Source organism: Wyeomyia smithii, chromosome 3 (genome assembly GCF_029784165.1).
Source record: "Wyeomyia smithii strain HCP4-BCI-WySm-NY-G18 chromosome 3, ASM2978416v1, whole genome shotgun sequence".
NCBI lineage: Eukaryota > Metazoa > Arthropoda > Insecta > Diptera > Culicidae > Wyeomyia > Wyeomyia smithii.
This window is the reverse complement of record NC_073696.1, coordinates 115,250,646-115,313,261: the sequence shown is the minus strand read 5'-3', so window position 1 is coordinate 115,313,261 and position 62,616 is coordinate 115,250,646. Positions and strand designations below refer to the sequence as shown.

The 62,616-nt window shown below is 37.8% G+C and overlaps 7 protein-coding genes across 8 annotated transcripts; 5 read left to right on the top strand and 2 right to left on the bottom strand.

Annotated features, from left to right (window-relative positions):
• Positions 1-8,398: 8,398 nt before the first annotated feature.
• Positions 8,399-9,945, top strand: LOC129729351 (peptidyl-prolyl cis-trans isomerase-like 3). The gene is made up of 3 exons (XM_055687871.1): positions 8,399-8,545; positions 9,110-9,465; positions 9,521-9,945. The coding sequence occupies exons 1-3, from the start codon at positions 8,516-8,518 to the stop codon at positions 9,645-9,647; spliced, it is 513 nt and encodes a 170-aa protein (XP_055543846.1). The 5' UTR covers positions 8,399-8,515; the 3' UTR covers positions 9,648-9,945.
• LOC129729350 (uncharacterized) lies at positions 9,730-10,708 on the bottom strand. Its single transcript, XM_055687870.1, has 4 exons — positions 10,535-10,708; positions 10,140-10,471; positions 9,995-10,076; positions 9,730-9,908 (listed from the first exon to the last, which is right to left on the bottom strand). Exons 1-4 carry the CDS (start codon positions 10,596-10,598, stop codon positions 9,811-9,813), a joined length of 576 nt encoding a protein of 191 aa, XP_055543845.1. The 5' UTR covers positions 10,599-10,708; the 3' UTR covers positions 9,730-9,810.
• Positions 10,709-14,088: 3,380 nt separating this feature from the next.
• On the top strand, positions 14,089-16,067 carry LOC129727702 (methionine aminopeptidase 2). The gene is made up of 3 exons (XM_055685769.1): positions 14,089-14,277; positions 14,433-15,195; positions 15,277-16,067. Exons 1-3 carry the CDS (start codon positions 14,130-14,132, stop codon positions 15,824-15,826), a joined length of 1,461 nt encoding a protein of 486 aa, XP_055541744.1. The 5' UTR covers positions 14,089-14,129; the 3' UTR covers positions 15,827-16,067.
• A 1,136-nt stretch (positions 16,068-17,203) lies between these two features.
• Positions 17,204-32,935, bottom strand: LOC129726415 (ornithine decarboxylase antizyme). The gene is given in 5 exon segments (XM_055683064.1): positions 17,204-18,945; positions 21,047-21,246; positions 21,328-21,376; positions 21,378-21,510; positions 32,721-32,935. Coding segments are annotated over 5 exon segments (774 nt in total). The 5' UTR covers positions 32,822-32,935; the 3' UTR covers positions 17,204-18,654.
• Positions 32,936-35,234: 2,299 nt separating this feature from the next.
• On the top strand, positions 35,235-36,777 carry LOC129727744 (enoyl-CoA delta isomerase 1, mitochondrial-like). 2 transcript variants are annotated; one of them, XM_055685869.1, is made up of 6 exons: positions 35,235-35,383; positions 35,578-35,830; positions 35,891-36,037; positions 36,103-36,312; positions 36,369-36,530; positions 36,588-36,777. In XM_055685869.1, the coding sequence occupies exons 2-6, from the start codon at positions 35,597-35,599 to the stop codon at positions 36,681-36,683; spliced, it is 849 nt and encodes a 282-aa protein (XP_055541844.1). In that variant the 5' UTR covers positions 35,235-35,383; positions 35,578-35,596; the 3' UTR covers positions 36,684-36,777. The 2 variants fall into 2 exon arrangements, with proteins under 2 accessions (XP_055541844.1, XP_055541845.1); XM_055685870.1 differs by having other exon boundaries at positions 35,545-35,830.
• A 6,742-nt stretch (positions 36,778-43,519) lies between these two features.
• Positions 43,520-44,503, top strand: LOC129728200 (cuticle protein 8-like). The gene is made up of 2 exons (XM_055686615.1): positions 43,520-43,617; positions 43,711-44,503. Exons 1-2 carry the CDS (start codon positions 43,606-43,608, stop codon positions 44,386-44,388), a joined length of 690 nt encoding a protein of 229 aa, XP_055542590.1. The 5' UTR covers positions 43,520-43,605; the 3' UTR covers positions 44,389-44,503.
• Positions 44,504-58,660: 14,157 nt separating this feature from the next.
• On the top strand, positions 58,661-59,648 carry LOC129733036 (cuticle protein 8-like). The gene is made up of 2 exons (XM_055694580.1): positions 58,661-58,789; positions 58,852-59,648. The coding sequence occupies exons 1-2, from the start codon at positions 58,778-58,780 to the stop codon at positions 59,536-59,538; spliced, it is 699 nt and encodes a 232-aa protein (XP_055550555.1). The 5' UTR covers positions 58,661-58,777; the 3' UTR covers positions 59,539-59,648.
• The last annotated feature ends 2,968 nt before the right edge of the window (positions 59,649-62,616 follow it).

The window sequence follows — 62,616 nt, the reverse complement described above, 5'->3', positions numbered from 1 at the left end:
TCGAAATACCTTAAATGTCAATTGGGTCCTAAAGTTTAAAACGGTTTTCTGATTTTTATAGGTCAGCTGTAAGAGTGCAATTTTCTGAGCAAAACGTGATTTTTAAAAAATATTTATCGTTTTCCTGCGATTTTTTAAATGAAAAATAAAAAACTGCTCGAAATGCCTTAAATGACAGTTCTCTCATATACCGTACATGGACGAAACGTCAACTTAGACCTTTCGAGCAGTTTTTTCACTCTTAATTTAAAAATCGAAGGAAAACGATAAAAAATTTTAAAAATCACGTTTTGCTCAGAAAACGCGGCTTCTTCAAATGATATATAAAAGCTGGTATAGCTTTAGGACCCATTCTCCCATATACCGTACGTTTGCGAAATGTCATTTAAGACATTTCAAGCAGTTTTTTATTCTTCATTTTTAAAATCGAAGGAAAACGGTAAACATTTTTTTTAAAATCACGTTTTGCTCAGAAAACGCAGCTTTTTCAATTGATATATAAAAACTGATATCCAGCTTTTAACGCGCCATAATGGCGGAGGCTAAAATGCAAAGTTCGTATTAAATCATCCGCCCTTTTGACAACTCTGCTCATGTCAATTTGAAGTCTTCACTTATTTCATCAAAAGAGAAATGAATCTGGCAACATTTGTGTTGCCAATTCCTCCAAGTATGATGACAGTTCTACAAGGTATGCTACATTTTTGTCTATCCACGCACACAAACAAATCTCGTTATGAAAAATTTCGCGTTTTGTATGGAATTCAATACATTTTTGGAAATTTCTTGTTTGATGTTGTTTTATATCTGATTTTTTTGGTTGGAGAGTGAATCTCCAGTTGAAACACACTAGAAATTGATATTAATTTAGATTTAGTGTGAAAAATTGTGACAATATGTCGAAATAAAATATATAAAAATGCTATATTTCTAATAGTTGGAGCATAATCTTAGTCATTGTCATAGCTCATGACTTTTGTCACTGTATGAAACATAAGCGACTCTATTTAGAAGCCCTATTAGAGTACAAGGAAAAAACGAAAAGTGCAAAAAGGTTACCGGAAAATTGATGAAAAACAGCATATTTTACCTAAATCGCAGCATGTTTATGTATTCCCCACAAATAAAACATGTTTCAACATCATTTCTATAACTTTTCAGGAAAGTATGTTTTATAAGTTTAGTTTAAAATGCAAAATCATTTCAAATTTCATACAAAATTGGAAAAAGTTCATAACGATCACTAATACTAATGCATCGACGTGAATAGCGTACCTTGTAGAACTGTCATCATACTTGGGCCAATTCCTCAGAAATCCCCAAAACTTACGTAAGCAGAGAGGTTCGCATATTACGAACACGCATCATAGCGACCGCCATTATGGTGCGAAAAAAGCTGGATAGCTTTAGGACCCAAAAGTCAGATAGTTGAGGGTTGCATGAACTAGACAATTTCTCTCGACAAAATTCAACCAAAGAAAAAAAAAATCGTTCAAAATGAGTCTGTTCCGTTCCGGAGTCAAAGTAAAATTACTGAACAATCTTCAACATTTTTGAACATCCGGCATCATCCAGAAAAATCAGGACAAATGCTAAAATATGAAAAATAAATCAGGACGCTCCAAACATATCTCAAAATCAGGACATGTCCTGCTAAATCAGGACGGATGGTATCCCTAGGTACGGAGTACTTAGGGGCAACGTGTACCAGAAAAAAAATCGCCAGTGTTACGTATGTCTTATGTATGTGGTACCACCCTATGAATAAAATCACTGTTTGAATAATTTATGAAGGCAGTGTACCTGCGCAGCCCTGCATTTGTCTCGTTTCTACTCGAAAAATGCTGCATTGATATTGTAAAAAACTTTTTAACAGTTCCTTTTTTGATTTTCATTGAGGCTCGATTAAGCCGAAAAAAAATCATTTCGTTCATCATTCGCGAGTAGTTTGACAATCGCCAGTGTTACGTATGTCTTATGTATGTGTATTAACTATTGTGGGTAAGCGTTTGAAATAAAATTTTCATGCCATGATGAATTTATGATTGGTAGGCAAAATTTTGACAGCAGCACTCCCCTGGTTGGTGTCTCCGAGTCTCCGCATATTTGTCTATGTTTATAATAAGAGTCCCGCAAAGATGAAACCAAAGGAACCAAATTAGTGTCAAACGAGTACCAATCGAGCAATGTAAATAAACAAGGTGATAATGTTAGGAGTGGATGAATAGTGTTGTAATTGAGCGTAATAAAGAATATGTGTTTTTCCGAAGTTTTACTTACACATTTTGATCCAACATTAAACCTGTAAACTGGCTCACTTAAATTTAACAAAACATCACCGGTGTAAACTTTCAAAACTGTGTACCTTGTGAAGAATTTCAAAAAATGATATTCGCTTATGCATGGTGAAAAACCACACCTTTGGCATCGCGCCATGTTTAAAGGGCTAACATCTCAACATATGTGTAAACGAGATAGCATATCACCGCCCCTTTTCATACATCTTTATCTTACTGCTGACAGCGAGCACAAATTTATTTGAGACCAGGACATGAGTTCATTGTCATTCACTGTTACTCGGTATAGGGATGCCAAAGGCTCGTGAAAAACAGAACTGTATAGTTCTTGGCAACAAACGGCACAAAAACTGTGTTGCCGAAACGATAGATTTTGTCTTTGCGCGACTCTATATTAACCATATAAACATAGACTCTGATGTGCACAGATTTTTGCCAGTTTACAGCTCCATTTTTTCGAGCTGCGATTGATATTTTTCAGATATTTACTCACACATATTCCCGGTTTTCGAGCAGTTTAAAACTTTCGAAAACAACTGGCATCTTTGTCAGGAAAACCAGATTTGCAGATTTATCTGCAAAACGCAGATTTTTATTGATTCGCAGATATTTGCAGATTTTAAATAGTTTCTGCAGATTTTTGCCAGAGTCTCCTTATATTTACGTAGACTTTCTCAACATTTTCGCAGACTTTTGCTTGCGCGAGCAGAATTTTTTCGAATTTGGTTGTTTAGCTATTCACGGATTTCCGATTTTTATATATCATCTGAAAGAGTGTAATTTTCTGAGCAAAACGTGATTTTTTAAAGCTTTATATCATTATACTTCGATTTTTAAATGAAGAATTAAAATTTTCTCCAAATCGCTACAATGACATTTGGTATATGGGCGAACTGTCATTGTAGCGATTTCGAGCAGATTTCGAGCAGTTTTACATCTTGATTTAAAAAGCGAAGGACAACGATGGAAATTTTTTTTAAATCACGGTTTCTCAGAAAATGCAAATCTTTCAGATGATATAGAAAACTGATATAGCTAAACAACCCAATTACGGATAGATTTTTTTTAGATTCCAAGCAGATTTTTCCCGGTTTTTCGAGCAGTTGCAGACATTTTTCAAAAACATCTGGCATCTCTGAACTTTGCTCTTCCTCTAAGCCAGTGCAGAGCTGCCAGATTTTATTTTGTAAATCTGTATGCACCCTTAAAAAACTCTGTATTTTTCTGTATTTTGCCTACAAGTGCTCTGGTTTAGGGTAACCGGGCTTGGCATCCAACCTTAAACTTTGCCTGAAACCGTAATAAGGTTGGGTAGAATTCCTGAAAGAAAACTTAGGTCTATAACCGTTTTTTTGACGTTGACTAACGTCTATATCGAAGTTAGGCCCCTGAATTTGAAAATCTAGTAATTCAACCAGGGAAATCCAGAGAAAAGTGGTCAGGTTTTGAGCGCTTATTTTGCAGTCATCTATAATCAGGTTTTCGAGGTTTTGGCATCAATCGATCAGAAATTCTTTTACGGTTAAATTTATGTAACAAAAACAAACTATTGTTTGAGATACACTATTGAAAAATTGGTAATTAATATTGATTGTCTAAATCATACCGCGCAGTCAATCACTACCTCTCTTCCCAAGCACAGTCGACACTAACGGATACAATCGATCTGACTTTGTTGTTATTATTGTTGTCACTTTCTGTTTCCGATGTTTATGCTGCTGCTAGCGGAAATAACCTTGCAAATATGCATCTTTTTGTTGGTGTTAATTTTACGACAGCGGCCGGCGCCCCATCATTCTGATTCCAAAACCGCACCAGTGACATGCGGACGCTAGGTGATAGCAGCTGAAAGGAGGAAATACAAAATAGTACCGGTCATCTCGTGCCGGTTTCACCCGTTATGCTGCTGGCTTCAGTAGTAAATGGCTACTGCAAAACACTTAAATGGCTGGAGTTCTGGACGGACTAACCAGGAAACTATAATCGGCAACTGGCACCTTTTGCTGCCTCGAAATTTTGGTACAGAAGCGGCTAATTGAATTTTCTGTTTTACCAAATGCTGCTGCTAGCGGAAAAAACCTTGCAAAAGTGCATGTTTGTGTTGGTGTTAATATTACGACAGCGGCCGGCGCAGCTTTCAAGAAACATTTGTCTCTACCATTCCATCATCTATGTAGCCCCTCCTTCATTCTAATTATCTGACGAAGCCTTGGTATAAAACGTATCGTTCGAACATTTCACCCCATCAGTTTCATTATTAAACCGTACCGGATACATACGGACGCTCGGTGTTAGCAGCTAAAAGGAGGAAAAACAAAATAGTACCGGTCATCTCGTGCCGGTTTCACCCGTGATGCTGGTGGCTACTGCAAAATACTAAAATGGCTGGAATTCTGGACGGAAACCAGTAAACAAGAAATCGGCAACTGGCACCTTTTAGTGCCTCGCAGTTTTATAATAGAAGCGGTTAGTTGAATTTTATGTTTTACAATTGCTGCTGCTAGCGGAAAAAAACCTTGCAAAAATGCATGTTTATGTTGATGTTAATTTCACGACAGCGCTAGGTGTTAGCAGCTGAAAGGAGGAAAGACAAAATAGTACCGGTCATCTCGTGCCGGTTTCACCCGTTATGCTGGTGGCTTTTAGTAGTAAATGGCTACTGCAAAACACTTAAATGGCTGGAATTCTGGACGGACTAACCAGTAAACGGGAATAATCGGCAACTGGTACCTTTTGGTGCCTCGAAATTTTGTTACAGAAGTTTTGTAAAAGAAGCGTTGCAATTCCCTCTACTATTTGCTTCAATGGATTTTTTTTTTTTATAAGAATACGGTAGTCAACGTCATGCGGTCGTGTCTTGAATACCACCCTCCTACTTTTTTTTCTATGAAAGCAATCGAATCGGGTATATTTGTTCCAAAGCATTCCCGCTTAGCCAAATGTCAAATGTCCAGAAGAAATCAAACAAAAGGAATTTCCCACTTAGTAAATGCCAGACGCCCAGCAGAACTCGAACAACCACGCTCGACGCCTGGGTTCGAATCCCAACGCCGACATAGGTGTCGATTGTTGTGGGGTGGCGTGATCTACTCACAACCAACCCAAATGGTCTAGGTTTAGTCCTAGCCGACACCGGGAGATTTTCTGAAGCGAAAAATCTCTGGGACCACGCCTTCCATCGCATGTGGAAGTAAAGCCGTTGACGCCGGTCCGTTAAACAACGGTTCGTAAGTAAGGGTCCTGGGTGGAGTCGCCTCCTTGGGCGTTAGTGATTGGCACAACAACAGTGGCGGAGCCAGACTGACGGAAAATAAAAAATATCGCTTGCTGAAATTCTGTACAAATCTGTTTTAAAAATCAAAATTCTGTATGAATTCTGTATTCTGTATCATTTCTGTATCGTGGTCAAAAAGTCTGTATAATACAGAAAAATCTGTATACTTGGCAGCCCTGAGCCAGTGATACCAAATTAGGGTTGTCGATATTAAAGATAGAATATCGATATTTGCTTTATCGATAATAAAAGCGGTATCGATATTGAACTCGATATAAGGCAATCCACGAGACAGTTGCGATCAGCTGATTTCAGTCTGTTTTCAACTTATGACAGCTTTATGTATGTTCGATCGGTCTCAACTTGCATGCAATCCGGATCCAGAAGCGTGAAAAACAAATGTTATCCGATCGGTAGCTCTAGTATCGCGAGTGCCAATCCTAAATACAACAATATAAAATCACTTTTGATATTATTGCCGACATTAAAAGAGTTCGGTTTTGGCCGTGTTTTGATTTTACAGCTTGAAAAACAGCAACAATAACAAACGTACAAGCAAAACAAACGTTACCCGTGGATTGCCTTATTGCGCGCCGATATCGATATTTTATCGATATTTTTCTCTATGCACTAAGGTTGTTTTTTTACGCGGCTTTTTTTACGCGGATTCCAGAATTTACGCGTTTTTTTACGCGGATTCCGGAATTCACGCGGTTTTTATTACGCGGATTCCGGAATTCACGCGGTTTTTCACGCGGCACGTTATCCCCGCGTAAAAAGCGACTTTGTTCACACAGCAGTGTGAGCGCAACGAGCGAAGCATAATATATGTTGCACAGAGTTATGCACTTGAATCAATTTAATTATTTAGAAAAAAAATTAACTTAGCTTTGTAAATGTTTAAAAGTGGCGCTGATATGCTATCTCATTTACACGTACGCTGAAATGTTATTCCTTAAATCATCGCGCGATGCCTGCAAGAAACACCGCCGTTCGCAATCGGCAAGAATAAACGTTGTGTACATTCTAAAATAATGCAACGTATTTTTTGTTTTGTTTCATCAAGCAAAGTACTCGACGTGCAATAAATACATCACCCGAAAACAATACAAAAGCACACTGCCACTGAACACCGATACTGTATGCACGTATGAACACTGCTTTTTTCGTGTTTCGATGAATCAGCTGTCAAATTACATGTAAAACTGATCCAGTGATCCAGCTAATGCTGGATTCACTCATGTTGAACCAGAGGGGATTCACTGCTGTCAAATTTCATATATGTATGCGTTATCGCAGATCAGCTCTGGTCCATGACGTTTGTTGGTCCGTGACGTTTGTAACTATGAACGATAATGAGGAAAAAATCACTACACAACACATTCATAAAAGTTTTCCGCGGTTTCTCGAGTTTTGATAAAAAAAACGTTCCAATTCTATAATATTTCACATCGATCAATTTCATAACCAAAAAGAACAAAAACCAAAACAAACACCATGTTGCCGAATATGCTGGTTACACGATGTTTGACAGATAGATCCCCCCTGTGTTGAACGTAAACGTCTGTGATGCCAACCTTTCTGTTAGGCCTGAAACAAGCTGAACGCCAACGTGAGCGATCGGGCGAGATTCTTGCCGAAGGTTAATAAACAGCCGTGAGTAGAGTTGTTAATTAACCTACGGCAAGAATCTCATCCGATCGGTCGCGTTGGCGTTCAGCATGTTTCATGCCTTAGTATTGAATATTCCGGCGAAGTGTTTACTATTTCATCTCGTCCGTTACGACAGCGGGCCGATTGCTGATCGCTTTACGCAAGGTGCATTTTCCAATCAGATTAAACCGATGTTTCGTGAGTCGCGTCTCCTAATCGTCACTGATCCATTGACTAATCACCAGCCAGTTACTGAAGCCTAAACATTCATGTTATCGCTTATGTAACACCGATTCTTTACTGAAATTCATCGATTCTGCCATCCCAATGCAACACCAAGGCATCGCATTTGATTGGTTTAATGTGATGGTTATTGCCCCGAGAAGTTCCACACCCAAATTTCTGGAAATTCGCTCTAAGCATGCTGTCAATAAAAATGGAGATATGGCAACCATATTTCTGTCGAACTGCTCACATTTTCCATCTATCACTTATTGATTTTAGTACCAACAATTCTGGTACCTATACTTTTTAGTTGATTTGCCCTAAAATAGCTGAAATAGAGTAAACGTCCTTTAATTGCTATTGACCTATTTTCGAATAAATATATTTATCAATGGAGAAACCAAGCCTTAACGTTTGTTTTCAGTATAATGTGCACTTTCAATGAATATCTCATATTGCGTGTAAGCATTTTAAATTTAATTCTGATGCCATGATGAATTTATGATTGGTAGGCAAAATTTCGACGGCAGCACTCCCCTGATGACAACCGAGAGTATCGGACAGCAATATCGAGTCGCAATATCGAAATATCGATAATATCAAATGCGCCAATATCGTTCAAAAATATCGATATTGTGAGGGGCAAATATCGATAATATCAAATATCGATAAAATATCAGCAACCCTATACCAAATGTGCAGATTTGTCTGCAAAACGCAGATTTTTCGAGTCCGTGTGCAGATATTTATTGATTAGCAGATATTTGCAGTTTTTCCACGTTTCTGCAGTTTTTTGTCAGAATCTCCTTATATTTGCGCAGATTTTCTTGAAATGTGTGCAGATTTTTACAGACTTTTGCCTGCGCGAGCGAATATTTTTCGGATCACGGATAGATTTTTTCCAGATTTCGAGCACATTTTCCCGGTTTTTCGAGCAGTTGCAGTCATTTTTCAAAAACATCTGGCATCTCTGCTCTTAGCTTTGTCTGAACATTAGCACTATGCTAATACTAATGCTAATTTAGCGGCATTTAATAAAATGTTTTATTGCAGTATTCGATTATGAATGTTATGTTCGTTATCCTTCATCAAAATGGTAAGTTTCCCAACTTTTCTTTGTCATCAATAGCATTGTTATTCATATTATCCGTATCGTCTGTTATTGGAGCTGCAGATTTCATATCCGCATCTGCCTCTAGAGCAAACCGTGTTGGTGAAAATATTCAACAATAATATTTTTCGCTAAACATGTGAAAAGGGCCCATGTGCCATATGTAAACAAGCCACAATTTCACGTTTTTCAATGAATACAAGCTTAATCTACTCGTACAAATAAGATTTTTTGATAAAAAGTGAGTTCTTTTATCAACAAATCTTATTGATAAGAGCAGATTTCGCTTGTATTGATCAAAAAACGAGAAAATTTGGCTTGTTTACATATGGCACATGGGCCCTTTTCACATGTTTGGCGAGATTTTTGTTTTATTCAAGTGGTATTATTTTTTGTTTTGGAATTCATATTTAGGAATTCTATCAATAATCTTCGACCAATTTACAATAATACAAACATATCTATTTATAAAATTTATGCACATTACAAGTTTGCAATATCGCAAAATAAAATCAAACCGAAATTTATTTTCAACTTTCGAACTACTAGTCCGTTACTCTACATACTGACGTGGGCGATATAAAACTGGAACTGTTCTGTGAGGAATGCCCGAAAGCATGCGAGAACTTCCTAGCATTGTGCGCTAGTGATTACTACAACGGAAGCATATTTCACCGGAACATCAAAGGTTTCATTGTACAAACCGGTGATCCTACTGGCACAGGTAAAGGTGGACAATCGATATGGGGACGAAAATTTGAGGATGAATTCAAGGACAGCTTGAAGCATAACGAGCGGGGAATGATTTCGATGGCTAATAGTGGACCGAACACCAACGCTAGTCAATTTTTTATAACGTATGCCGCTCAACCAGCGCTGGATCTCAAATATACGCTTTTTGGCAGGTAAAAGAGCAATGCAAAATTTGTTACATTTTTCACTTATCCATAATGTTTACAGAGTAATTGATGGTTTTGAAGCGCTGGATGAGCTTGAAAAGTTAACCGTTAACCCGAAAACATATCGACCAGTAATAGAGAAAAAAATAAACAGCATTACAATTCACGCAAATCCAATAGCAGGGTGAGAAGAGAGCAAATGAATCTAGCCCGAGCGAAACGAAAAACTATATTAGTTTTTTTTCACTGGATTTAATTATTTAGCATACATTTACTAGAAAAAGCATAATATATTTTTCAAACAATTATACAATCGAGTCGTGCTTAAAAAATACTTTCACTTTTTTCTAATCAATGGAAAGGATCACCTTTGAGATAGTATGTGCCATCTGAGCCTTCGTAAATGACTTCTGCAGTTACGTTCGTTCTAGCGCTCGAGGCTGGTACGGCTGTTGTGAAAAAATTGATAAAACGTTTTGATTTTCATATTTTCAATTATTTAATCTAGTGATATGTCACATGTCTTAAAACTTACGGTTAAAGTTTTGCTCAATTGGTTCGTATTGTTGCTCGTGGTCAGGCGATGGCTCTGGACTAGATCGTTCAGTTTTGAGACTCTATTAAAAAGGATAAAAAACAAGCTTGGAACGAAAAGTAGCAAAAATAAAATATGTACTTACATCACGATACTTCGAGAGATATAATTTCAACGGTTCAACATAATGTTCGAATCCTAGTGTATACATGGCACACAGAATGTCCTCACCGTTGATTGTTTTCCTCTTTTCCATGTGGCACCTTTCGCTCGCTTCTGATGTAATGAAAGAAATAAATTCCGAAACGCACTCCTGCACACACTCGCGGGCATCCTTTGCTATCTTCCCGTTGGAGGGAATTCCTTTTTTCATAATTTTGGTGATGTTCGCTATAGGTAGAAAACGATCTTGTTCCCTTAGAGCAACACCCGGTTTCAGCAAATGTTCAGCACCTGAATCGTCTGAGTTGATTCCATCTATGAGGAAATTTTTTTATTTAGGTAATTTAAAATCGACCGATTTTTCACAGCTTTACTTACCCAGATCATCTTGTACAAAGTAAGTATTCTCCATGGCGGATGGCATGTCGTTACTTTGTGCCATATCTGCTAAATAATTCTAGTTCCTAGAAACATTAATCAATTTTCAATTTTTGTTTTGCTTTAATACCTTTTGCGTCTACTGGAACTGATGTAAATAAAAGCAGGAATGCCGGATGTTTTTTTTAATGTCTGTAACTACTCGCAAAACCGGAGAATCTGCTCGAAATCGGGAAAAAATCTACTCGAAAAAATTTCGCTCACGCTACGCAGACAAACATATCCGGAGTGATTTGCGATAAGGGCGCAACTGGCAAAAGATAATCATTGGGAAATATCTGTTTGAAAATTTGCAAGTACCTACATTATATCACGGTGGAAGCACGACGTGGAGTAGCTGAATTCCGCCTACAAGCAACCAACATTTGAAATAATCATTGCGATCGCTTGAGTGCAATCGTTTACGATTCTTTCGCGAAACACTCGATATATGTTGCTCGCTCCGCCTGAAGCAGGCAATACTGAAACAAAATCATCAAAGAAAGCTAGCATATATTTCTTTGCTCTAAGTTGTCTCTTGCAAGCTTGAGAATGTGTAACTTTTAATAGCGATGGTTTGCTAGGATTGAAAGCCTATAAATAGCACGCTCAGAAATGATACCCGAATAATTGTTATGCGATACGAATTTTTCCATCCTTGCATGTAACACTTAGTTTTGTTTTGATATTCAACCTAATTTTCATCTAAAGCTGCTGAAAAATATATACTAATACTTGCAAATGAAAAACAAAACAAACAATGAACCCAAAAAAAACTGCCACTGCGCTACTGAGGTGTCAATTTGATAGAGCGAAATAAGAAATGGGGCAATTAATAGTTATCACAGAAGTCCAAATAGTCATGCAATACAAAAGAAAGAATTCTTGCCATGAATTGGGTCCTAAAGCTTTACCAGTTTTTATACATCATTTGAAAAAGCCACGTTTTCTGAGCAAAACGTGATTTTCAAAAAATGATTATCGTTTTCTTTCGATTTTTAAATGAAGAATTAAAAACTGCTCGACAGGTCTTAGTTGACGTTTCGCCCATGTACGGTATATGAGAGAACTGTCATTTAAGGCATTTTGAGCAGATTTTTTATTCTTCATTTAAAAATCAAAGGAAAACGATAAACATTTTTTAAAAATCACGTTTCGCTCAGAAAAATGCACTCTTTCAGCTGATATATAAAAACCAGAAAACCGTTTAAAACTTTAGGACCCAATTGTGTGAGTCTTTTCGAAACCAATGGTGTAATAAAACGATTTGTTTACATTTTGTTAGTTGTGCCCTAAACGCGGATACTACTACTTCCGACGTTAAGTATAATGTATGGTATGAGAGTAAAATCGAATGTCGCTAGTCGACAACTTAATACATAATACAATGTAATACCCCGTTCACACTACACCGCATATCACCTGATATCAGGCGATTCGTGCTATCGAGGCCATATCACCATCCATATAGACCTTTTTACGTAGGAATGTATTAGTGCACCTAGTTGAGGAAAGTATTTACAAATCGCCTTTTTGTTTGCTATGCTATGTTTTTGGCAGCTGGACAAATATTCAGTTGAATACTTATTATAAGCTCTAAACTCGTTTCTGAATGAGTTTTTAATTCGTGATCATGAATCGGGGGAAGCTGCTGAACATTATCGACCAAAAGTGGTAAAAAGTGATAAAAAGTCGGAGCAACGAGATGCGATGATTTACAGTTTGGAGGAAACAAAAGCAACTTTACATGAGTTTACACGTTCATTAGTGTGCGTAGGTGAAAAGTCACTTATCTCTATTACCTGATATCCCATACAATCGAGCTGTCAACGGATATCACTTCGGCTACATGCTATCGCGGTTTTCATGTTCGAAAACCAATAATAACCACAATTCGAGCAGTTGGCAACACGGCCGAAAGACTTTTGACGCAACCCTACAAATTTCGAAATTCGCGTTGCATGCGAGAAAAAAGGAAGGAAATATTTTTGCTATTTTCACCAGCACATGTTGACAATTGCATATGAGAGGTCGCGTTGGTGCGAGCTCGCTGACATTTCTATCCTAATCCCATTGCTCTTGTTGTCTTGTTTAAGCTTTGACCTGTTTTTGTTTTCTTCTCTTTCCAATTACCAAAGCATATGTCAAATCATATCAGCTCACTGAGGTGTGAACGCTCGAGGTGATATCCGATATCATCTGGCGATATCAGGTGATATCCGGCGTAGTCTGAACAAGGCATGAAGCCACTGAAATTCAAGTTAGACTTGTGCGCCGACCATATCTTCGGCGGCGGCGGCGTAGAAAGCATTTTATCTCGGCGGCGATCGACGCGCCGGCGTGACGCCGTTGGTATTTGTCAGCGGCGGCGGCGGCGGCGTTTACCGGCTTACCGGCTAATTTCCAATTCTAAAATATTGCGTAGAATGAGTATACCACATACTTAGACATACGTAACACTGGCGAGTATTTATTTTGGTACTCTTTGCCCCACATCACCCGGTACCAACACCAGTTTGAACTGCTCGACGAAAATAAACGGAATGAATTTTCTTCATCGCGGCTCTACTCGAGCCCATAACAAAATCCCTTAAGAAACTGTCAAAAAGTTGTTTACAAAATTAATGCTGCATTTTTCGAATGGGAACGAGACAAATGCAGGGCTGCGCAGGTACACAACCTCCATAAACTACTCAAACAGAGGTTTTTTTTCACAGAGGTTGGTACTTTCGAGTAGTTCATTTTGTACCAACTTTTTTGGAAGATTTCTTCCTGAGTGTTACGTATGTCTTATGTATGTGAGTACACTCTTATGTTCGGTTTTTTATTTTAACATAAATAAAAAAAATATGTTCCTCCGGGTTGACAGAATGTTAAAAGAAGAAATAAGAATGGTTAGAAATCAAATAGACAAACAATTTAACAACCGGCAAAGAAATGACTATCGGCGCGATAAAAATTTCTTCGGCGGCGCGCCGACTCAAAATCATCGGCGGCGGCGGCGTACGTAAAAGTGTCGGCGGCGGCGGCGCGGTGTGGCGGCGTACAGGACTAATTCAAGTTTTAGGTTTACCATATACAAAGCTAGAGCAATTTTTCTTTCATTAGAGTATTTGGTTGATAAATATATTGTTCCACCGTTATATAGGATTTGAATTTTCGATTGAAAACTTTGTTTGTCTCTTTTGAGTTTTGTAGTCATTGTAAGATTCGCCCTAATCACGAAGTAGTCCTGATTAATATTATATCCCGATATAAAACTTTTTATTGTGTATTTACTTAGGAACCATTCAAATATTACATAACGCGGAATTTGGCGATTTTCAATACCCACCCACCCCCACGTAACGCAATTTTACACGTTTGACACACGCAAAGTAACGCTTCGCTGAATACTCCCCAACCCCTGAGCGCGTTATGTATTATATGAATGATCCCTTATTTTGATTTTGTGACAACTGCCGGAAAATGTTTCATAGCTACTGGCATCACTGAATCTGACGTTTAATCAATCAAGAAACATAAAAAATTGCGAAAGTGCATTGCTTAGCGAAAAATGGCGGCTGTTGAAACAAAACCCATAGTGTCTAAGGAAAATTTGGCCAACAACGACAAAAAAGATGATTTAGAAGATGAAACTGTAGACGAAAATGTGCCCGAGGATAAAAAGAAGAAAAAGAAACCTAAAAGGCCAAAAAAATCTGGTAGGTTTATGACTAATTTGCATATATTTTCATGGCCGTCTGAAAATTTGTCAACGCGGTTGCTATCTCCGAAACTTCCAACCTCAAAACACGCATGCAATGCATTGGTGCATATTTCTAATCGTTATTTTATTTTCTTCAATGTTCACCGGCAGCTGCTGAAAAAGCGGAAGCTGCCGCACTGAGAGAAGCACTTGCAGAAAAACAAGCAGTTGAAAAGGCAGAAAAAGCTGCAGCTAAGGAAGCTGAAAAGCAAAAGAAACAGGAAGCTGCTGTCGCTGAGGAAGAAGACGACGACGACGAAGGGGGTGCAGACGATGGCAAAAAGAAGAAAAAGAAACGCAATAAGAAAAAAACGGGGACTGCTGGAGGCAAACTTGTGGCTCCGACTGTCCCAATAACAGAACAATTCAAAAATTCTAAGTATCCTGAAGGTGAAATCATGCAATACCCGGACGCGACCACCGCCAAGGACCGTTTTACGAGCGAGGAAAAACGAGCCCTTGACCGAATGCATTTGGATATCTACAACGAACTGAGGCTGGCTGCTGAAGCGCATCGACAGACGCGACAATACATGCAAAAGTGGATTAAGCCTGGCATGACGATGATCGAAATTTGCGAAGAACTGGAATCTACCGCTCGGAGGTTAATAGGGGAGAAAGGACTTGAAGCAGGTTTAGCTTTTCCCACCGGGTGCTCTAGAAATCATTGTGCCGCTCACTATACACCAAATGCCGGGGATCCAACTGTGCTGGAGTTTGACGACGTAACCAAGATCGATTTCGGTACTCATATCAAGGGTCGTATAATAGATTGCGCTTTCACGCTATCGTTCAATTCAAAATACGATAAGTTGCTCGAAGCTGTTAAGGATGCCACAAATACTGGAATACGGGAGGCTGGTATTGATGTGAGGTAGGCTTCTGTGGTTTAACAATGGCCACCTTCCGTATGTAATGTTTAGTTGTTTACAATGATGTTGACTATTTGCTTTAGGTTATGCGATATTGGAGCTGCTATTCAGGAGGTGATGGAATCGTACGAAGTGGAACTCGACGGCAAAACGTATCAAGTAAAAAGTATTCGCAATTTGAATGGTCATTCTATAAGTCCGTATCGCATTCATTCGGGAAAAACTGTACCCATTGTAAAGGGCGGCGAAACGACCCGCATGGAAGAGAACGAATTTTACGCCATTGAAACTTTCGGCTCGACTGGACGTGGAATGGTGCATGACGACATGGATTGCTCTCATTACATGAAAAATTTCGATGCTCCATTTGTGCCACTGCGTTTACAGTCGTCCAAACAACTGCTGGGATTAATTAACAAAAACTTCGGTACATTGGCCTTCTGCAAGCGGTGGTTGGATCGCGCTGGTGCTACCAAGTATCAGATGGCATTGAAGGATCTATGCGATAAAGGAGTGGTTGAAGCCTATCCTCCGCTATGCGATGTTAAGGGTTGCTATACGGCGCAATATGAGCACACGATCATGCTACGTCCCACCTGCAAAGAAGTCGTATCCCGTGGCGAAGATTACTGAGCATGAGAACCGTTTGCGTGGATCCCGGTACACCAGTTATAAGATCATGTCGGTTATCAGATGAAATTGAAGCGAGTTCGCTAAGTCAAGCAGTCCAGCAGAACTGGAAGGATTGTTTCGTTTTCCTTTTGAAAGCATCATGCCCATCTTAATCGTTCAGTTATATTTTGAAAAGAACTCGATGAATTGAAAATATTACCAGTGTATGCGTTAGTAAAAAACAGTGCTGTTATGGTTCGAAGTACCGAGCTTTTCCAGAATAATCCGAAATCATTAATTTTACGAGTGCGTCATGATTGGAATCTTACAACACGTTTGAAATTTCATTTACCAGGAATTTCCTAACCCGCATCAAAACAAACTAACCAATGATTTTGAAAAAGCTAAACAAAGGGCGTTCGAATTCAATTCTAGTATTTTTTTTTTGCCATGTCGAGCGTTCAAGTCGATCTTTTCGCACGAACGTAGAATGCGGCCATTAACAAAGTTAAACATTTGATGTTCACATCTAACATACTATGCGTAGATGAAAAAAGCACAATGTTATAGCTGTAACCCAGGCAGTGGCAACTACCTATATTTTTTGGTACCGAAATTTTTTGGTTGCGCCATAAATTTCGTTTATCAATTTTGCTTAAACAAGGTCTTCTGACGGTCTCTCGCAACACTCCAAATTTCCCAAACAAAGCTGCTAGAAGTGTGCAATGTTAATTTGGGGACTTTTTTTACATTTTATTTACGTTTCACTAAACTTGCGTCGGATTTATAAAGGGTTAAGTATTTTTATAGTATAAAATTGTACGGTAGGTCTCACAAGTTTATATTTTTCCCAAGGTTGCAGTTGAACTTATCGATGACCCAATATAAAAAAAAATCCAATTTTCTTGGAGAGACCTAAATGATTTTATCCCGATTTTCTCGGACAACATCTAATGAGGTTATTGAACATTATCTACTTTAAACATTCATAGCTCATAAATTTCTATTGTCGTATATCGAAATTAATCGATTTGATTTGACCAAAGTTTTCGGAAAAAAATTCAAAAATTTGATTGAATCCGATTCAACGGAGTCGGTCAGCCGTTGAAAGCTTCTACAGGTTTCCGTAGACTACCCTTCAGTCAAAAGATATATCGTTTCTATATTTTGGGGAAATCTAGTTCGAATGGGATGGTTATTTTGATTTTTCATCAACCTGTGATTGTTTTTCTAATTTCAAAACTGAACACGCTAACTTTTTACCAAAAGTCAGTGCCAATTTTATAGAAACGAAAATGCTCTAAATCGGCTGTCGCGAATTAAGTAGGAATGGTGTTTTTAGCTCTGCAAAGTGCAAAGGCAATGGAAACTTTTCGGATTAAAATATCAAATGGTCTGTTTTTGTAATTCCCATGCCGGAAACAAAAAAATATTGTGTTCTTTATTCTCTTTCAATTCATTCTAATGATCTGGATAAACACTTATAAATGTTAATAATACAGGATACGTAAAGGTATGCACATTTATAGTAACTCTACTACTTACTATGTTAGTAAACTGTCTCTGACTTTCGTTGAAACCTGGACAAAGCCTGTTTCTATTCCGATGAAGTGCAAAGAGTTGGTGTATTTGCGCAAAAAAATAATAAAATTTTGTAGTTTACGATATTCGTTAACAAAAATACATAGGTAAATGTATAAGATAGAAATAATATATACCATCCCAATTATTATTTTAAAACATTTCTTCACTTGTAACCATTCTCCATATAAAGTTAAAAATATAACTGAATGTGTTCTCTTTTCAATTGCTTCAATTTGTATGTGTTGCATTCTGACCCGGGAGGTTTAGGGTTGGTAGAAGAATTACAATACCATCGGTTGCGCTAAAAGTTCCTCCGTTATCGGTGGATATTACAGTTTAATAAAATAAGTACAATAATAAGCAATAATATATGCAGAAGTGTGCAATTGTTGTATTACTCTGTTCAATATATTTTATCAAGTTCACACAATTTTTCCTTCGCTCAAATAGTTGTCTTGTCCCCGTACGCTTGAAGCGTTTTTTGGAACCATTTTTTTTTCTCGAAACTCGGTACCACCTTTCTGCCAATACGAAATTCAAAACTCGCTCATTGGCGAAGGAATCATTTGCTTGCTTATTAAGATATTCTTTTTTATTCAAACACTTTTTTAATTTTCACTGTTAACTAAGTAAATTCAATAGGTTACAAAATTTGGGATAATGTTCTCAGCTCTTTTTCTTTGCATTAGTTCCTACTATAGATATTCAATAAGTTCATACATTTTTTTGGGTCTTTTTTGTACAAATAATGTTTTAGAAAAAGATTTTTATGTTTTTAATTTTTTTTTTGCTTTTTTAGTTTTTTAATTATAGAAGCATTCCACTTTAAAACAATTACAAATCGCAAGTGATCGACCCTTTATAATCAGATTATAAGTTTTGTATCTTATATGATAGTTTATACTGTTAGTTTAATGTTGGTATTGTAATCTTTTCGAAAAGAGAGATGTTTTCTTTTTAACTTTATAGGATGTTGCTGTCGATACGATTATTGTTTCAATTAGTAGTCGCAAGGAAAATGTGTATTGATCAAAACGGAACCATAGCGCCCACTGATTTGGGATGCAACGATCTGCCACCTATCGAAGCTCGGTGGGGCTATGAATCCTTACTTTTGAATAATCCAGCCACCCAATCGACGTTCTCGGTAAGCGGAATGATATTTTTCCGAGAGTACGTGGCTCGGCTACGACTATTGAAGATTTAATTTTGATCAAAACACACCCACGCATCTTCGTCTGTAATGTTGTCGCGTTGATGTTGTTCTACTCCTCAATGCTGTATATCATGAAGAGGTAATCATTTTTCTGTTGTATCTCAATATGCGGTGGAGTCAACGGTGACTTCGGGCTAACCAGCTGGAATCCGACGAAGGAAAATGTGCGTACCAGATTGGGGCGATCGAGCCGGTCTTTGCGTATGCAGAGGATGACACCATCGCACTCTAGTTTTTCCTCAGCAAACTCCAGCAAAGACATGAACGAATGCTTCGATGCCTCGTGGGACATGGTTGACGGAAGGTTCACGTACAACATGTTATCCATTGGGCTGAAGACCTGTAAAGGATATTATGTGTTAGGGTGCTATATGTAAGACGAAATTGTTGTTGATTTACATGAAATATGTATGTACAGGGTAGCAATTTCGAGATAAAATTCTCTAGTTTTCCCTGAAATAAAATACTATTTCGACTGATATTTTTCAGTATTCAGCACAAAAAAGTGCAACGTAAATGAACCCAACTCTGGAAACCTAGTGCAAAAATAAATCGATCCGGATATGAACCAAACTTCAATGCTGGAAGAATCCGCATTAGCGATAAAGAGCCGCTTTAATAACAAATCGCGTCTCGCTTAAAAATTTTTCCGATTGTTTTTCAATTTTCGCTGATATTATTTGATTTCCCTGATCGAAAAATGAATTCCCTGACGCTCGCTGATTTTCCAGGTTTTTCAAGGTTTTAGCCACCCTGTATTTTTAGAAAAATAAGTAACAATGGAGACTGGTAAAAATTACATGTCATTTGTAAGTACATAGTAAGAAATGAGCCGTCCAAAAAATGATCAGAAGATTTGCTAACCAGAAAACTATTCCCCAGAACATTCTGAATCGATCCACAAAATTGTTCGGAAAAAGTAGACGACTATAGACTTTTCTACCTTTTGCCCTGATTCAGTTTCTTGTTATCGATCATTCATTGGCATTTAATTGTATTATTATCATTGTTATCTGTAACAGCTTCCCTGTGAGTCAAAGGTCTGAACGCTAAAAACACGAGATGCAAAATTATATATTGTGGGAGTACTAGGAGTTGAAATATCACTGACTTTCAGTTGTTTTGTTAAAATCAGTTACGAGTTCTTGTCCGAATAAAATCTACATTGAAAAAAGTTGTAATATGTTTTTTGTAAAAAGATCGAGTTACTTTTTGCGTCCGTTCCTTGGCTTTGTTGCATGCGGTGATTCATTAATGAGCAATTCTCTCTGAAACTAGGCCACAAGGTGCACAAGGTCTTTCAAATTTGATATAAATGCACATAGTTATTAGAAATAGAGAAAAAATGATAATGCCATTTTTGTTTGATCGAATTTGTTGACCCCTTGGTCACCAAGGGGCGGAACAGTTTTCAGAAAAGTTGAAATTTTTGCAATTCTTGATGTATTATTTGAGCTGTATCTCTAAAATTCGTTATGTAAAGTACTACAAGTAGCACCATTTTGTAAAAAGGAATGATAGAGCTTTCATTTGAAGTGATCAGAATTTAGGCCGCCATCTTGAATTTGGCCACCATCTTGGATTATATCAGAAAAATGCAATTTTGACCGTGTTCGCAACTACCGATTTCCGATCTGAGACCAGCATTGGAAAGCTGGATTCAAATGAAAACTCTATCATTCCTCTTTACAGAATGGTGCTACTTGTAGTACTTTACATAACGAATTTTAGAGATACAGCTCAAATAATACATCAAGAATTGCAAAAATTTCAACTTTTCTGAAAACTGTTCTGCCCCTTGGTGACCAAGGGGTCAACAAATTCGATCAAACAAAAATGGCATTATCATTTCTTCTCTATTTCTAATAACTATGTGCATTTATATCAAATTTGAAGACCTTGTGCACCTAGTGGCCTAGTTTCAGCGAGAATTGCTCTAATATAATGTTATGTATCATCATCATGTCAACAAATTGTCATTCGTCAGCATTTTATTGTTGATTGCGGGAGAATTTATCTCACAAGGTGCATGAAAAACGCCGTAGAAGTGCGCGGGAATAACCAATCATGTTGGTGTCTTCTACATAAAGTGCGCAAATTCAATTTCCGCACTTTTTGTAGAAGATATTACCGCGATTGGACGTACCCGCGCACTTCAACAAGATTTTTTCGCGAGAAAATTTGTCGCAATCAACAATAGCAGCCTATCATTGATTACGACGCTAGATCTCTCGATAAAAATAACTAATGTTTCCCCCAGGTAATTAAGATCGAAGTTTGCACCAACGATTAAATTTGTTTATGTTTGATCATTTTTCTAGGTTTACTGACTTCCAGGGGTTATCCTCTATAGCATAATTTGAGTTCAGAGTAAAAACTTCTCTAAGCTCGCCAAACACAAACGAAACAGCAGACACGCGAACAGTGTGTCGCCAACTTACCGTCTCCCAGGTGCTGAATTTTTGCTCTGTTACGTACAACTTCAATGTAATTTGCGTTGGAGATGGTTGGTTTAGAACTTCCTGGATAACAGCGGCTTCATGCTGGTTCATAAAGTCAACGGTTGATTCGGTGGAGTCTAGATCGATGTATTCAGACGAAGCGGTGGTGGTCGAATCAATTGATGTTTTGCGATTGTATTCTGGAATGATAAGAACAGTTTATTGTAGTGGGGGTAGGGCACTGTTACGATTCTAGCAGCTGCTATAGCCAGATAACGTACCTTTTAAGGGGGACGCCCTATCATGGTCGGTTCTGATTGTTGGGACATCAGGACCACCACAGCGGTCCTACAGCCAAAGAAACACAGAAGGAGTCGAAGCCGGCCGACGAGGAGGAGGACGAAGAGGAAGAAGAAATCGTACGTTTGCACGCACGATTGCTACTACTACTAATACTTGGCTCACTGAAAATAAAAATAAAAAAGTAGCCAAACTTACTTTCTGAGTAAAGACAAAAAAAAAGGCTAATCACTGGATGTCTAAACTGTCCAGAAGGTTCGGAACATTACGACAATAAAAAGACACTGAAGTGAACTTCCCCGTACATTTTGTGCATTGTTAATTTTTCGAACATAACGAACGTGGTACGATTTGTAATTATAGTATTGGCTTCCGATCAATGCAAATTTCACGTATAAATGCACTGCAAAAAGCAGCGACAGCCAGAACAATGTAAATTGATTCAGCCCCAGATAACAGATATCCAAGCTAGAACCAGGGTTGCCACATTTAATTGGGTCCTAAAGCTATACCAGTTTTTATACATCATTTGAAAAAGCCGTTTTTTCTAAGCAAAATGTGATTTTTTAAAAATGTTTATTGTTTTCCTTCGATTTTTGAATAAAGAGTAAAAAACTGCTCGAAAGGTCTTAGATGACGTTTCACCCATAATATGGGAGAACTGTCATTCAAGGTATTTCGAGCAGTTTTTGATTCTTCATTTAAAAATCGAAGGAAAACGATAAACGTTTTTTAAAAATCACGTTTCGCTCAGAAAATTGCACTCTTTCAGCTGATATATAAGAATCAGAAAACCGTTTAAAACTTTAGAACCCAATTCTGTTCATGTAGCTGAAAATGTCTGACCATCTGTAAATACCGCTTGGCAAAATATCTGGTCAAAAATCTGTGCAGACCATTTGGGTTTACTGTTACTTTCAGATAACCTTATTTAATTATTCAGGGCTTTGAATAAATAATTTGATATAAATGTTTCCAACAGAACTGAAAATGATACAAGTTTTCGAATTTTTGAGAAATTTTTGAAAACGACGAAATTTTGTGTAAAAACCGCAGCAAATCGAAACTGCTGACTTCAATTTAAATGTGCGTTGATACTTTAAACAAGGTACAAATTTTTATAATTTGGTAAAAATCTGTTAACTCGCTGTATTTGCCAAAAATCTGTAATCTGTTTGTACAGATTCTGTGTCATCGATTTATCCTAAAAATCTGTAAAACACAGAATATTCTGTACATGTGGCATCCCTGGCTAGAACAAAAAACTCCAGAAATCGCGTGTAAGATTTCAAATTATTACTCGTTTGAAATGTTAACGACATCTTTGTGCAACTTGCGACTTCAAGCACTTTCGTGATGGCAGCGCTGTATTATAGTCAAAGCTGCTAGACGCATGAAAATTCTCACAGATTAAAGAGTCGCTGTTCTCGCAACGATATAACACTGTTTTTGTGAGGTTTGTGTATATTTTTTTCATATTGACTGGGATGGGGTTGAATAAAATTGTCGATTATGTACAAATTACGACTGCTCAAAATTTCTTCATTAAAAAACGGCAACCCTTTTTATTGCAGTAATATCTGTAAGGGCTGTAAAACTATCGATTTTATCGAATCATTGACCACTAACTGTTCTTAGCGCCACCATACTGCGTATTGCGTCATGCTAAAATACCGTTGCGTCTTTTTACACATGAAGCAAAATTAGCTTGGATGTCTGTTATCTGTGATTCAGGTGAAAGGAAACATGAATTCTTCCCCCCTAAAAAATTACCAGCTAAATTGATTTTTTGCGCGATCGATTGAGGTTTGCTTCATTTAGAATTTGGCCGCATACAATTTCCGATTTCTCGATGAGGAAATAACTTATAAATTGGTAAAAATATGTTTTTGCAAGGTTTTTATTAAACTTCGAGGAAACAATACAGTCCCTCTACAATTATGGGTCAGTCAACGTGTTGTCTGAATGTTCAAAAATGGATATAAAATCGGAAAAATTATCAACAACGATTGTTTTACTATCTATCTTTACATACATACATACACTAACATAGCCAGAGACACAATTATGGGTCACTTTTGGCATTCGAAATCATTTGGACTATAAAATCATCAAATTACATAACGCAAGTTATTTTATTGTTATAAAAGCTTGATAATAAGTTATTTTATTCAGTCTTGTCGCATAATCGTGTAAAAGTATTAAAAATAGCCAAAATATGAACTGACCCACAATTGTGTACCGCAAGATCTAACATTACTACAATTATGGGTCACTTCACTTATTGCACCGAGCAGAATTATAGTTTTTAGTGACATTTTCAACTTTTAATCATTTAATTCGTATGAATGAGGTTACAAGTGAGTTGCAAAAAATACCACTGCTAATGAAAATTGTTAAGTTTCGTGAGAGTAGACGTATTTGCGTGAAAGTGACCCATAATTGTAGCTGACCCATAACTGTGGAGGGACTGTACAAGAAAAATCATTTGTCTGCTGTTCTGATGAATTCTGGAACTTTTCGTCGAATACCATCAATTTCTGCACAGTGGCAACATCAACCGTATTGTCAATTTTTTCCACCACTTCGCCATATCAGATTATGTTTTGATTGATTTGCCACACTTTTTCAATTTACGCTTGACTATTGCCGAAAACATCATATCAAGAAGACTGGCATCTCTGGATCGATCCCATACAAATGACAAGCGTCAGATCAAACAGTACACTCCATCTATTAAAGGTTTAAGGTGAAACGGGACGTTGTCGCGATCAACTCGGATTTTGCAATCTAATTTTCCTATGATTTATGAAGACTACGTACATGAAACTTTTATAATTTGTTTTCACAACTGTTGCATGCCTGAAGTAGCAATATGAGTGCTGTTTATTTAGTGGCAGCCGATTTTTTTACGCTCAAACTACAAAAGTAAAAAAAAAAACTCCAACCTCAAAATTGCATAGGAAAAGACCAAAATCCCGTTTCACCTTAAGTTGGCTATTCGCATCGCCAGCACACACACTGGCATGCGTCAGTTCCACTTTTACTCAAAAGACTGCGCTGCCAAAACTGTCGCTCAATCTCAGGCAGAGCTCACAGTCTTCTTGACATGATGTTTTTGCTATTGCCCAATATCTTTTGATGGGACAAAACTGTGGGCAGTTTGGTGGATTAATTTTTTTTCCGATAACATCAATATTATTCTGCTCCTACCATTCCAATACATCTCGGGCGTAGTGGCAGCTAGCTAGATCGGGCCAGATCACGGGGTCTTCGTGTGACTGGATGAACGGCGAAAATGTCTCCACAAGTCACTGATAATGTTTTTCATGATAAAATTATTATCGATGGTGGATTCAACAACACATAGTAATGACTGGAATCTTATAGCAAAAATACCATGTTTTATATGAAACAATTAAAAACATTGTCCATTCACTGTCCTAACCGCAAATGGTACCTTTTTCGAGTAGAAATACCAGAAATTCTCAGAGAGAGAGGTTGGTCATCACGAAATCTCACATGCTTCTTGACTTTGTGGACGACATTGATATGATCAGTATCGATCGACCGTAGAGCCGTGGAGGAGGCCTTGCAGCTGCGAACAGGACCTTTCACGGACTACGTAACCAACTAAGTTCTTTTTACTGACCCTCTCGATTATTTGCAGTATCACTATTGAAGTAAGTGATACGCTTATCATTTACATCCGTGCTTGCCCTTCCGTTTCAAGCTTACTGCTCTGCTGTATCGGGCTTCTTTCCATCCTCCTGTCAATATCGTCTAATTAAAATGTCCTGAAACGTCACTCAGACTAATTTGACTATAAGAGGGACTTATTTTTGTTAGAAGAAGAGTTAACAGGGGTACTGAAGAATTCAGCTTAAAGGAACCCATGTTAAAGTCCTTTGATTTTCTTAAAATATGGGACGACTTTTGCATGCGCGAGTGAGATTATTTCCAGATTTCAAGCAGATTTTTGCGGTTTTTCGAGCAGTGCCATACATTTTTCGAAAAACATCTGGCATCTCTGGTCAAGGTCAACAAAGCTGGCCAAAAGATTAAACTTGCGTTTTTGTCGCATGAAAAACAATTTAATTTTAAAGCTTGCATAAGTCGGAAAGTATTTCGATTCCATATGCAAGCTTGCCAGTCATATTTTCTTATTTTAGAAAAGCGTTTGCCGACTTAGAGTGTCATAGCGACGGTTAACCCTAGTGAACCTGTATGTAAGAGAATCGCCAAGGCACTAGGTGCATCGGAAAATTGCACAGGGCTGTAAGAGTGGACAAACTTATATACCTACTAGTGAACCACAAGTTCTCCATCACACGGTAATTTAAGAAAATAAAAAAATTGAAAACAGTTGTTCCACATACATAAGACATACGTAACACTCAGGAAGAAATCTTCCAAAAAAGTTGGTACAAAATGATTTACTCGAAAGTACCAACCTCTGTAAAAAAAACCTCTGTTTGAGTAGTTTATGGAGGTTGTGTACCTGCGCAGTCCTGCATTTGTCTCGTTCCCACTCGAAAAATGCAGCATTGATTTTGTAAACAACTTTTTGACAGTTTCTTAAGGGATTTTGTTATGGGCTCGAGTAGAGCCGCGATGAAGAAAATTCATTCCGTTAATTTTCGTCGAGCAGTTCAAACTGGTGATGTGGGGCAAAGAGTCCAAAATAAATCGCCAGTGTTACGTATGTCTAAGTATGTGGTTGTTCTCTAAGTTACATAACGTATACCACTGAAAACGTAGTTGACACTTATACAGTTGCATTATTTTCTTCTTATTGATTTAACCAAAAAATAAAAATTGGAAACATTATTAAAATTTTTACAATTTATTCGTAGCTCTGTGTAGAGCTAAGATAACCAGTTTCGGCTGAAACATACTCTTATATAGGCTAAATAATTCTTTCTGAATTACTAGGTCAATAATTCTGTCGACCGTGCTTGGGAAAGCAATCATATAACCACATACATGAGACATACGTAACACTGGCGTTTTTTCTGGTACACGTTACCCCATAGTACTCCGTACCTCGTTCTATCAAACTGCCCGGAAAAGAATGAACAAAATGAATTTCTTTTTTCTCGGCTTTATCGAGCCCCAAATAAAATCACATAAGGAACTGTCAAAAGTTATTAACAAAATCAATGCAGCATTTTTCGAGTAGGAATGAGACAAATGCAGGGCTGCGAAGGTACACTGTCTACAAAAACAATTCAAACAGTGATTTTATTTAAAGGGTGGTACCAATAGAGTAGTTCATTTTGTACCAACTTTTTTGGAAGATTTCTTCCTGAGTGTTACGTATTTCTTATGTATGTGATATAACGGCCAATCAGAGATCGAAATTTGTGTTTTGACAAGTCTTGAAAATTTTCAATAAATCAATAGTTGGAATTATAAAATTATAATTTTCTGCATTTGCGAGCAACGAAAGCTAACCGATTTATTATCATTTAAAATTGGACATATTCTTCACTTTTTGCGGTTTTAAATTTTCATTCTACATTCCTATGTAGCCGAACTTCCTGAGAGACGTAGTATGTCAAAAATATATTCTCCACGCCACGCGGTGCTAGTGTACCAGTGACGTCTGTTTGTGATTCTAGCATTTGCTACTTTTCCAGTGGCGGGCAGATGTATTTTACTTATTATTGTTGAATTATTGTTTGACTAACGGGTGACAACTAAAATTCTACAATTATTTTTAGGCTCTTTTACTCCACAACAAGCATGCTCAGAGAGGAATAAGAATATGCATATGAAAGCTCAAACTTTCCTCTTTATGCCAGTTTTTTTTGTTTTGCCTATGCATGCTCAATTCAGCTCAAAATGGCGTCCAAACAACGAGCATTCCGCAAGTGCATTGTGTCTAAGCTATCAGTAAATGCATGTGAGTTTTATAATCGAGGGAAAAATGGACCTCGAAAAGACATGAGCTGTCCGATTTACGTGTGTGCAGAAGTTGTGTATACCGTACAGACCTGGAAATCGAAATTACAGAAAACAAACGGTATGGAGAGGGACCTCGATGCTACTGTGATGACCCTGCCATGGTGAAGATCGTCAAGATACGTATTAAGCGAAATCCTCGACGTAATGCCACTAAATTGTGGGTGGATCTCAACGTATCTGATCAAAGTCTCGTTCGGATCCTGAAAGATAAACTTTAGACCAAGCTCTGCAAGATCCAGGAGATCCAAGACCTTTCCGTAAGGCAAGAACAATAATGGGTAAAAAGAGCGAAAGTGCTGGTAAAGATTATCACGGAAGGAAGGTTGGAAATAATCGTGTTTACTGACAATAAACTCTTCACAACAGTTCGTAAATAAGCCGATCACGATCACGAACCTTTGTCCACGTTATGACAGCCACCAGGCGACAGAAACCAGCATCGGTTAGGGTTTGAGTCGCGATCACTTGTGACGACTGGAGTACGCTGGTTTTTGTCTCTGTGGAAGTACAGATAAACCGCCAAAAACGCATTGATGACTTTCAACGTTTTCAAGAATAATTGTATTCCAATTATGTTGAATGGTTTTAGTGGTTGTTTCCCTTTACAAAGATAATAATAATCATCTTTCTAAATCCGGCATATCTTACATCAACTCGACATTCGCCGGAATCCTCAACACGCCATCCCTCACCCTGCTATTATTTCCAGAGTTATTCATCTAATTTATGTCCCGCGAACTTTGATGATCAGTTTAAATAATATAAAAAAACGGTTGAGAAAGTTTAATAAAGGAACAAAAAATACACAAAAATAAGCTTTTTGTTTTTGTAAATTAAAATATGATCAATCGAATTTGTCCAAAGAAACACCAAAATTTGAAAGTGAATTGTCAAAATGTGGAAGATGAAATTGATGGTATTAGCAATACAAAAGTTGATATATTATTTTTAATACCCCATTTAAAAAATGAAAGTTTGCCAGTAAAATGTTGAAAAAATTATGAATATTGAACTTTTCATCAACTCAAATAACATTTCTACTCCCGAAGTGCGTACACAATCTCGAATATTTCAGAAAAAATTGAAAGTATTTCGAACTTCCTTAAGTGCGACCACTCACCTTCTCGTCGGTGGTTGTACTATAGCGGTGAACATGTTAGTATTTTCAGCGGCTTCTAGTTTCATAGCTTTCACGTAGGTATAGAAAATCACAATATCTTATACACTGTCCTGGTGCAGGTATTTTTAAGTGTGCTGAGTGTTGTTTTGGGTTAATAATAAATGCTGACTATCACGTGAAGATTACAGCAACGCAGTAAATTAAATTGTATATTAAATAAATGAATATTGCTCCGATAGTAAAACTTGATCTTTGTACAAATAGCGTTCTTATTTTGTTGTAGTCTTTTCGCCCTCTTGCTAGCTCGCCTTTCGTTGTTTATTACGCTTGCATCTGCGTTAGCACAATTAAATTATGTTTGGTAAACTCTTTCAATTTCTGCTTTTTGGTAATCTCTTTTTCTTCCTTTCGTTATAAAAACACATCCACTATCCAAAGAGTGTACATTTTCGCGGATGAAATCCGACTGAGCTCTAACGACAAGATCTGTGATGGTTTTAAGAAATAATAGCAAACATCGTGCGCCTTCGCGACGTGTTCGGTTTTAATGGGTTGGTGGTCGTCACAGCATCAGAAAATATACCCTAACGAATATGATATCAGAAAAAAAATCAAGCTTTGCTTTTTTTAGGATGTGTTAGAAACCAATCGAACGAGAAATATAATCGGTACATTTCCTGCAACTGGTGAATGCAGTTTCGGATGTGCAAGTGCGGTTGATTTGTTTATAATTTGCACGTTAGCCTAAACAAGACTCATTTCCTTTTTTTTCACTGTATTTAGGCACCACTTATGTTTAAGCTATGTCAAATGTTTATATACGAGTTATACTGATATCGCATAAATTCCGAATGTATTAAGTGAACAGGATCCTAAAATATGCCCTTAGCAAGCAGATATGAAGATTTCATTTAGGCTGATAGCTGTGCTTTCAAACAATCATAATTTTGCCTGTCGAGTCCGCTTAGAGGTATCAAAAGTTTCGAACTCTACATTTCTTGTACATGCATGGTGCAATATCTTATCAGATCGTATTTCAATTTCCTATTTGCTATTTGTCTACTAAGAGACAAACAAGCACATTCACTAATCTCAGAGCACAATCATGTTTGTGTCAAACACGCACGTAGGCTCACAACTACACAGGCTCTCTTAGATATGTGTGTATTACTTATTGCGTCTTTGTTACTTTTACTACCCTTCGAGAACTCTTAAAATATACCATTGTTTCGTTTTAGTTAATCTTTGTATCTAGAAGAATGTACACTTGAACCACGATAAAACAATTTTTCTATTTTGAGGCAAATATTTTCCACTTAACCACATCGGCAGCGGTAAATTCCGATCAGTGCTACGATTTACATTCGTACGTCACGGCCTGAATATTTCAACAATATATTCTCGCCAAAATAAAAAAAAACAGCAGACCTGGTCCGTGTATATCTCTGTCCTAACAGCGGCTTAACGCTACAATGCATGAAAAAAAGAAAATATCAACAATGATGAAACTAAAAATAGCCGGTGTTTTTCTGTACAATACCTGCAAGAAACTGTCCCCCGCCACAAGCAAACGGTTGAAAATTACGCGAATCTGGATCTAACTGAGAACGGTATTTGCTTTCCAATTGTTTTTACTTTCAATAAAGTCGACTAATTTGGTAAATCGGGTGAATACCTGAATTTAAATTGCCGCACATGAGATGATCTCGTTTACTTCGTTTTTCTTGGATATAAAATTAGTTTCAATAATGCAATTCCAAATCAACACAGATAATCCAGCAACACCATCAATGTTAATTTTTAGAACTGCATTTTCGTCAAAACATCTTAAGCCGGATGGAACCGACAACCAGCACGTGCATTCACAGCTTTGCGTTTTAATTGGCGCAAGTTCAAGTTTGGGATTGTTTGTTTGCTTTTTTGAGTAGGCAGCGTTGCCAGTGTTGTTCTATGTTACTTATACTTATATGACGGCGTCGGTGGATTGAGTAAACATGCATCAAACTGCACCTTAGTTAGCGTGTCCGGCTGAGATGTAATTTCCGGACTGAATGAAAATAAATTTTTATTCGACCCTGTGAGGAGTTTTGAAGCATTTCAAATGATCGCAAGCAAACGTGATCAGGAAGCTACTTTTGCTATATTAAAAGTTCAAGGGTAGTGTAATGAATGCACTGTGTTACAATATTTTGTTGTAGATTTCTGGTGAGTAGAATTTAAAAAGAAAAAACAAACTCGTGTGCTATCGGTGTTAAGTAACCCTTAGCTATACTTAATTATCAGGACCTCTAGTGGATATAAGTTAGTACAATTATTTTCAGTATTTCGTTAATTGTTTTTTTTATACACACGTCAGTTTTTTCCCAATAGATTTTAGAATTTCGGTCATTCGCAGGTAGCGTCTGCCAAAAGGGACACTGGAGAAATTAAAAATTCAAAATCATCCTACAAAACATCGTGCAAATAATTATCTGTCACTAGATCTGTCAGTATTGACGATAAAGCTCAAATCTATTCTGTTAATGGTGAGACAGCAACAAACGAATGAACTAAAGTAATCGAGAATTAAAAACCCATAAATACATACATCACCATCAAATGCCAGTCGGTATAAAAGTCGTTGTTGAAAAATGTAATGCAAACCTTCTAGAAAATGAGTCACGGCGTTGACAAAGCAGTTCTTCTACCTTCACCCGGTTAGGGTTATCTGAGAAGACCTCAGTCAGCTTTTTTGTTGTTTACACAAGTCTAACCATAACAGCAATCATTGGAAATAGTAACCATAAACATACTATAAATAGATTATCATTATCATGAATGAGCAGTCATCACAATTATTGTAAACTGGAAATAAATTCCATCCTTTTGCCTCTAGACATAGGTACTATGTCTAGAACAAGATCCATATTTGCAAACCGATGAGCTTAGGCGAGGATTTTATTTTTGTTGAGCTCAAAGATTGCGCCCTGTAGCTACAAATATTGTATCCCACACGATTATGATTAGCTGAACTTTGCTTACTTTATCAAAATCCATTCACGCTTGTTTGTACTAGCGAGAAAATCACGAGCGACCCAATTATCAATAATCATGGCACGAGCAAAGACGGGAATGTATATTTTTCAAAACGTTTGTATGGTAGTGTAGCGTTGTTGCTGCTTAAGATGAAGCGTAGCCAATTTTTTGATAATAACTAGCTGAACAAAACCATCGATCTAGGCTCTAAACTATTAAGTGGTTTACATAACTTCATTCTTATCAGAATCGAGCGAGTATTGGCGTTTTAGAAAACCTAAAATATTCTACTCATGTATGTTGGATATTTCTTAGATGTAAAGCATAATAGCGCAAAATAATGAACCAACAGTGTATTACAGACTGGAATGTATTACACTTAATCACGTCATACTTTAACTTATTACTACAATAAATTAATCTCTAAAAAAAGCTCTGTTTTCCATTATCGCAAAAATAAGCACAGCGCCACAATATTGATAAGATATTCACATGTTTTGCGCATTTCACGTTTACTTGATAATTGCGTCCAGTTTCATCGGGTTGAAAGACTTGTCGAAACGCATGTTGTTTTGCTTTATAAATAATTTATGGTTGTGTCAATGGTAGCTTCTAAGCTTATATATCAAATATTTCCCAACCTTCAATACAAAGAAATAATTTTAACTTATAATATAATTTAAAATTATATTTTTCACTTATAATGAGTTGAATTGACTAGCGACATTTTGTGTTAGCAACACAAAGGTACAGAAATTCTAATATTTTATTGATGCCAATAATCACGATTTAAATTCCAATTAACACTATATCGGAGCATTTTCTAGTCTATAGTTTTTCTGGTATGCTCCGATCTAAACAAGTTCAGCAACTTACGACATGAACTTCCAAAAAAAAAACATCTGATTTACCACTCAATCTGTAACGTCACTGACGTTCAGACAGAGTACGTGTGTGAAAGGCAATGCGAACAGCATGTACTATCGACTATCGAAAATAGTGAAATTACAAAAAACAAAATGGCGTTCATACTTATCGAACCAAATATATCGTAATTTGTGCAATAAAATGTATCGTTATTGTTCATTCTACTTTTTTAAGTTTGCAGGATAAAAATTGTTTCGCATATGCTTGCAAAAAATATACTTTTACAATTTCGATATCCGTAATTTATTTTATCCTTGACAAGGACACTAATCTGCGCTGGTTGATATGGCGAACGGGGAGATTCCTTTGAGGACACGCAAAAATTTTCTTTTCGCTACTTACCGCATGTTAAAGCTTAATGACGGCATTTTTGAACGTAAGGGTTTATAATTTTCTTTGCGTTTTATTCTTGAACTGCTATATCCTCGGGAAGATAAGCTCATCACTTATTTGCACCACTTTTTAAATGACACTGACGGACAGTACTCGCTTTTGTTAAACTGGAAATCTATAAATGAGCTGATCGTTCGTACAGAGCTGCACTGTTGCTGTGTCGATGTATGAAATAGTGTTAGTGTGTGTTTGCCAATTCGGTAAATATGGCCAGTGTTGCCATATCGATTATGAAAAAATAACAGTATACAAATAACCTTGCCTGAACCAGCGGAAGGGCTTACTATAAATCCAAGTTTGATTTATGTATGCTTCAAAACAGTCTTATGACAATTTGACACATTTTCGACACCTGAATTGGGTAGTTTAGCTATATACGAGTTTCTTATTTTTATATGTCCATAAAAGTGGATTGGGGTGTTCAGCTATTCAGGGATTTCTGATTTTTATATAATGTAATTTTCTGAGAAAAACGTTATTTTTTAAATTTTTTTTATAATTGTCCTTCGATTTTTAAATGAAGAATAAAAACCGTTCCAAATCGCTATAATGACAGTTGATACACATACATAAGACATACGTAACACTCAGGAAGAAATCTTCCAAAAGAGTTGATACAAAATGAATTACTCGAATGGTACCATACTCTGAATAAAATCACTGTTTGAGTAGTTTATGAAGGCGGTGTGCTTGCACAGCCCTGCATTTGTCTCATTTCCACTCGAAAAATGTTGCATTGATATTGTAAAGCACTTTTTGACAGTTCCTTATGGGATTCTCTTTGGACTTCGAGAAAGCCGAGAAAAAGAAAATTAATTTTGTTCATTATTTGTTGAGCAGTTAGACAGAACGGGGTACGAAGCACTATGGGGCAACGTGTACCAGAAAAAACGCCAGTGTTACGTGCATTGAAAATAAATCGCACGCTAATCCCTAATTCTCTTTACATATTAATTGTAATAAATAAACCAAATCATTTTATTATATCGACCCATATCGATTTTTATTGGAATCCACGGTATTTCAACGTGTTTTGACATTTGACGTGTGTAGGCATTGAAATGTGAGTGTGAAATGATTGATTTTGGTATGCATGACACGGCAAACCGAAGTGTAAGAAACTTGATTTTGTGCTGTGAACTGAAACGCAAGTGTATTCCACGTAGATATAAAATGTTTCATCTATTAGCACAGAAGTAAGTAAAATCCACTTGGCAGTAACGTGTCGATTTTTTTACAGTGTATGTCAGTGTATGATTGTGGTTGGTATATGGGCGAACTGACATCGTAGCGATTCGAGCAGTTTTAATTCGTGATTTAAAAATTGAAGGACAACTATAGAAGATTTTAGAAAATCACGTTTTGCTTAGAAAATTCAACTGCAAACCCCCTCGTCAATCCACTCGGATGCTACGTCATTTATGAATGTTCCCTAAGCACTTGTCATCACACTCACGGTCGTGTCCCTCGGTTTGATGTGGTTTTCCCAAGTATGATGACAGTTCTACAAGGTATGCTTTTCACGTCGATGCATTAGTATTAGTGATCGTTATGAACTTTTTCCAATTTTGTATGAAATTTGAAATGATTTTGCATTTTAAACTAAAGTTATAAAACATACTTTCCTGAAAAGTTATAGAAATGATGTTGAAACATGTTTTATTTGTGGGGAATACACAAACATGCTGCGATTTAGGTAAAATATGCTATTTTTCATCAATTTGCCGGTAACCTTTTTGCACTTTTCGTTTTTTTATTGTAGTCTAATAGCGCTTCTAAATAGAGTCGCTTATGTTTCATACAGTAACAAAAGTCATGAGCTATGACAATGACTAAGATTATGCTCCAACTATTAGAAATATAGCATTTTATATATTTTTCAGTTCGACATATTGTCGCAATTTTTCACACTAAATCTAAATTAATATCATTTTCTAGTGTGTTTCAACTGGAGATTCACTCTCCAACCAAAAAAATCAGATATAAAACAACATAAAACGAGAAATTTCCAAAAATGTTCTGAATTCCATACAAAACGCGAAATTTTTCATAACGAGATTTGTTTGTGTGCGTGGATAGACAAAAATGTAGCATACCTTGTAGAACTGTAATCATACTTGGGTGGTTTTCAACCTTTCCAAGTATTGGTACTGGACTATCGAACATGTGAAAATATCGATCTTAAAACATTTGCAGAATCGATACTAGTAACCAGGGATACCAGATGGGCAGATTTTTGTAAAAATTCAAGCTTCTGGAACCCGTTTCACATTTTATTGGGTTTCGCATGCGATTCTCGTAACATTTGCGAAGATTTTTTTAAAATGTCTGAGAATTTTTTTTTATATGAGCGCAATTTTTTGGCACTTTGTTTACATTGTTTTCACCAATTTTAAGTAAATTTTCTTAGTTTTCTAGGGTTTGAGCAGCAGCAACCATTTCAAAAATATCTGGCATCGCTAGTAACCGTTCGTGTTTTGAGTTTTATATTACCAAATGAAACCAGTAAAGTAAATATCAAGACAGTCTAACATTGTGATAAGTACGTATGCAGATAATAGGAAAAAGTATTTTCTGTGAAAAGTGATTCGAAGTTTTATTGTAAATTACAAGTGAGTTAATATCCTTGTTTTTTTCCATGTATTATTAGAAATATAGTGTTGAGCAATAGAAAAAACAACAGCGTTTAGCTTTGCCGACAAATGCCGACGTTTCGTCATCATGAGTTAACGCATCGGTCCAAAGTTCATGTTTCCGTTTGTGTTCAATATAGGTTAAGCTGGTTTCATAATCTTTCCTTCGTTAGGACTTACAAGCTCTTCACCATGCTGCGATCGATATATCGTTTAACTCGTAAACTTAGTGCATCAGGTCTGCGATCGTGCAGCAATACTTCACAAAAGCTAGTGCTCACCACAGTAGACGATAAAACTGGATATGCCACCGTTACACTCAATCGTCCACCGGTCAACAGTCTGAATTTGGAACTGCTGAAAGCCATATCTGAATCATTGGATGACTTGCAGAACAACAAATCTCGAGGGATGATTTTGACATCGGTATGTAATTTAACCAATTTAACGTAAAGTTACAAAAATTAATCAAAATATTTTTTTCAGTCTGCTAAAACGGTGTTCAGTGCTGGCTTAGATATCATGGAGATGTACAAACCGAAACCCGACCGATTGAAGGAGTTCTGGTCAACGCTGCAAGACGTCTGGTTTAAGCTGTATGGATCTCCGTTTCCCACAGTAGCTGTTATCAATGTTTGTTTATTCTACTAACTCCATACATTATTGTCCCTAAAAATTGATTTTATTTGGTCTTCTAGGGTCACGCACCTGCCGGTGGATGTTTGCTGTCACTTTGCTGCGAGTATCGGGTCATGTGTCCTAACTACACAATCGGGTTAAATGAAACCCAACTGGGTATTGTGGCTCCAACCTGGTTCCAGGCTGCGCTTCGTAACACGATTTCGCGGCGTGATGCTGAGCTCGCTCTAACGTTAGGAACACTGTTTTCGTCCGATGAGGCTTTGAAGGTATTTTTGTATGTGATTCTTAGTTTGATCTGCTGCCCATTGTGAACCCTTTACAGGTTGGACTTGTTGATGAGCTAGCAGATAGTAAAGAAGTTGCAATGGCGAAGGCGGTTAGCTTTTTGGACAGGTTCAAGAAAATATCTCCTCAAGCAAGATCAATGACCAAACAAGCACTGCGCAGTAAAGAAATTATGGAGCTAGAAGACAACAGAACACAAGTATAGCTTAACTACGGAATGTTGCGTATTTAAACTTTAAACTTATGTTCGTTACAGGATATCGATTTATTTGTGTTTGCCGTAACCCAGCCAAAAGTTCAACAAGGGCTTGAACTTTATTTGGAGGCCTTAAAAAAGAAAGCTGCTAAATAATTAACGTTTAAGAGCATTAATACTGTTTTATATCACTTTACAGAATTTATTTTTCCATACTGTGTAAGAAATATATAAATTTTTCTATATTCAACTTATAGATTTTTTTAATTTCGGAATGTTGCTATGCTTCGGAAATTTGAAACATGTCTATCGCTTTGTTCGTGAATAAATCAAGGCTTTAAGCAAGGTGTAGCTAGTAAAATGATACAATCTAAGGACTATTCCTTTTTATATTTGCCTGGAGGAGGTACAGACTAGCATAAATATTACATGCGAGGTAAAAGGGAAATTACACGTCAGCGTGCCTATTTTTTTACGAGTTGTTAAAAAAGTACAACGGTGACCAGGAGTAGTTTTGACAAATCACAATGCGCTTCCATCAAAATTCTAAGAAATGTGAGGGAATGCATCAATATGCTCAACTTGTATTAAAATTTCGATTCTTGAGAATTCTGCTGAGAAAACGTTCAATAACACTGTGCTACAGCGATTTAGAACTTCTGAAGTGACCTAGTGTAGGTTGTAGGTCTTGTTGAGTGTAACATTCGCTCATACTAGAAATTTTCCAAACACCCCCAAAATCTGAAGTTATGGTCAAAATACGATTTTTTGGACTTCAGCGCATATAATATTTTTTAACTCAGTCATTTTTCAACCGATTTTCAATATTAAAGCAGTTTTAGAAAGAAGACAAATAGAGCTTTCAAAAATAAAACATGTTGAGTTATTTGAGCTTAAATCCAATTTTTTAGACTTTTTCATGCAATTCAATTCCGTTTATTCAATTCCGAATCAATTGAAAGCAGTTTTGTAAAAAACAGTTGATATTTGGCTAAGTTATATATTTTTTGAGAAAACTAGAATTTTTGGCTTCTATAGCGCAATTATTTCACGGAGCTACAAATGATGAAAAAATGCAAGAACTTTTGATGTGCTTCGTGTGGGTTGTAGCTTTAGTCAAATGTTACTTGCGCGTTTACTTGAAGTTTTTCAAATACCCCAAAAATTATTAGTTATGGTCAAAACCCTGTTTTTTACCTCAGCTCACATTTTTATGTTTAATTCAGTTATTTTTCAACCAATATTTTATATTTTGGCTGTTTTGGAAAGGCAAAAAATAGAACTCTTGAAATATATAAATATGTCTAAAGAGTTTGCCTATATGTGATGAATAGTTTTAAATAAAATAAGATGATTTATATTCAATAAAATAAGATGAATTTTTTTTTCAAATTTCACCTATATGTGATGAATAGTTTTAAAATAAATAAAATTGTTTATGTTATTTTTGAATTTTTCCAAATTTATTCGCAATTTTATATACCTTTTTGTAATGAACGAGCTTTAATTGCTGTTGAATTTGAAAAGTACATTTAGTGCCAAACGAAAACAGTAAGTGTTGTTTATCAAAATCTGTTATAATTTGGGTGAGATATGACTTGATTTTTTCCACCATATACTTAGATATCATCAAATCATTTCTCAGCATAATTATAACAGATTTTCATGAACAACACCTATTGTTTTTGTTTGGTACTAAAAAGAACTTTCCAAATTTTACAGCAATTCATTACAGCAAATTATTACAAAAATGTGTGAAAAATTGCGAATAAATTTGGAAAAATTTGAAAATAACATAAACCATCTTATTTATTTTAAAACTCTTTAGACATATTAATATGTTTCAAATTCTCTATTTTTCGCCTTTCCAAAACAGCCAAAATATAAAAAATCGGTTTAAAAATAATCGTATTAAACATAAAAATGTGAGCTAAGGTAAAAAACAGGGTTTTGGACATAACTTATAATTTTCGGGATATTTGAAAAACTTCAAGTAAATGCGCAAGTAACATTTGACTGAAGCTACAATCCACACTAAGTCACATCAAAAGTTCTTGCATTTTTTCATCATTTGTAGAACCGTGAAATAAATGTGCGATAGAAACCAAAAATTTTGGTTTTCTTTATAAAATATATAACTTAGCCAAATACCAACCGATTTCCACAAAACTGCTTTCATTTGATTCGAAATTGAGTATACTTTCGAAATTATAGTGTATTTGTGGTATGTTTCTCACAAAAACAGACGGCAAATTTGAAATTAAATTGAAAAATTGCGTGAAAAAGTCTATAAAATTAGATATAAACTCAAATAACTTAACATGTTTTATTGATAGTAGAACACCATAGTAGAACTGTATATATTTTGAAAGCTCTATTTGTCCTCTTTCTAAAACTGCTTTAATATTTAAAATCGGTTGACAAATGACTGAGTTAAAAAATATTATATGCGCTGAGGTCCAAAAACCGTATTTTGACCATAACTTCAGATTTTTGGGGTGTTTGGAAAATTTCTAGTAAGGGCGAATGTTACACTCAACAAGACCTACAACCTACACTAGGTCACTTCAGAAGTTCTTGCATTTTTTTTTCATTTGTAGCACAGTGTAATTGAATAACCCCGATAAATAAGGATAAAATAAGATACTAATTATTTCATTTTATTCTATTATTTATGTATTCATTAACTCTTAAATGCGCACGACGTTAAAAAATCATCTAAAAACATAAAATCTTTGTTTAACAGGTTTACTGCTCTAAAACCAACCAATTTGCATAAAAAAATTAAAAGATTTACTTATTAACCCTCTAGTACCCAAATTAATTTTTAGACGGACTTTAAAAAAATCACTATGAAGCTTTATATACATTTTTTAAGTTCTTATTGAAGCTTTTTTTTTATTGAAGCGGCACTGGGCACTAGAGGGTTAATGAGCAAATATTGCCATGTTGTTTCTAAACAACACTGTGACTTTATCGCAGAATAAAGTCGAAACAATTACTTTTGTTAACAGTAACTTTAAAATTGACCTTTTGTTAGTATAATTACTGATAATTCAGACGTTTTCACTAACCAGTAACCTTATTTTAAAATTTATTTTCAAAGACAGTCAGCACCAGTCGGGAATCTTGCCGTGTTTTTTTTTTCGTTTCCGAGATTTTGACAGCAAAAATAAAAACGAAACATTCAAATACAGTACTTCCAGCTGTTGAGTTTCCTTCGTTAGAGTCTAGAGAGCTGTTCTAATGAATTATATTTCTAAAAAATACTAAAATATGTATATTTTAAAACGTTTTTAGTACTGTTGTTTTAAAACAACATTGCGCATTTAAGGGTTAACAAAGTAGACTGCAATAAACTAAAGGCAATACCACAGACAAACAAACGTGCCTCTTCGAAGAAAAATCCTGAAAAATCTTCGTCCTTATTCGAAACGTTACACTCGTGCGCCACCATGTGAGCTTATTGCATACTTACTTCTTTTCGTAAAATGGTTTCTGTCTTTTCTAACGGGTGTGCGCGCTTGCTTAAATTAACACCAGCGGCATTACTGACGGTTTTTGTCTATGAATGTGCACGCTTGCTTATAGCGACACTAGCAGCATTATTGCCCACTAAGCAAAATTTCAAAATGATCGTGTTTTTTCTGATGAAATCGTCATCGAGTGGCACGTCTGTTTGTCTGTGGCAAAACGTAGCACTTTTATCAGTTAGTTAGGCCTATGTAACTCATTAATTTTAATTTGATCAACACTCTATCCTAAAGCTCTCGAGGACGGATTCTCCCCCAATGCTTTGTTTAAGGCTACACATTGGTTGCTTTCTGTTTCGATAGGACTTGAAACCTGGTAGGTAGTTATTAGTGTAGTTATTAGTGTATTTGTTTTAAGCCTGTTTTAAAAATTGACAAATGATTGTGGAGACAGTGTTTTAAGCAATAATTAGCCAGAAATATTCCGACAAAAGATATTAAATTATAGCGTTAGCACATCCAACAAAACTACAGCACAATTGTAACCAATCAGGCGAAGGCCTGTGTGGCCTTTGCTGTATCTAAGGGCCATTGTACTCGACCCATGGCTGCTCGTCGCCACTCTTGCAGGCCGCTTAGGCTGTGAAAATTTTCTTCCACTTGGTGTGCACGTTGAACGTTAGCCTTCCACTCGGCGCGCACGTTGCGTGCCACGACGCCACGATCCTGTTGGGTCGTTAACTAGAACCATTTTGACTTCCGATTTTATCCGTATGGACTCTAGTTGGCTCCCCATGCGACTGATGCAACTCATGGTTCATTCGTCGTCTCCATGTCCCAATTCTCATCTGCACCCCACCGTAGGTCGTACGCAGTACTTTCATTCGAAGACTCCAAGGGTGGATGTCGGGTGACGGCTGTAAGGCTATGGAAAGAAGAAGCGTAAGGACTGCTCGGCAACTCACCGACAGCCTTCGTAAAAAGAAAAGCAAACTCGGCAATAGAGCGGCTGTGAAAAACACGCTGAATTTGAAGATGTGTGGGTAAAAGTTTTAATGAATAATGAAAAACATCTGTTTGTTTCCGTTTACTTTCCTCCCGACATGGCAAAGAAAGCTTCGTATGAAAAGTCTTTCAAAATAGCACAACTTATAATTGAATGTTTAGAACCTGAAACTAAAATTCTTATTTATGGTGATTTCAATCAAAACACCATTGGTTTTATTCAGGATGTCGATAATGAATATCTTCTGCAGCCTGTCTTAGGTGAAAATGATACACTACACTTTATTTTTGATAAAATCAGCGAACTTGGGCTTTATCAAATCAATCATGTTCGTAACAAACTTAACTGCTATTTGAATTTTTTATTCACTAACTGCACGGAAGATTTTAGTATTGATGTCGCCGTAGATCCATTATGGAAAAACGAAAAATGTCATACTGCCATCGAGTATTCACTGTTCACTGACTCTCATAGACAGCGCCCCAGCGATACCGACTTTGAGCTTGTTCACAATTTTCAAAACCTAAATTATCAAGAATTTGATAGGAGACTGAATGATGTAAACTGTCAAAAGTTATTGAAAAATGAAAAAGATATAAACAAAGCTGTCGGTATATTTAGTAACAGCCTCTACTCAATTATAAATGAACTCGTGCCCAAGAGAAAAAAAAAGGATACAGGCAAGCTATAAATATCGGGTATGGTACACACGAGAAATTAGAAATCTCAAAAACAGAACACAAAAGGCACATAAAGCTTATAAGAAAGACAAAAGTTCTCAGAATTTAAATAACTTTATAGAAATTTGCAGAGCACTTGACGTACAAATATCCTTAGCATATGAGAGTTTTAATGCAAAGGTAGAAGCCAACATAAAATCCGATCCAAAAGGGTTTTTTAGTTTTGCGAACGAAAAAATGAAAAACTTCTAATTATCCATCCCGCATGCAATTTGAAGACTTTGATGGAACTAATAGTGGTGATATTTGTAACCAGTTTGCGCGATTTTTTCAAAATAATTATAAAAAATAGGAGGATACTCCAGACTTAAACTATTTTTCCTACCCAAAAGAACAAGAAAATGACATATCAGTTGACAATGTTACTGTTCAAGAAATCCTCAGTCCCTTGAAGGCCTTGATGCCAATAAAGGACCGGGTCCCGATCAGATACCGCCATCATTACTTAAAAAATTTGCAACTTCATTTGTTAAACCCCTTTTTTGGCTCTTCAACCTGTCTCTTAAGTCAGGTGTTTTTCCGCTAGCATGAAAATAATCATTTCTGATCCCTATATTAAAGTCTGGTTAGCGGTCAGATATCAAGAACTATCGAGGAATTCTAATCATCTCGTCGATCCCCAAGATGTTTGAGGCAATCGTAAATCAAAAAATGTTCAGTCAAGTCAAAAATAGTATTTCCAATAACCAACATGGGGTTTCCAAAGGTAGATCTACCTCTACAAACCTATTAGAATTTGTGAGCTTTTCTTTTGGCGCGATGGACAGGAATAACTTCATTGAAACTCTATATACTGACTTCAGTAAGGCGTTTGATAGAGTTGATATTCCGCTGCTACTTTTTATGCTTAAACGTATGGGATTGAGAGCCACACTGCTAGCATGGATGGAATCGTACTTGACGAATAGAACGCAGTTTGTTCGTTTTAAAGGTAAAACCTCGACAGCAATTAAAGTCACTTCTGGTGTTCCACAGGGTTCCCACTTGGGTCCATTATTATTTATTATGTTTGTCGACGATGTCAATCTTGAACTGAAACGCGCCAAAGTACTCATCTATGCAGACGACATGAAATTGTACATGGAGATACGCAACAACGTAGATCTGCATCATTTTCAGGATGAAATTGATGTTTTCATCATCTGGTGTGCCAAAAGTCTACGGGATCTGAATATTAAAAAATGCAACATTATATCCTGCTCGAAAAAACACACCAATCATGATTTTAGTTTCACTTTAGGAAATCAGTTGATTCAAAGGAGTTACAAGTTTAGAGACCTATTATTTTGAAAAATCAAGCAATATTGTAACTGGTGTTTGAGTTAACAGAAACAATCCAACTAAACGACATGATTTTTCCCACTTGACTCTATTCATGGTTTGTGAGTGTCACTTGACATTGAAAAAAAAAACAAGTTGTGGTGAATTTAATTGAAAAAGTAATGAAAATCTGTTCTGGGCACCCTCTATGCTGTGTTACTAATTAACGAAATATTTGCGAATAACTTGATTTGCAAAAACTTGTTTTCCTAGACTCCTGTCGCATGCAGTTGACAACCCATAGCGAAAAATCAACTTTTGCTATATATTTAACTAGATTAAGGCCACCGCCTTGAAGGTATGAATGAAATGCAGAGTGAATATTGCGGCTTTTGGTATAACGGTTTCCCGAGTGCATCGATTTCTCGCATGGCAGTGCAAAGAGAATGCCGAACATGGCTTACAAGGTCGTCTGGAAGAGTATTTTATTTGTAATCAGCCCTGGGTCAGTATAAATACGGATGTTGGACATTCTGGAAATCATTCTCAGCTCAGAAGAGCTATTTTAAACACAAGAATCAACCACTAAGACACGAGTCATGGCTTTCAAAGTAAATTTGCCTTTTCTTATTTTAACTAATTTCTCTATACTTTTTTTTCTTATTTCTTTAACTTCTCTATACAATACTGATTTTATTTTACAGTTTGTCCTTCTTACTACCGTGTTGGCTACTGTCAGCGCAGGACTGATCCCAGAGCACGGATATGCTTCATCCCACCAAAGCATCCAGCATCATGCTCCAATCTATCAACATGCTGCCCCGATCCACGCAGTTCATGCTGCACCAGTGCACCACGTGGCTGCCATCCACGCCGCTCCAGTCCATCATGCCATTGTGAAGGAAGTTGAGCATCATGCTCCAGCCAATTACGAATTCTCCTACTCTGTTCATGATGGACATACTGGAGACATCAAGAGCCAACATGAAACCCGCCACGGAGATGAAGTGCACGGACAATACAGTTTGCTGGATTCCGATGGCCATCATCGGATTGTGGACTATCATGCCGATCATCATTCCGGATTCAACGCCGTAGTCCGTCGGGAACCAGCTAACGTAAAAATTGCCCAACCAGAGCACAAAGTCATCGCTCAGCCAGTGCACAAAATTTTCGCCCAGCCAGTTCATGCTATCCATGCTCCGTTGGCCCACTCAACATACACCCATCATGCTGCACCAATCGCGCATGTTGCACACCATGCTGCTCCAATCGTGCACAGTACCCACCATGTTGCCCCAGTGTCGCATGCTACCATCTCGCATGTTGCCCCACTCGCCTACCACCACTCAGCTCCCAGCCATTACGGCCACCATTACTAAATTGTAAACGATAGCACAAATGTCATCAACGAAGGATCTGTTTATGTAAAATAGTTTATTAAAAAATAACCATTATTGCAAAGTACAAACAATAAAAAATGTTAAACTGATGAAACTGTTTTGAATCAAACACATTTTTCAGAAGTCTGAAACTACATATTTTCTGGGGAATTGTCATTTTTTATTAACATATTCAATCGACAAAAGTACAATTTTAACACATAGTTACCCTAGAAAGATTATAACTTTATGACCATTATTCCTGTGAAATGTGTTGCCTCTAGCCTATGTAGAAATGCGTCAGGTTACGCCAAAGTGTCTCATAGTAATTGCTCGCCTGGTTAGTTACTTCAACGTTATGTTTACGAGAAAACTCATTTGGGTCTTTGAAAATTGATGGTGGCTAGGAACACCAAAATTCACAGGAATAGTAAAAAAGCCATAATTATTCATTTTTCTCTAGATTTTCGTATAGAGTTGACAGAATTTCAACAGCTGAGAATGCTTCGAAGTAGGTAGTCTTGTCCGTGAGCGAGGTTGTTTTTGGTTATATAATGCTGAATAAAATGATTATAGGTATAGATTAAATTAATTGATTATAAATTTAACACTTAGTCAGAAGAAGGATTGTGAGTCAATGTGATAAACAAACATTCATAATAATGCGACATTTCATTATTCGGCGCCAGAACAAGTGACATTTCAGTTTTAAGCGGTATTCACGCCAAGTGAACTTTGTTATTTTTTATTAAAGCTATCTTTTCAGCTGCATACCGCTCATGAAATTAATTTCGATTGTCTGATTCAATACCTGAATCTTACATGGGACTAAGACAGTTTACTTTTCAATTGCATACTGTGATTTTATTGTAAAATAATAAAGATTTATTGAAACTAACTCGATTAAAGAGTGCTGAGAAAATATCATACATTAAACCACCTTTCATGGTACCTACGTGGACTGCTGCAATTTGTGCTTGTTACCGATGCAATCGGAACAATAAACTTGTAACACATGCATGCTATACGTTTTGTGAGTTTTCTGTAGAATATTATTTTTAGTTTAAATAGTTTATTTGACACGGCACGATACAATTTATGTTTAACTGAGCCAAGTACATTTTTTTTTTAATTCTAAATTAGCAGGGAAAAGAGGGAGGCCTTTTCTTTATTCTCGCGGCCGACTACGAGCTAGTGGGGATTCAAGGTGAGAGGAGGGGTGTTACAATTTTGTTTTTAACTATTTTATATTACAGAATGTATTCATTTGTACGTGGCTAACCAGTGATGTTCTATTTGAGCAGTTTTGGTCTGAGGTGTCTGCGTAAACATAGAGATGCCGAGTCTTCGTTTTAGTGTCTCCAGCCGGGTGTATCATTCTCTTTCAGTTTGTGACAGAAATTGTATTCTAGCAAATAGATAAAAGAAATCAAATTTTAATGCCAGCATTTTTTATAAACCCGTATAGCTGTGTCATGTACTGGAGATCACCGCTTCCCAGAATGTCTCTAACAGGTACGTTCGGTTGTTTTCCTCGGGCCCGAAGGGAATCTATAAGCTCAGACCTAACACCACAGTATTCGGTACACGACCAAACAACATGCTCGATGTCATGGTAACCATCGCCACAAACGCAGTGATTACTGTCTACAAGCCCTATACGAAAGAGATGCGTGTTTAACGTGTAGTGATTGGACATAAGTCTGGACATCACGCGAATGAAGTCCCGACCTACATCCAACCCCTTGAACCATGCTTTCGTCGATACCTTAGGAAAAATGGCATGTAGCCACCGTCCCAGTTCATCTGAGTTCCATGATGATTGCCAACTGTTGAGTGTTTTCTGACGCAAAATGCTATAAAATTCATCATAAGCAATTGGTCTTTCATAAATATCGCCATCAATAGCACCCACCTTAGCTAAAGAGTCAGCCTTTTCGTTACCCGGAATCGAGCAATGAGAAGGGACCCACGCTATGGTAACCCGGTAATTTTTATCTGTTAAAGCACTTAAAAACCGCCGTATTTTCCCCAGGAAATGCGGGGTGTGCTTCACAGGCTTCATTGATCGCAGAGCCTCAATGGCACTGAGACTATCTGTGAAGATGAAGTAGTGGTCTATGGGTAGGGTTTCGATGATTCCAAGAGAGTACTGAATAGCAGCAAGTTCTGCGACGTACACGGAAGCAGGAGCACCGAGTTTGTAGGAGGCGGTAAAATTTTCGTGGAAAACACCGAAGCCAGTGGACTCATCTAGATTAGATCCGTCAGTGTAAAACCTTTTATCATAACTAACATGTTTAAACTTATTGGAAAAAATCTTAGGGATCTCTTGGGGTCGCAATTGATCCGGGATACCAGAAATGTCTTGTTTCATGGTGGTGTCAAAGAATAAAGCATTATTAGAAGTATCTAAAAGTGCGACATTGGAGGAATCGTATGAAGAAGGATTAATATCTTGAGCCATATAGTCAAAATATAAAGTCATAAATCTGGATTGAGATTGAAGGTCGACCAACCTCGCGAAATTTTCAATTACTAATGGGTTCAAAACTGTGCATCGAATTAGCAACCGGTAAGACAGATTCCAAAAACGATTTTTCATCGGAAGAATACCCGCTAACACTTCAAGACTCATCGTATGGGTCGACTGCATGCAACCCAAGGCAATACGCAAACAACGATATTGTATTCTCTCTAATTTTATAATGTGTGTGTTCGCGGCGGAGCGAAAGCAGAAACAGCCGTACTCAAGAACTGACAATATCGTTGTTTGGTATAACCTTAGAAGGTCTCCTGGGTGAGCACCCCACCAAGTTCCGGTAATCGTACGAAGAAAATTAATCCTCTGTTGGCATTTTTGTGTCAGATACCTAATATGACAAGCCCAGGTGCATTTAGAGTCGAACCAGACCCCGAGATATTTAGCGACTAAATCCTGAGAGATCGTTTTACCCGTTAGTAGGAGCTGCAGCTGAGCTGGGTTACGCTTTCTAGAAAAAACGACCAGCTCAGTTTTCTCCGGAGAGAATTCGATACCCAGCTTAAGAGCCCATTCAGACAAATTGTCTAAGGTATCTTGCAATGGTCCTTGCAGATCGCTAGCCTCGCTACCAGTAATGGATACAACGCTATCGTCTGCAAGTTGCCTTAGCGTGCATGAATTTGCAAGACATTCATCGATGTCATTGACGTAAAAATTATATAAGAGAGGACTCAAACATGAGCCCTGGGGGAGGCCCATGTAACTAATTCGGGAAGTTGTCGAATTGCCATGTGAGAAATATATATATGCTTTTCTGACAACAAATTGAGCAAAAAGTTAATCAAATTTGGTGAAAGTCCCTGCGAATGAAGTTTCGCGCCTAAAACTTCTACAGAGACAGAATCAAAAGCCCCCTTAATATCCATGAACGCAGAAGCCATTTGCTCTTTTCGAGCAAAGGCTAGTTGAATTTCAGTAGAAAGCAACGCTAGGCAATCGTTCGTCCCTCTGCCCCGGCGAAAGTCAAATTGAGTATCTGAAAGTAACCCGTTTGTTTCGACCCATTTGTCTAACCGTAAGAGGATCATTTTCTCCATTAATTTCCGGAGGCAAGAGAGCATCGCAATCGGCCTATATGAATTGTGATCAGATCCAGGTTTCCCGGGTTTCCGAATAGCAATGACTTTTACCTCCCTCCAGTCATGCGGAACAATATTTAGCTCAAGAAACTTGTTGAACAATTTCAACAAGCGTCTTTTTGCAGAGTCGGGTAGATTCTTTAACAGGTTGAATTTTATTATATCTAACCCTGGAGCCTTATTGTTGCACGACAGGAGAGCCATTGAAAATTCCAACATCGAAAATGGAGGCTCTTCCGTAGTTACCAATAACGCGTCGCGAAAGGTTTTCTGTTCCGGTACAGAGTCCGGACAGACCTTTTTGGCGAAATCGAGTATCCAGCGATCTGCATACTCCTCACTTTCATTCGAAACGTCACGGTTCCGCATGCGCCTGGCGGTATCCCAAAGAGTGCTCATCGCTGTTTCCCTCGACAACGCGTTTACGAACCGCCGCCAGTACCCGCGTTTTTTCGCCTTTACTAAGCTCTTCATCTGCCTGCCCAGTGCCTCGTACTTTCGAAGCAGGTTGACAGTGCCGTACTCCCGGTAGTCCTTATACGCCGCGGACCTTCGCGCGTACAGCTCAGAGCACTCTTTGTCCCACCATTTGTTGGGAGGGCGCTGTCTAATCGTTACCCCGGGTATCGGCTTCGTCTGAGCTTGAGTCGCGGCGTCGATTATCAAGCCAGCTAAGAACGCGTATTCTTCCTCCGGAGGAAGTTCCTCGTGAGTCTCGATAGATTGCGCTATAATAGACTCATAACACTTCCAATCAATATTACGTGTAAGGTCGTAGGAAATATTGATTGGGTTCGGGGGAGTTGAACCATTAGCAATTGATATAACGATTGGAAGATGATCACTACCGTGGGGATCGTTGATTACTTTCCACTGGCAATCTAGCGCTAGTGATGTCGAGCAGAGGGATAGGTCAAGCACGCTTCCACGTGCTGGAGGATTAGGTACACGTGTCGCTTCCCCAGTATTCAAAACTGTCATATTGAAGTCGTCGATCAAGTTACAGATTAAAGAAGATCGGTTGTCGTCGTACAGCGACCCCTACAGCGAACAGTGAGAATTAAAATCTCCCAATATCAAAAATGGCGCGGGAAGCAACTCTGCTATATCAGTGAGATGCCTCTGTTCAATCCGCGCGGATGGAGGGATATATAACGAAACAAGGCATAGGTCTTTTCCATTCATATTCGTTTGAATGGCAACGACTTCAATATGCGAGATCGAGGGGAGGTCGATTCGGAAGAAGGAATAGCACTTTTTAATCCCTAAAAGTACCCCTCCACCGTGTGAGTCTCGATCTCGACGAATAATGTTAAAATCGTGGAAATTGAGTTGATCGTTTGAATTGAGAAAGGTTTCACAGAGCGCAAATGCGTCACAATTGTTTGTATTTATTAAATGAGAAAATAGATCGAATTTGGGGATGATACTTCTGCAATTCCACTGTAATACAGTGATAAAATTCCTAACCTCTTTCGCCGTATTAGTCATCGAAAGATATGATAGCTGAAATGAGGGGCCAAGTTGCTGCTAGTTGCTTCAAAAAGGTTTTCACTGTAGGAAGAAGGGCAAGAAGAATATTTTGTAGGGGATCTGGTATGTTGAATGTTTTAAATATCCAGTCCACAATATCAGAAAATTTTTGTGAACCCTGTTTCTTTTTTATCTTCTGATCGAGAAATGGGTGCACGAGGGGTTTTTGGTGCCCCAGGAAGCGGTGGGTACTCCTGGTTTGATTTAAAATTAAAACCGGGAGGTACTTGCTTCGGTTTTTCTTCACCGCTTCCTTTTTGTGTTGATTTATTGGTCGTTCCGCTAGGGGTTATCTTGCGACCTTTGCGAGAAAGATTAGGAGAGTTGATCATTCTCCTCTTCCTAGATCCTTCTGGCATGGCATAAGAACACCCTTCGACGGGATCGTCAGATGTACCCTCATCGGTTGGCAAAAAGGAAAAGATGTTTCCTGTCGAGGGTGGCTCAGCACTCTTCAGCATTTCTGCGAAAGAGCGCTTTGATCGTTTCTTGAGGGAACGCTTAATTTTTTCCTCGCGCTGTTTGTACGCGGGACACGCCGAAAGGTCATGCCGAGCTCCCTCGCAGTAAAGACACTTTTCAGTATCCTCACTGCAAGCGGTCTCAGCATGATTGCCTCCGCACTTGCTGCAGCGTGCCTTGTTGCAGCATTAGGTGGCTGTATGACCTAACTGCTTGCAGTTTTGGCAATGCATGACCCGCGGTACGAACAGGCGTACAGGCAGACGAACCCTGTCCAAAGAGATGTAGTTTGGCAGTGCGGATCCTGCGAATGTTACACGGAAGGAATCCGAAGGGAAGAATTTCTTCTTCCCTTCTTCGATGGATACTGAATGCAATTGCTTGACATCCAGTATCTTTACATCTTGAATCAGGGGGTTCTTGAAGCAGCCAACCCCGTGACGCAAAATGTCATCGACCGTGAGGCTTCCTTCGGTAACCACACCGTCGATCTCCACGTCCTTGGCAGGGATGTACACGCGGTACTCTCTCGTGAAGAGCTCGTAGCTAGCAATTGCGTTTGCTTGCTTCAAGCTACTCACAAAAACTCGCAGTTTGTTCGGTCTAACCTTTGTAATTTCGGTTACGTCCGAAAACTGTTTTGCCAGGTCCTTGCCCTGGGCCTGGTCCTGGGCCTGAAGTAAACTACGAACGAACCTTTCGAAGCATCTGGGTAAGCTTTCACCCGTGTTGCCGGTACCCTTGGTACGGGGCTAGGTAGCGGGGAAGGTAGAGGGGAATTGATGGGGGAGATCTCAATCTCTTCCCCATTTGTTTCCACATCCAGGAATAGTTGCACCTGCATGTCGTCCATTTTGCGGGAGCGTTACGCTCTACCGCACACAAACGATAAATATTCGAATGTGGGGGGGGGGGGTCAAGTAGTTGCTATTAAATTTTAAAAACAATTTTTCAAACTACAATGGATCAAAATAAAAAAAAGGCATTAATACTAATACTAATAACAATAGTAATAATAATAATAATAATAATAATAATAATAATAATAATAATAATAATAATAATAATAATAATAATAATAATAATAATAATAATAATAATAATAATAATTATAATAATAACAATAATAATAATACTATTAATAATAATGATAAAAATTCTAAAGTGAATTCTTCACCGAACGTCTAAGTCACGACCTCACGGCTGATAGTAGGATTAATCGAGCGTCTCCGCAGAACAAACAATGACGATCCAGCTTCGTGTTGTGACACAGTGGCCGTATCCTACACGCGACCTTGTAGATGCCACTTGTAGTTGACTTCCACTCGCTCGATCGTATGGTGGTCCGTGCTGCTAGCGGGGTAACAGCGGTGCGGGAGAATTATTCTTGCTGATATATCAGCTGCGTATCAGATCACTGGCGGGGTAGCCTGCCCCTACCAGTGTGCAGAAGATGTTTCTGCCGATATATTGCCGGCTATTGTTATCGCGCAGCACAAGAACTAATCGACAAAAAAAAACACCCGTACGATAACTCGTGTATTGTTATTTTGCGAACTCAAACGGAGATGAACAATTTGCGTCTAATCGAGACGAAAGCAAAACAACGAATGAGAATATTATTTTTAATTGTTAAATATTACTTCATGTTATTGTAGAAAAATAAAGGCTCCCAAAATTATTGTTTAGAATTAAGTAGGTTTAGAATTAACCTTAAATCTTCCAACAGTGTAAATAGTCACCCAGCCCAAATATTTATTGTCACAGACTGTGCATGAAGTCGATCATAGATATAATTCACATTGTACAGACCATAAAAAAGACGGCAAAGAACCGCATTAAATTTGTTCAACCCTGCAACACAATCACTACTAACATCTCGAAGCAGTTTAAGTGCAGTGGACTGGCGAACATACGCTCGAGCACGACTGTATCCTGTTATCTGGCGAAGAGGGAGAAGACAGAAAATGAGAGTTTGAGAGGATGATTAAAACCGACCAGGATTAAGAGGTAGACCGTCGTGGAGTAAGGATCGTTGTCGCCTGCTCCGGAGTGATTTGTACGATTTTGAAAAAAAATTAAAGTGCAAGTGGAGACGAACGTTGCCTTGCCCGATCGGGAGATCGCTAGAAAACCGCGACACTGGGGTGGAAACACGGCGAAACCCGACTGCCGAAGGAAAATCGCTACACTGGTGCGGAGAAGTGGTCATTGGGACGAAAGACCAACGGAGCCACGTGGGATTGCTGAATCAGCAGGCGGTTGGACGTCGTACGTCGTCGTCGAAAGGCGTTGAAACTCATACGAATTTGGTCATCCCTGGCGGAAGTGCTGGTGTCCGGCGAGTCACGCTATCGCCGCGACACACGTAGGCGAAGGGTGGAACGAACGTTCGTGAGGAGAAGGCCCGAAGAGGTCTGGACAAGGGGTTACCCCCTTGTCTGCGAGCACGGTGGATAGAGCGAAAGCTACACCAGTCAACGAGGCGACGGCCATTGTTTTATAGCTCTGTTCATCACATAGAAATCCGCTGAAGGTATGTTCTTCCGTGTCACTCTCCCTCTCTCTTGCGTCTGCATGTTCCAGTCATCAGTTCCTGACGGCCGCAACGTCACACTCTAATCTGAATACCGGTTAAATATAAGTAATTAAAATGATTTGCATTGTATACTTTTTCTACCTCTGAGCCTCGTATGTCTTGCATGTGTTTCGGTTTTGTCCACTCTGTAAGCAGGTGAGTTATCGGTCGTAAGTCCTCCTCAAATAGCGGTGGAAAGCCGACCCTAGGGTCCATGTAACCCCTGAGCTAGTCGTTTGTTACATGCTAGTGGCAATGTCTAGCAGCGCATCGACTTATCCAAAAAATGATTTTAATTATTGTTTTGTCGAGTTTTAATTGACTTTCGGTGGGTTTTAATTATTGTGCACATCGCAGAAATTAACGAACTTTCACATTATCCGTGATAAGGCTTCAAGGAACCTACTCTGGTCTATAAATCTAGCAATGATGTTATATAAATCAACATGTTTCTGATTTTCGTATTACTGGAACTAAATAAAAAGGATATAAAACGATGTTAAAAATAGGCGACATTATGTTTTTCTCACTTCACCCTGCTCATGCTTTGTACACGATAATTGACATTTAAAGAATGAGAACTCCGAACAAGGTACCTCCTGTGTTGCAATAGAGGGTTTCCAGCCTAGATGACCTGAAAAAAAACACTGAATTTTAGACGCAGTTTTTGATTTGCCTGCAGCTTTTCACACGTATTTGGTTTATCAAACTGAGTATCTTCCACGGGTGGGGAAATTTTTCAAATCCATGAGTAATTTATCAATATTATATATAAAGCATTGCAGGTCAAAACTGTATGAAAATTATCGATAAAATATAGATGAATTTTATACATTTTTAAGCATGTAGAGATTCAGAATAGATAATTTTTCACATATTTGTGTGCAGTACTTTAACAAGAAAAATTGTATCAGATTCATCAGAAAGGTTGAACTTTTAAGCATTTTCAAATTTCATATTATTTTGATGATGAACATATTCCGATTAATAGTATTGTAACATTCCCTGCGATCAAATTCTTTAATGAGTTTCTTTCCGAGATATTTTTTGTAACGTCGCGTACGTAAGTCCGATGCACAGTGGTACAGAACGACAATTCAGGCGCAAATGGAGGTTTCGGTTTTTACTTGTGGTTTTAGAGCCATGCTCTTTATGGAGAAGTTGCTCTTTATAAGTAGGTCTACATTTAAATTGGAGTGAAAATTAGGGTGGTCCCTAAATCAGCTGAATGAAACAACTAAAATTTAATTGTATGTGGAAAAATGCTATATCATTTCCAGTGAGACTAATCAGCGTTAAGTAACAAAAAAAAAAAGTCTTGCCCTCATCTCCTAGGAGGTTAAAATTTTACTCCGGAAAAAAAGCGTTTTTATTAGTCAGCGCAAAGCAGAGGCGAACGTACCAATCGGATCACTTTTGAAAACAAAGGAAATGTCTGTGTGTGTGTGTGTGTTATGGCTGTAATGGCTTTTATAGCTTTACGTAATTTTGATGGGAGTTTAGGCAAATCTGTTTAAGCAGATAAAATCTTTAGCAGAAAAAACTGTATCTCTAAGCTTTGATCTCCACTAAAATGTTGTCTAGGGAGCTGCGTAGCCACAAGGTTACAGAGTCCGCTTTGTCAAACGGATGGCCGTGGATTAGAAAGGAAAAAATACGCTGAATTTTATAATCCCTTGGTATGACTTTCTCTTAAGAAATCTAAACATATAAAAATGCAGCTCTGTCTGTCTGTCTGTCTGATTCGTATAGGCTTGGAAGCTACCGAACCGATCGACGTGAAATTTTGTATATACTGGTTTTAGGGGTCGGGAAAGGTGACCAAGATAGTTCGAGACCCCTCCCTCTTTTGCAAGGGAGGGGTCCCATACAAATGAAACACAAATTTCTGCACATCTCGAAAACTAACCAAGCAAATTTAACCAAATTTGGCATGTGGATGATTTTAGGAGAAACAAATATGTCCATGTTGATTCGACACCCTTCCCTTTTCTGGAAGGGAGGGGTCCCATACAAATGAAACACAAACTTCTGCACATCTCGAGAACTAACCAAGCAAACGGGACCAAATTTGGCAAATGGATGTTTTCACGAGTAATAAATGTGTCCATGTCGGTTCGACACCGCTCCCCTCTTGTGAAAGGGAGGGGTCCCATACAAATGAAACACAAATTTTTGCACATCTCGAGAACTAACCAAGTAAATAGAACCAAATTTGGTAGTAGATGTTTTTAGGGGTAACCTGTATGTCCATAGTGGTTCGACTCCCTTCCCTCTTCTGTGAGGGGTTCATAACAAATGAAACACAAATTTCTGCTTATCTCGAGAACTATTGGTTAAATGGAACCAAATTGGCAGGTGAATGTTTTTAGGTGTAACAAAATGTCCATAATGTTTCGACACCCTTCTTTCTTCTGGCATGTCTCCAAATACCATTTCGAAATCCAAGATGGCGACTTCCCGTTTCTGAAAAATAGCGGCGAATGACCTAATACCACACATCATGGGTATTTCCGGAATTGTTATGATGCACTGAAGCCTTAAATCGACCTCAGACAACATTTCGAATTGTGAGATGGCGACTTCCGGTGTCTGGAAAACATCCGAAAATGACCAAATACCACCCAATATGAATGTTTCTTCAAACAAGATTGACGCTCAGAGGCCAAAAATTGTCTCCTAATGCCATTCTGAAATCCAACATGGCGACTTCCGGTTTCTGAGAAACAGCGGCAAATGACCAAATACCACCCAATATGGGTATTTCCGGGATTGTTATGATGCACTAAAGCCACAAATTGACCTCAGACAACATTTTGAATTGTGAGATGGCGACTTCCGGTGTCTGGAAAACAGCCTAAAGTGACCAAATACCACCCAATATTGGTATCTCTGGAACGAGAATGAAGCTGAAAATTGACCTCAGACACCATTATGAATTGTAAGATGGCAACTTCCGGTTTCTAGAAAACAGCCAAAAATGACCGATATCCATACAATATGAGTATCTTCGGAACCAGAATGATACACAGGAGCTAGAATCGACCACAGACAACATTTTGAATTCGAAGATGGTGACATCCGGTTTCTGGAAAACAGCCGAAAATGTCCAAATAACACCCAATATGGGTGTATCTTTAACCAGAATGACGCTCAGGGGCCGGAAATTGTCTCCAAAAGCCATTTTTTTACGGTTCCTGAAAACTAGTCCAAAGTGACCAAATACCACCCAATATAAATATCACCGGATCCAGAATGATGCAAGGAGCTATAAATTGACCTTATACAACAGTTTGAATTGGAAAATGGCAACTTCTGGGAAACAGCCGAAAATAACCGAATACTACTACATATGGATATGTCCGTAATCGAAATGATGTAAAGAAGCCGAGCATTGACCCTGGACGCCATTTTGAAACAGAAGATGACCACTTTCAGTTTCTGGAAAACAACGAAAATAACTGAAATGCACCCAATATATATCCGGAATAGAGGTCATGTACAAAAGCCAAAAGTTGATGATGTTGCCATTCCAATAAAACCAATCCTTTTTTAACGATATAATCCAATCGCAAGGAATCAAAATTTGAAATGTTTAAAATTATTAAATTAAACACAAAAATAGGCGGGACGAAGTTTGCCGGGTCAGCTAGTTTAATAATAAAACTGATCAGAAGGACGCTCAACTAAACTTCTTCAGGAAATTATAATTGGCGATATTTGGCAGAAAGATCGAGGCTCGGTATAGTGGAGCAGTAAGCGTTTAGAGGGAGGGTAAAATCCACCCCTATGACATCAGCGCACAATGGTCCAATAACCCTTTCCGACCGAGCCCACACAATTGGGTAGGTAAAAAATGACTAATAACAAAACCTAAATCGAAGCAAGTCCTATAAAAAAACACTTACTTGCTCCTTTTTTTTTATTTTTCGTAGCAGCTGCGATGTTGACCCTAGCGGTGTGAAAAATAAAACAACGAATAGGACGTTCAAAAAGCGAGAGAGAAGGTTTTGTTCTAGTCACCTTCTACCTACGCAATTATATAGGCCCGGTCGGAAAGGGATAAGGCAAAAATGGGAACCTAATTCCATAGCGCCTGTCAACTTCATCCTAGCTTAATAAAATCTTTGGAGCAATTGTTTGTATGAATGACCCGCATGATTGCAAATTATCAAAAAATATGAAAAGTTTACTATACTAAAAATAAAAAAAAATATTTTTTTTGTGTTGAGAGATAGAAGAATTGTTTATTCAGAAAAACTGTAGAAGGTTCAACAATATGAAACTTTGTCGAACAAATGAAAATCCTATCTTTTTTCGGATTTTTTTTGGAACTTATTTAAAAGTTAGTTTTTAGTACCTAACTTTTGTTAGTTGCATTTTACACGAAAATATAATTCGGAGGAAAATATAATTTCGGAGGAGGAAGGGCACACAAAACACACATTTTTGACAAAGACCATATATTTCCAGGACTTTTCCTTACAAAGTGATATCATATTTTAACTTATTTTTTCGATAACTTCAAGAACGTTTAGGTTAAAAAGGGACAAGTGAAATCATGATGTCAATACTTTTCCTTGAAGTTAAGTACTAAAGTACTGAAGAAGTACTAAAAACTTCTTTAGGTTCCATTTGTCCCAATCCACCCATATTAGAGTACGGCGAGCATATATTACAGTAGGTTTTCATATATCAAAAATACGAACTTTTTTGGGTTAAGAAATAGAGGAAAGGTTTACTTGGCAAAGTTTTAGAACGTGCAAAAATATGAAACTTTGTTGAACAAACAAAATTGCTATCTTCATTGGGAACAGAGTTACAAAGTATTTCATGTAAAAGTTATATAAATGTTAGTTTTTTGTACTTAACTTTTATTAGTTACATTTTACAAGAAAACGTTGTTCTAAAAAAGCATTTGGGCATATAAAACACACGTTTTCGTTGAAGGCCACACATCTCCAGGACTTTTCCTTACAAATTTATAGCATATTTCAGCTTATTTTTTCGAAAACAAGGATGAAGTTGAAAGGCGCTATGGAATTATAGATATTCCACTTTTTGCCTTATTGGACCACTGTGCAGCGCTGACAGCGGGCACAAATTTGATTGAGCCCATTGTCATTCACTGTTATTCGGTATAGGAATGTCAATAGCTCGGTAGAATCATATAACACAGAAGCACAGATAAAATAATAATAAGCATGCCATTTCTTAAAACCGCATTGCTAATAATAGAAGTGCGGGATACAACAGATACTCGGGTATCACAATCTGTAAAGATAACCCATACGAAAAAAAAGTTGTCTGTGGAATAGTTTAAGAAAACTGAGATTCAAGATTTGAAAAAATGTATTGTAAACTTACTTCTTTGGTTAAGTTGTTTTGATGACAGTAGTTTTAGAACGATATGATTGTGGCGCTAGCCTCAAAATTGTACTGTACAATAACCGGACGGTTGATTTCAGAATCAGGGAAAGCTTGAGTTTTGCTTTTTGTTAAACTTCAAGTTTTCACATGAAAAACATCAACAAGGTCTCACTAAATTTGGCATATTTAAAGTTTTTTCCCGGATTTTTTTTTTCCTAAAAAAATAATTGGCCAACCCTTATTAAGCTGCAATGCTCCAAATTTACTGAATACTGAAATGCATTCACCCTATAGAAAAAATATTTTTTCCCGACCCGCGAAAAATATTCCGTTGTTATTATAAACTAAGAGTGTACAGTTTCATTCAATTCGGAGCTAGACAAAATTGGTCAATCAGTCATTTGGCGTGGATTTACTCATTAAAGTTAACGAAATATTTGCGAATAGCTTAATCTGAAAAAACTTGTTTCCCTAGACTACCACTGTATGCAATTGAAAAATCTTAATAAATATCAACTTTTGCTACAGATTTTCGAAACTAGTTTAAGCTCAGCGACTCAAAGGAACGAATAAATTGCAGCGTGAACATGACGACCTTAACAATGCAGTAGCATAACGGTTTCCCGAGTGCGCTGATTCTTTGGCATTACAAAGGCAGTGCAAAGAGAAAGCCGTACATGGCTTGCAAGGACATTTGGAAGAGTATTTTATTTGTGATCGGTTCTGGATCAGTATAAATACTGATGTGCGGAAGTTCTGGAAATCATTCTCAGCTCAGAAGAGCCATTCAAAACACAAGAATCAACAACCCCGACGAAAGTCATGGCTTTCAAAGTAAATTTTTATATTCTTATTTCGCTTGTTCACTATACCTACTTAAACGTATTTTTTGACAGATTGTTCTTCTTGCTACCGTTTTGGCTACTGTCAGCGCAGGACTGATCCCAGAACACGGATATGCTTCATCCCACCAAAGCATCCAGCATCATGCTCCAATCTATCAACATGCTGCCCCGATCCATGCAGTTCATGCCGCACCAGTGCACCACGTGGCTGCCATCCACGCCGCTCCAGTGCACCACGTGGCTGCCCTCCACGCTGCTCCAGTCCATCATGCCATTGTGAAGGAAGTTGAGCATCATGCTCCAGCCAATTACGAATTCTCCTACTCTGTTCATGATGGACATACCGGAGACATCAAGGGCCAACATGAAACCCGCCACGGAGATGAAGTGCACGGACAATACAGTTTGTTGGATTCCGATGGCCATCACCGTGTTGTTGACTACCATGCCGATGCTCATTCCGGATTCAACGCCGTAGTCCGACGGGAACCAGCTAACGTTAAAATTGCCCAGCCAGTGCACAAAGTTATCGCCCAGCCAGTTCATGCTATCCATGCTCCATTGGCCCACGCAACATACTCCCATCATGCTGCTCCAATCGCACATGTTGCACACCATGCTGCTCCAATCGTCCACAGTACCCACCATGTTGCCCCAGTGTCGCATGCCACAATCTCGCATGTTACTCCAATCGCCTACCATAGCGCAGCTCCCAGCCATTACAGCCATCATTACTAAACAGTAAACGGTAGCACAAATGTCATGGACTTGTTTATGTAAAATAGTTGATGCTAGAATAACCATTGTTGCAAAGTACAAACAATAAAGCAAACGTTAAACTGATGAAATTTTTTTGAATCGAGCACTTTTTTAACAAATAACTCGTTACTAAAAATCGCTAAGATGGATTGTCTTATAATGATAATATAGCATGAGCATGATTGACCGCCCGCGGTTGCTACTCCGTTATTGCCAGATCAGCTGTAATTACACAGAGAACCAATAGATGATGCTTGGGATTAACATTCATCCTCAATGTGTAAAAACTGGTGACCTTGATCTTTATATTAGGCAATACCAGCGCCGGCCGCATCCGAATGCAGGTCAAAGAAGGAGTGTGTATAGGAATATGTTGACGTGATACTCGCTTTTTTGGAAGCCGAGAACACCTCTGCACTTCCACGAGAAATCACTGGGATGTTGGAGAAAAGGGTAAGGTTTGCAGCAGATTTCGTTTTGGTAAACGATGCGCTGAGTTCTAATACCGGGTTCATAATACCAAATATCGCGCGTACGAGTTCATTATATCTTTTACGGAAATCATAACGCGATCCGAACTCATTCCGGTTGATGATGTAACACCGAAAAAATAAAGCGCACGCAAGGATACCGGACCTATAACCTAATCAAGACAGACTCAAATATTCGAAAATCTGTTTATGAAGTCATTATGCAACTACCGAAACGTATCTCTCATTGATTTATCTCAGCTGACTACACAATGTTACGAAGCAACCATATATGCATTAACCAAAAACAAGAAAAAAGTAAATATATAGGCCCTCAACACACACTGCAAGCGGTCAGCAAGAGAACTTCAAAAACGGCCTATTTGCTTGGCCATCGCCGTTTGAAACGAGCGAAAAAAGAAAGAAAAAGTAAAAAAAGGATGTGCGTTGACAGACGAGTCGCGTATAATCCTGATATTAATTGCAAATAATTGCGATATTTGGTGGCGATTAATTACGATGTTTTGTCGCGATTAATTATTTACGATATTTATCGAACGAACGGAACCTACTCCGAATCACTGCGTACTGGAATAGAGCCTACAGGTGGACAGTCTGCGAATAAATGGTTTGGTACACCTCGGAAGTCACAACACACCGAAAATCCATATTCGAGTAAAGCTCACCTGGGCCGAAAACACGTTCACCCCGGAAAGTTATGCGCGACCGCTCTATTTCCTCTTACCGACGCATACGCGGAGACACGGTATTTCGCGTTGATTACCACTTACCTCTTGAATAATGAAGCGAAGATACCTACTGAGTATGAAAAACTGGCAAAGTTCCATGTATTCATAGCTAGAAAATTTTAAAAAATGCAAATATGCATATCTAACAAGACCGAGTACTAATTAGATTCAACAAAATGCCAAAATAATCGCAATCAAAATTTATTTGCCATGCTAACCGACAAGATTTCTAATTAATTAAATTAAAAATTGTCTATGTGTTTCAGTATTTACTCAAAAGCTAGAAAAATCATAAAACAAGGGCATAAAACTGCTCAAAATGAAAGCAGAGAAAAAAAAAACAAAAAAAAACATTGGTTCCCTTTTGCCATGCAAATCAAACAAAAAACACAGGCAAAACGTCACCAACACCAACCCGGTGGCATCGGTCTTGTTTCCTGAAGCTGCCGTGAAAGACAGTGGCGCTAGTCTCATTTATGTTCTTGAAGGTTTGTTCACACAGCAGTGTAAGCGTGACGAGCAAAGCATAATATATGTTGTAGAGAGTTATGCGGCTTGAATCAATTTAAATATTAAAAAATAGCTTGGCTTAGCTTTGTAAATTTGAAACACACAGGCATTGATACGCTTTCTCTTTTACACACACATTGAGATGGTATTCTTTAAGTCATCGCACGTTTTCCAGCTACCTGCAAGAAACACCGCCATTCGCAATCGGCAAGAGCAAACGTTGTGTACATTCTATAACAATGCAACGCATTTATTTTTTGTTTTATCAAGTAAACCTCTCGACGTTATGTGTAATAAACATATCATCCGAAAACAACACGTAAGTACACTGCCGCTGAACACCGACACTGTGTGCACGTATGAACAATGCTTTTTTTTCTTGTTTCGATGAATCAGCTGTCAAATTGCATGTTAAATTGATCCAGTGATCCAGCTAATGCTGGCTTCACTTATGTTGTACGTAAACGTCAGGGATGCCACCGGCTTGACCAACACTAATACTTATCCTCTAATTCCCGCGTCCTCTCTGAACTATCCTGCTAGTGCGAGAAAGTGCCGCACGCAAGAGCAACGGTCATCCTGCAGTCGCACTTCTCTCGCTTTTCCTTGTTCACCTTGCACTTACTCACACACACACTTATGACAAGGCAAGGGCTAGCGGGAAACGTGCTCCGCCACCGAAAAAGAATTGCAGCTCTCACAAATTAGCCACAAAATTGCACGAATCTTTCACGGATTTCAACATTGACGTCACTCTCACCGATAATACGAAACCGCCACATTTCGTATTACCTTTTACTCCACCCTTTGCACTTAAAATATAACGATTACGCGACGGGAAGGCTAAATAAAATACGTCGACATTATTGCACTATCCCCAACCGTACTCGACAATCCTAGGAACACTTCATCGCGATTCAAATCAAACACTCGGAATTCACACCGAAACAACAGCGGCCTTCATTCAATATACGTAGACACATCACTTTTCCAGATAGAAAATATATAACTTCCTAAGATGGATTGTCTTATAATGATAATATAATATAATAACTCGTTAGTAGAATAAGGGAACCACGAAATGATGAGGCCATGGTTTATTCATCGAGGTATAAATCATTTTTATGTCTTGAATTCAGTGCAACCAGCCCGATTTAAATTTGTGTATGAGCTTTGAAAAATCTTTCACCCACTGGAAAAGTTACTATTTCTCAAAAATCAAAAATCTTACCCAAATTCTTCCTGAGAACACACATGTGTATTTGCAGAGGTTCATTGTGATATTCTTTTTTAACAAGTACGCATTTTTCTCTGGTTTCTACTGAACT

Bases quoted from the DNA above. Each gene is read 5' to 3' on its own strand.
- LOC129729350 (XM_055687870.1), bottom strand. From the start codon at position 10,598: ATGGCACAAAGTAACGACATGCCATCCGCCATGGAGAATACTTACTTT. The intron at 10,472-10,534 runs GTAAGTAAAGCT...ATTTCCTCATAG, and splicing joins CTTTGTACAAGATGATCTGG to ATGGAATCAACTCAGACGAT. The intron at 10,077-10,139 runs GTAAGTACATAT...CCTTTTTAATAG, and splicing joins ATCTCTCGAAGTATCGTGAT to AGTCTCAAAACTGAACGATC.
- LOC129729351 (XM_055687871.1), top strand. From the start codon at position 8,516: ATGTTATGTTCGTTATCCTTCATCAAAATG. The intron at 8,546-9,109 runs GTAAGTTTCCCA...TCGAACTACTAG, and splicing joins CGTTATCCTTCATCAAAATG to TCCGTTACTCTACATACTGA. The intron at 9,466-9,520 runs GTAAAAGAGCAA...TAATGTTTACAG, and splicing joins AAATATACGCTTTTTGGCAG to AGTAATTGATGGTTTTGAAG.
- LOC129727744 (XM_055685869.1), top strand. From the start codon at position 35,597: ATGCTGCGATCGATATATCGTTTAACTCGTAAACTTAGTGCATCAGGT. The intron at 36,038-36,102 runs GTTTGTTTATTC...TTGGTCTTCTAG, and splicing joins CCACAGTAGCTGTTATCAAT to GGTCACGCACCTGCCGGTGG. The intron at 36,531-36,587 runs GTATAGCTTAAC...TGTTCGTTACAG, and splicing joins TAGAAGACAACAGAACACAA to GATATCGATTTATTTGTGTT.
- LOC129727702 (XM_055685769.1), top strand. From the start codon at position 14,130: ATGGCGGCTGTTGAAACAAAACCCATAGTGTCTAAGGAAAATTTGGCC. The intron at 14,278-14,432 runs GTAGGTTTATGA...GTTCACCGGCAG, and splicing joins TAAAAGGCCAAAAAAATCTG to CTGCTGAAAAAGCGGAAGCT. The intron at 15,196-15,276 runs GTAGGCTTCTGT...TATTTGCTTTAG, and splicing joins GAGGCTGGTATTGATGTGAG to GTTATGCGATATTGGAGCTG.